Source organism: Castanea sativa, chromosome 10 (assembly GCF_040712315.1).
Source record: "Castanea sativa cultivar Marrone di Chiusa Pesio chromosome 10, ASM4071231v1".
Classification (NCBI taxonomy): Eukaryota; Viridiplantae; Streptophyta; class Magnoliopsida; order Fagales; family Fagaceae; genus Castanea; species Castanea sativa.
In genome coordinates this window covers 32,527,951-32,600,039 of record NC_134022.1, presented here as the reverse complement: position 1 = coordinate 32,600,039, position 72,089 = coordinate 32,527,951, and the positions used below count along the sequence as shown (strand labels likewise).

General features: G+C 33.7%; 4 protein-coding genes across 11 annotated transcripts; 3 read left to right on the top strand and 1 right to left on the bottom strand.

Annotated features, from left to right (window-relative positions):
- The first annotated feature begins 31,330 nt into the window (after window positions 1–31,330).
- On the top strand, window positions 31,331–34,348 carry LOC142613289 (F-box/kelch-repeat protein At1g22040). The gene is made up of 2 exons (XM_075785576.1): window positions 31,331–31,510; window positions 32,607–34,348. Exon 2 carries the CDS (start codon window positions 32,695–32,697, stop codon window positions 34,114–34,116), a length of 1,422 nt encoding a protein of 473 aa, XP_075641691.1. The 5' UTR covers window positions 31,331–31,510; window positions 32,607–32,694; the 3' UTR covers window positions 34,117–34,348.
- Window positions 34,349–34,517: 169 nt separating this feature from the next.
- Window positions 34,518–38,826, top strand: LOC142613290 (uncharacterized). 4 transcript variants are annotated; one of them, XM_075785577.1, is made up of 4 exons: window positions 34,518–34,821; window positions 36,478–36,595; window positions 37,796–37,900; window positions 37,999–38,826. In XM_075785577.1, exons 1-4 carry the CDS (start codon window positions 34,756–34,758, stop codon window positions 38,019–38,021), a joined length of 312 nt encoding a protein of 103 aa, XP_075641692.1. In that variant the 5' UTR covers window positions 34,518–34,755; the 3' UTR covers window positions 38,022–38,826. The 4 variants fall into 4 exon arrangements, 1 of the variants encoding a protein (XP_075641692.1); XR_012840264.1 differs by lacking the exons at window positions 34,518–34,821; window positions 37,999–38,826 and adding exons at window positions 34,828–36,092; window positions 36,713–36,851 and having other exon boundaries at window positions 37,796–37,994; XR_012840265.1 differs by lacking the exons at window positions 34,518–34,821; window positions 37,999–38,826 and adding an exon at window positions 34,828–36,092 and having other exon boundaries at window positions 37,796–37,994.
- Window positions 38,827–40,519: 1,693 nt separating this feature from the next.
- On the top strand, window positions 40,520–43,791 carry LOC142611799 (membrane-anchored ubiquitin-fold protein 6). The gene is made up of 3 exons (XM_075783944.1): window positions 40,520–41,273; window positions 42,180–42,347; window positions 43,267–43,791. Exons 1-3 carry the CDS (start codon window positions 41,144–41,146, stop codon window positions 43,320–43,322), a joined length of 354 nt encoding a protein of 117 aa, XP_075640059.1. The 5' UTR covers window positions 40,520–41,143; the 3' UTR covers window positions 43,323–43,791.
- Window positions 43,792–46,130: 2,339 nt separating this feature from the next.
- LOC142612943 (uncharacterized) lies at window positions 46,131–67,139 on the bottom strand. Of its 5 annotated transcripts, XM_075785119.1 has the most exons (13): window positions 66,895–67,139; window positions 66,494–66,543; window positions 66,201–66,358; window positions 63,815–63,962; window positions 61,542–61,742; window positions 61,196–61,318; window positions 60,938–60,975; window positions 60,734–60,863; window positions 51,157–56,202; window positions 49,357–49,512; window positions 49,055–49,156; window positions 48,834–48,976; window positions 46,131–46,794 (listed from the first exon to the last, which is right to left on the bottom strand). In XM_075785119.1, the coding sequence occupies exons 4-13, from the start codon at window positions 63,890–63,892 to the stop codon at window positions 46,512–46,514; spliced, it is 6,300 nt and encodes a 2,099-aa protein (XP_075641234.1). In that variant the 5' UTR covers window positions 63,893–63,962; window positions 66,201–66,358; window positions 66,494–66,543; window positions 66,895–67,139; the 3' UTR covers window positions 46,131–46,511. The 5 variants fall into 5 exon arrangements, with proteins under 5 accessions (XP_075641234.1, XP_075641233.1, XP_075641232.1 ...); XM_075785118.1 differs by lacking the exon at window positions 66,494–66,543 and having other exon boundaries at window positions 66,895–67,022; XM_075785117.1 differs by lacking the exons at window positions 66,494–66,543; window positions 66,895–67,139 and having other exon boundaries at window positions 66,201–66,438.
- Window positions 67,140–72,089: the final 4,950 nt, after the last annotated feature.

Sequence of the window (72,089 nt, the reverse complement as noted above, 5' to 3'; positions counted from 1 at the left end):
AAATTTTGTAGTTTTCAAAATGACCCATTAATTAGATACAAATACACCTTGGAAGTTCTGATATCCTAGCGAATTTTTCCATTTTTGGTGGGGCTCAGAGGTGGAGGGGAGCATGTATATAGTGGACAAGAAAAAGCTTCAGTATCTGATCAGGAAGAGGAACGAGTAGTAGTACACTAGAACTACTGGATCAGATAGGACTTTGGAGTAAATCATTTCTAAGTTCGATCCGTCAAGCATTTACTAAGAGTTATGTGGCCACGCTACTCAAAAAATCCAGAGCATGTGGCACTGACAGAATCAGGTAGTGAAAGAGAGAACAATTTCCGAGGTACCTTACCCCTATTAGAATTTGCTCTTCCTTTCTTTGGAGATGTAATAAAAGTAATCAATAATCATCACCATGTTCATCATCATGAGGTACAGCTACCTCCCAATATATCAACTATTAATTGTCAGACCTCATCATTGGGCTGCCTAGCTAGCTAGCTCTCACTCAGAATTCTCATGCAATTATTTGAAAATATTCCACGTACCCAGAGAGTAAATTTATATAAATTTTTGACAGCCTGAGCTAACTGGTACGTCTACCAATGTTCACATCCAAACCCTTTGCTTGTCACTCTCATAGTCATTCTGGTGGTACAAGTTTCAACCACGGTCCCCGGAGGTTTTAGCCCCTATAGTTCAATACTTCAACTGCATGTTCATAAATCCCCATACCTTCTCACCTTATTAGAGTGTTAAAAATTAAGTCCTCCATTAGTATTTTGACTATTTTCTAGTATTTACTACTCAAAAAAACTTAATGAACAAGCTATTTATTAGTTATTTGGCACCATTGAGGCATTGATATTTGCTTTGAGTTCTTAATTTATCGCTTCTAGATCATCAGTGACCATAAAGGCGCAGATGGTTTGATGGTTCTAGAGTCTAGAATTGAAGTTCGATATTTGGAGTTTGGATCACAGCTAGCTTGCATTTTGTCTTTTGGTTCCTAGCTAGTTTGTTTGAACTGGCTTGTGAGGTTCTGTCTGCTTGTCAAGTCTGAGAGATTACAGCACGCAACCTTTTTGAAAAAAGGGAAATAGTAACGAAAGTCCTAAGGGCATTCATTAATAATCTATTTAAAGAAAGTTTTTAAGGAAAAATGAAATAAAGCAATTAATATTTTGACAATTTTTTTCATTTCCCATAAAAATAGTATTAAAACTTTTCTAAAATAGATTGTTAACCAATGCCTTAAAGGCATTCGTTAGCATAACTTTTGAACAAATTACTGTTAAATTGTTACGAGAAATTGTGCTTTTGTTCAGTGTTTGCCAAATAGTAAGTTTTATTCTGTCATGCATGGTAAATAAAGTACACCTTGAAAAGATTGTATCTACTTTACCCAAAACATCCATTTTTGTAGGGTACAAAGAGGTGGTTGATAAGTGGTGTTATCCCCAATTTACAAGAGTTGAATTTTAGATTTTTGAACCGGTGGGATGTTACATAGATAGAGAATTCTTATCCTTACGTCAAGGTTGATAGACCTCTTTTGAATCTCAAAATTTACCCATGTAACTTCACGATAACACATATTTAAGTACTACAATAAATAAATATATATATATATATATATGTTGGATATATTTTAACAATTTACTTTTGTGATATAACAATATGAATAATACATAGATCTAAGAATAAACAATAACACAAATAGATGTGATAGACAAAAGTAATAAACAAATACTGAATATATATATAAAGAGAAATCTGAAAATAATTAAAACTCACAGACTAAATACGTGAAGGATGAACAATTCAGATCAAGTATTGTGTTTGACACAATTTCTTTAAAGCAAATTTCGTCTCTAACACAATTACTGTGGTGCTTTGAGACTCACGGACGTCTGTCTCCCAAGATAAAATGATCTACAACACGAAAACCAAACACACAAGGTCGTGCTCTGCGAACTACTCAATGTCTCTTTCTCTCTCTTTGACACAAAATGAAATGCACAAAATATTCTCACTTAGAGATTTTTCTGGAAAAATTATTTTTTATGAATGAGGGACGATGAAAAATTATACATTACTGAACAAGCACTATGTTTCAGTAATAACTGTTGTGCACAGACTAACTGACTCAAAAATTAAAATTATAAAATATTATTACTTGGACAAGTAGGCTTAGTCCACATATGTCAAAAGCTCAACCCAATGTCCAACTCATGAGCATATAAACTCATATATTATCTTTTTCCTTTCCTATGTGGGACTCAGTATTTTTATCACTTTTAATAACATCTTCAAGTGAACATAGAAAACATCAATATTGATAGATATTATGCAAATGATGATGCAAATACAGAGAGAGTGGAAGAAAAGTTACTGTATCGGGAGAAGTAGCTTGTGGCTTTGAACTTTCCTTTGTGAAAGACTATCGGATATACTAGCTAACCAGTGAACATGATGGTTTGAACTGTTCAGTTATTTGTGTATACCAAGACAATAGAATTCACACAGCTCCTTTTCGGACATATTTTATTCTTATAGTTGTGTTCATTTCGGCCCTGAACATATCTTGGTAAATTCATAAAGTGCTTTAGAGAATTCAGCCTTAAAGCTCTCATGAAAGCGGTCCACTTCACACTCATATAAGTGACTCTTATTAAGAGTATCCTGTTATACCCTACTTGATTTTCCAAAATATAAGAATCATTAAAAGCAAAGCTTACCCTGAACATCACTTGCAGATATTACTATTTCATCATAGGAATGGGAGGGAGATGTTATCTCCATAGTGATAAAACTAATCTCCACGATTCAGTTGTCTCTTTGAACCTAGATCTTGGGATATCCAGTCAGCTAGGTTGGGTTGCCATCCCGGAAACTTTTATGTCATAGGCTTTAACCCCATTCCCCTTGATGAGAAGTTTACTTGCTTGCTACTTAAACCTTTGGTTAACGAATCCGCTATATTTTCTTTTGACTTTATGAAGTTAATGGAAATAATTCCATTAGAGAGCAACTGCCTTACGGTATTATGTCTTTGACGTATATGTTGAGATTTACCGTTGTACATATGACTATGTGCCTTACCAATAACTGATTTGCTATCACAATGTATACAAATAGAGGGGCATAGGTTTCGTTCACATTGGCATATCTTCTAGGAAATGACGAAGCCACTCTGTTTCTTCTCATACTTTGTCCAATGCGATAAATTCTGATTCCATTGTGGATCTAGCAATGCCTGTTGTTTAGAAGACTTCCAAGATACCGCTGCACCACCAAGTGTAAAGACATATCCACTCGTGGATTTGGTGTCTTTTGTGTCGGATATCCAATTAGCATCACTATACCCTTCTAGTACAGCTGGGTACCAAGTGTAGTGCAACTCATAGTTTAGGGTGTATTTCAAATACCTCAAAACCCTAATTAATGTCTTCCAGTGGTCTTCCCCTGAATTACTAGTGTATCTACTCAACTTGCTAACAGAATACGCTATGTTCGGTCTAGTGCTGTTCATTATATACATAAGACTGCCTGTTATTCTCGAATACTCCAATTGAGATATGCCTTGACCTTTATTCTTAGTTAGATGTAAATTTACATCTACAAGTGTTCTCACTGGACTGTCATCATATTTCTTGAATTTCTTAAGAACTTTTTAATATAATGTGATTGAGATAAGACAAGTACATCAGATTTTCTAAAAATTTTCATTCCTAGTATCACATCTGCAACACCTAAATCTTTCATGTCGAACTCACTAATCAACATTCTCTTGGTAGCTTTAATGATATCATTATTACTACCTATAATGAGCATATCATCAGCATAGAGACACACAATGACATAGCCATTTGCAATATCTTTAATTTACACACATTTGTCACACTCATTGATTCTAAGCCCATTTGACATCATTGCATTGTCAAATCTCTCATGGAATTGCTTTGGAGCTTGCTTTAATCCATAAAGATTTAACAAGCCTACACACTTTCTTTTCTCAACTAGGAACAATGAACCCCTCTGGTTGTTCCATATAAATCTCCTCATTTAATTCACCATTCAAGATTGTTGTTTTTACATCCATTTGATGTATCTCTAGGTTATGCAATGCTGCAATAGCTATCAATATCCGAATGGATGTTATTTTTGTAACAAGTGAATATGTGTCAAAATAATCCACACCTTTCTTTTGTTTGTAACCCTTTACAACAAGTCTTGCCTTATACTTGTCAATAGATCCATTAGCCTTTAATTTCCTCTTGAATATCCATTTATATCCTAGAGGTTTACAATCTGGTGGAAGATCTACTAGTTCCCATGTATGATTTTGAAGGATGGATTCAATCTCACTATTGACAGTTTCTTTCCAGAAAGGCGCCTTAAGTATAGAGATAGTTTCCTTGAAGCTTTGAGGTTCATCTTATAACATATAAGTTAGAAAATCCGGGCCAAATGATTTTGACGTTTTAGCCCTCTTACTACATCTAGGCTTAACCACATTCCTCTCTTCCATCAACTCTTGATCATGCATGAGACGTACTAGACGTAGACTCAAAGTTTCTTTTAAGAGAACTTGATACTTGTGTGGATTTGTAAGGAAATATTTCTTCAAAAGATATTGCATTCCTTGATTCAATAATGGTATTCACATTCATGCCAGGAATGTCAGATTTATGAATTAGAAACCGATATGCATTGCTATTATGAGCATAATCAATGAAAACACAATCCACTAATATTGATCCTATCTTTATCCTTTTAGGAATAGGGACAATCACCTTTGCCAAACACCCCCACACCTTTAAAAATTGATAGGATGGCTTTTTACCTTTCCAAAACTCATATGGCGTCTTTTTGGTTTTCTTTCTAGGCAATTTATTAAGAATATAATTGGCAGAAAGAATAACTTCCCCCTACAAGTTCTGTGGTAAACTGGAACTTATCAACATTGCATTCATCATTTCTTTTAAGGTTCAATTTTTCCTTTTAGTAACTCCATTTTGCTGAGGTGAATAAGGTGCAGTGGTTTGATGAACAATACCATGCTGGAAACAAAACTCACCAAAAGGTGATTCATATTCTCCACCTCTATCACTCCTTAGAACCTTAATCTTTTTGTTAAGTTGATTCTCAACCTCATTCTTATATTGCATGAATGCCTCAATTGCCTCATCCTTGCTCCTTAGTAAGTACACATAATAATATCTAGTGCAATCATCTATGAAAGTGATGAAATATTTCTTAGCACCTCTAGTTTGTACAGATTTCATGTCACATACATCACTATATATTAAATCTAGAGGTTCAGTACTTCTTTCAACTGATTTAAAAGATGCTCTAGCCATCTTAGCTTCCACACAAGTTTTACATTTATGATCAAAATCAATTTCAAATTTAGGCAATAAATTTAAATTGATTAATCTATGTAAAGTATGATAATTAACATGACCCAATCTACCATGTCATACATTAGATGACTCAAGCATGTAAATAGAAGATGCACCCTTATTATTATTAATAGCAGTCATTACATTTATCTTAAACAAACCATTGCTCAAATATCATTTGCCCATATACATTCCACTCTTAAAGAGTGAAAATTTATCAGACTCAAAAACCAACTTAAAACCATTTTTGCACAACAATGAGCCAGATACAAGGTTCTTTTGCTCGTAATCATTTTGAGCAGAACCTTTCCAACTCCTTCAATCTTAGAGATTGAGGAATTTCCCATGAAAAATTTTCATCCATTACCCACAGGATTATATGTAGAAAATATTTTCTTTTTTAAACATACATGGTGAGTAGCCCTAGTGTCCACCCACCATTCCTTGGTATTTCCTCCTACCAAATTCACTTCAGAAATCACAGCAGAAAGGTTCATGTTGGTTTGAGCCACAATTGGATTCACAATGATTTTGTTTGACATCTATGTTCAACAAATTTCAAACAAATTGTATCCTCAAAACCAGCCAAATTTAAGAAATAAATATAAATTTTTATGTTCAAACGTTACTGTGTAAAATAGAAAGTAAAGCTAACTGCAAAACTGAGTAGACACAATTCGTACTGTGATTGAAAAAATGAAACCTGTGAGGGTCCGTTTTTTGACAAACTGTCCGGACCCAAAATTGAAGAAAGGACCCCGGGCCTTGCAGTTACTATGTTAAGAAAATTGGGTTTGGTTCACCGCAACTAAAAGGGTTGTTTTCGAATCAAGTGGTGTACAGAGCGGGGATCCTACAATACATATATACTAACTAACATGGTTGTACACACACACACACACACACACACACATATTGAACAACAAACAAAACAGTAAAGGAACAATTCTTAGAGAAGAAACGTAGAAAATTAAGAATCCTTAAATCAATGAGGAATATATCATTGCCTTTGTTTGAGGAATTACAAAACGCTCACTAAGACATGTTACAAGGTCCAAATGAACTAAAAAATTACAGACTTAGATGACCCTCTCAGCCTCCAAGACTTGCAAAGTTTGATCCCCTATGGATCCGAGTATGTTCTATAGTGGCTGCCCTGGCACACCGGGCAATATTTCTTCCCTCCTCCCTACTTTCTTTGAATGTTGTTCGCGTAAAATAATCTGCAAGCGCACAGAATCGTAACAAGTAGTAAAGTGTTTTTAGAAAACGAATGTCGAACCCACAGGGATTAATTATGATATTGAATACCGAAATTCATTAAATTAATTACTATTTGGAAAATCGAAAATAAATGGAACGTTCTACTATCTGAGTTAAATTAAACTATTTAATAAAAATAAATCTACGAATAAAAGATTAACAAAATGCAAAAATCTAAAGGTGTAAAAATATGATAAGAATGGATCTAGAGCGGTTGATTTCACCTAACAAATCCCACACAATTTATTCTTCTTAATTATTAAATTCTAATAATCTCCTATTGATGATTAAAAATTCCTTAAGTATTCAATATCTTCTCTCGAATAATATCAAAAATATATTCAACTAACAATTCCATATCTCTATGTGAATTTAATTAATTAGAGACTCATTACGTACTTTGAATTTTCTGAAAAATCATACTAATCGTGATAAAGCATCTCTACTTTCGCTCAACTAATAATGTTTAATTCTAGAACTAAAATAAAAAATCACCTCTCGGTCTCATTGTAATTCAATTGATCAAACAATAATTCGTAAAAAAAATTAGTAAGCATTAAGAATAAGGATTAAACACTCAATCATAGAAATATTAAAAATAAAATAACTCAGAATATAAATTGTGTGTTCATTGCTAGACTACATCAACGCTCTAGAAAATAAATTTAGTTCATAATAAAATTGAAAAGAAAACAAATAAAACTTACGTCTTTCATCTGAATTGTTTGACCAACATGAAGCTCTCGTCTTTATCCTCAGATCCTCCTCTTCATAATAACTCCCAAAACAAGTTCTTCTATGCGGCGCCCCTTTTTCCTCTCAGCTTTTTTTTCTTTTTTCCCTAAAGAGCCTTTAAATAGGTCAAGGAATCCTATTCCCGTTTAAAGAAAATCTCAGATTTTTAGGCTTCACTTAACCGGCGATTTTGGCCTATTTAATGTCAGAATTTGGACTTTTGGTAAACTATAAAGTTGTAGCCCTTTAAGTTAAATTTCCAGCCCAACTTGAATCATCTCGATTGGATATCTGAGCCGAACGTTATGCCAAAAATACTACTGACGTGCAGGCTGGAATCCTAATCCGAATTGGACTTAGATTTGGTGCAAATTTCCTTTGATTCCTTGCTTCACTTGAACTTGAATTTAATTGGGTTGGTCTTCTCTTAAATTCATGCCTGGCTGGATGAAAGTTGGCTTGATTCAATTGGCTTAGCCCCACTTTGCATGTAAAGCTCTTGTTACTTACAACACAAAGATATTATATAATCAGTAACAAAATAACATAAAAGAAAGACTAAATATGTAGATATGTGAGTACTTTATTGTATATATTTCATGCACATCAAATGTTTTGACAAAATTTTCTCAATGATTCTACTCTAATCCACTGTTGCTGAATAATGCATTTCACTATTGCTGCTTCCTCTTTTTATAGCATCACCTTAGGGCTCCGGGGTACCACTGGTTCTCTCTCTTTGCTCTCTAGGGCAACAGAGCCGGTAGCGTGCCAACAATTTTGGTGGCTGACCCATTCCTTGTTTCTCGTAGTTCTCTTCTTTTGGTGTCTTTTCTCCAAAAGCCCCTTGCTGACCTTCCATTCTAAGGTGTCTTCATGGGAGCTGACCTTCAATTTCTCTTCCTCCAAGGCTTCTCTATCTTTCTTTTTCCAGACTTAGCTTTTTGGCCGCCCCTCCTTTTTGTCATTTTTTCCCAGTGAACCGAATCCTTCCCTGCCAAGTAGACGGTTTTCCCAACTACTTCCCCTTATGATTCTTCTTTCTGGGTTTCCCGAGGTACCAGCCTTTTGCACATGAGTTGTTACTCTCCAAGCCCTCTGGTTCTGCACTGCATCAATGAGTGCTTGAGAAGGACATATATGTCCTTCATTTCTTGTGCCTTTTGGTTCCCCTTTTGAGCTGTCTCAATCCCTCTTTGGCTATGCTGCACATCCTAGGAATCCTTGGCCCTTGGCAGTCTCTAGGATCCCGATCCAGTTCTTTCTACTGGACTCTCTTTGGTCCTATGATTCTTGGCAGGCTGGACCATTTTCTTTCTTCCCTTTATTTCATGGATTATAAAACCTGCCCCTTCATGGATCTTGGGCCTCAGATCTATTGGGCCTACCATCCTTTTCTTTTGTGAGCACAATCCATTTTTTTTAATTTTACTTTCCATGGGTTGGCCCAAGGTGCTATTTCTTTGGGCCTTGTGTCATGATTTTTTAGACCTCAACAAAACCAAACCCCAGCCAAGCAAATAAGACAAAAAGGCTAAATATCATATAATATATTATAAGCCAACTATATTTCAAAACCAAACAATACATACACAATACGCACAAACTAGCAAATATATAGACCAAAGCCAATCAAACAAAGATTTAAATAAGACAAAAAAGCCCTAATAAAATAATATAATAAGGAAGAAGAAAAGATCAACTAACAATAATGTATAAAACAATCTCAGTCAAGCACGTGAACCGATGCTATCAAAAGAACAAAGTTCACGATAAACACAAACGCAGTTTTCTAAGTTTTGCGCAGAGAATATATTGTTACCGATTTAGTGTTTTACAACAAACATAAAATTCCTTTTACCGTAAATCACAAAAATAAACTAAAATATATAAAAATCTGCTTTAAGATTGTTGGATATATTTCAACAATCTAAGAATAAGTAATAACACAAATAAATGTGATAGGCAAAAGTAATAAATAAATACTAAATATATATATATAAAGAGAAATCTGCAAATAATAAAAACTCACAAACCAAATGTGTGAAGGATGAACAATTCAAATCAAGTCTTGTGTTTGACACGATCTCCTTAAAGCAAATTTCTCCCCTCACACAATCACTGTGGTGCTTTGAGACTCATGGATGTCTGCCTCCTAGGATAAAATGATCTACAACACGAAAACGAAGTATAGAAGGTCATGCTCTATGAACTACTCGATGTCTCTTTCTCTCTCTTTGACACAAAATGAAATGCACAAAATATTCTCATTTAGAGAGTTTTATGAAAAAATTATTTTTTATGAATGAGGGACAATAAAAAATTATACATTACTGAACAAGCACTTTGTTTCAGTAATAACTGTTGTGCACAGCCTAACTGATTCAAAAATTAAAATAATAAAATATTATTATTTGAACAAGTAGGCCCAGTCCACTTATGCCAAAAGCTCAACCTAATGTCCAACTCATGAGCATATAAACTCATGTATTATCTCTTTCATTTTCTATGTGGGACTCAAAATTTTTATCACTTTTAATAACATCCTTAAGTGAACATAGAAAACATCAATTTCTTATTCACTCCATGCTATTTTTCTAACAATCCGCCACATGAATAGAAATTGATAAACACAGTGCAAATGATGATGCAGACATAGAGAGAGTAGAAGAAAAGTTACCGTATCGGGAGAAGTAGCTTGTGGCTTTGAACTTTCCTTTGTGAAAGACTATCGGATATAGTAGCTTGTTCTTTGACGATGAACCACTCTGGTACAACAAGCTAAAGTGACCTCTATGCTTCGTCCCTGGTTCGCGTTTGTGTGTGTGTCTATATATATATATATATATATATATATATATTATATAGTAGTTAAATTTGTGTTATAATGAATTTTCCATGATAAATTTTGAGATTCAAAAGAGGTCTACCAACCTTGACATAATTTGAACCGGTGGGATGTTATATAAATAGAGAATTCTTACCATTACATCAAGTTTTATATTAATATAATTTATTTAGGAAATATACATGGTTAATATTAATACAATTAATAATATCGACATATTACTTTAATAAATTCATAAACATATAGTTATTTCAATTAATTAAACATGCAATTAAATTTATTTATTTAATTATTTATGATAGCATGTGTCACTAATTTTTTTTATTTGTCTTTTATTGTTTTTGCTTCAATTGTTGCCAAAGTAACATGAAAAGAAATGTCATATTTCAAATTAATTTATTTTATTTTGATAATGCGTATTCCTATATAAATTTTATAAAAATAACAATAAAAAAATATTGTATATATATAGTTAGTGCACCATTTATAAATAATTATGACATAAAGAAGCATTTACCTCATTAATACATGAAAATTGATTAATACATTAAGATAAAAGAAAGTTTTGATTTTTTTTTTTTTTTTTGAGGGGGAAAGTTTTGATTTAAAGAAGGTGGAAAGCTAAATGAAAAAATTATCATTCATTCTCAAAGGAATGGATACATCACTTTGGTGGTTGTTGCTAATCTCAGATTCTCATTGCAAAAATTTAGTACTTCTATCTATAGTACTTCTAATACCTTCTTGTTGAAAGAAGAAAGAAACGTTTCTATAACCCCTATACTGCCCAAAAAAGAAAGTAAGAAAAAGAAATCAACACCCAGCATATCGAAATTCCATATAAGATCAATTTATAAGTAATATTCATCCTGATCTAATCACAAATAACAACTTTAATACATGAGGAGGAAACACCATCTCCATTAGTTGCAGCAATCAATTCTACCATACACGCCATTAATGATAATCCAAATCCAAATCTATCTACTTTTTTTTTGAAAGAGTTCTAACTTACGGTGTCTGCTCTTAATGATAGCTTTTTATTATCCGACCAAGACACTAATCGATTTTTTGTGTAAGCGAAAATTGAAATCCAGATCTCTTATTCAATCATCAGAGACTTTTCCAGTTGAGTTAATTAGAACTCACTCCAAATCTATCTACTTATAACATTAAATCAATGAAAATACTTTAAATCTCCATTATACTATTTAATTCAACCTTGAATATTTCAAAGTCTTGGAGAAGACATATATACAGCCATTAAGCTTAGCAAGTACTACAATCGTGTTATAAACTATAGACTTGATTGGCTAAGGCCTAAGACAACTTGGAATTAATTGGTTGGTGTATATATGCTCCTAAATTTGATAACGCATGATCACGACAAATTTAATTTTGCAGTATTTAAGTCTTATACCTTCACGATAGCAACAAATTTGAAATTAAATATTTTTCCTGTGTAGCCTTTTCTGTATTCAAACAATAAAAAAATGTTTCGAATATTTGGATTTAACGAGAGTACGAGGTATGCCATTTTTAAATGTCTAGATCAAAAAACAAAAGTATGAATTTGTCACGACTCACCGACTAGGGAAAAATTAATAATTTAATAGTACTATTTATAAATTTGTCGCAACTCGAAAAATTACTAGTGCTAAAAAGGGGATGTTTGGGTCCAATGTTTCCAATGCACTAAACCCAGTCAAATGATAATACGTGTTCAAAAATAAACACATGTCACAATCCCAACAGATTCAGTATCGCTAGACACTAAACCTAATCCGGACCTGTGCTAATATTAGAGAGGTTTAATTATTCATTTGAGAGGAAAATAGTTAACAAATTTAATCATTTGGATGTCAAAAAATTAGCTCAATTGTTGACACATTTTAACCTTATCCAACATTTATTTCAATAATAAGGACAGTCATTTTTAAGGAACATTATATGTGATATAATTAATATATATATATATATATATATATATATATATATATATATATATATATATATATATATATATCTATTATGCCATTTTTGCGATTCACCATATAATGAGTTCAGTTTAGGCCCAATGTGACACATTTTTTTCCTTTTTCTGTTGAAAGGAATGTGGAGAATCAATACTTGTGAGTTATAGTGACACGATATAGGATTGTAAACGAAATTTTCTTCCACTATTTCATTTGATCGACATGTTGATCTGCATTCAAAGTTCAAACTGTTGGGGATTTTTGTACTATCAATCCTAATTCCTAAACAGGCAATTAAAAATTATCCAATATCCTCTCAATATTAATGCAAGTTATATATCAAAAAAATTAATTTTATGGATTAGAGGGTTGACCAGTGACCACAAATTGAAACCGACCAATATATTTTGGCCTTTAAATGTTCATAAATAGATTTACATGTAAGTTACCAGCCGCAAGTAAGTGAAGAATACAACTGTACATTTGTAAAAAGTCAAAATTCTTCCTAGCAAAATTACCTTTCATTTACTTTGGTAGCTAAAAAATTGGTAAGACATGTTATATTTTTGGAAATTGATTTTTTGAGAAACTAAAAGGTAATTTTGATAGGAAGAATTTTGACTTTTTACAAATGTACAGCTGTGCTCTTCAATTACTTGCGGCGGGTAACTTACATGTAAATCTTTTTATTTTTTTTTTAGAAAAACATGTAAATCTATTTATAAACATTTAAAGGCCAAAACATATGGGCAGGTTTAAATATATGGTCATTGGTCAACCCTCTAATCCATAAAATTAAATTTTCGATATATCACTTGCATTAATATTTAGAGGATATTGGATAATTTTCAATTGCCTGTTTTTTTTTTTAAGAAAGATTTAGAGGGGCAACTTCGTTCAATTGATTAAAAATAAATTTCACAAAATATTTTACAATTTTTAATGTGATAAGTTATGAATGGTAGATAACAAACTAATATCAATGATAAACTCAAATGAGAATTAACCCAATTATTGTAAATTTTTTTTTTTTTTGAATATTACAAGTATATGCGTAGCAATTCTTGTGGAACAAGAATTGCAGTGAGCGATCATTACATAGAGTACTTATTATTATTATTATTATTATCAGTATATATTAAGAAAATTCAGAAAGTTAGTTATTGCTTTTTTTTAATCAAAAATACCCCTAAATTAATTAACCAACAATTTAAAAATTGGGTTAAAATAGTAAATTGGCAAAAGAAAGTTAGTTATTGCTTTTTTTATTGTCAAAAATACCCCTACCTAAAACTTAAAAATGTGGTTAAAATAGTAAATTGACAAAAATAATAAATTTCTACATCTATGTTGAAATGCTTTCTTGCTTCTAATGAACTCCTATCTTTACGTTAATTTAAATTCCTACATCTACTCACTAACTCTCTACAAAATAGGATCAATCTTTTGTTAGTTTTAAAATTCCTCCAATCTACAAAACACACCCCATGTATTCATCACACCCTTAGATTTTTATTTTTATTTTTATGATTGGAAAAAGTAAAAATTCCAAATTATTAATCTTTACTCAAAAAATAAAAGAGCCTTCACGCCCGTGCTCAGAGGCCAGTTATTATTAGAGAAATGATATGTCCACAACATTTTTACAACAAATCTTAAGTGGCAGGTTGTTACTGGTTGTTATTGTTGGGGCAAAAAAGTAATCTTAGTGTTAAGTTTAAATTTGAACCAATAATAACTAACCACCTATGATTTGTTGTAAAAATGTTGTGGACGTAGCACCTCTCTTATTATTATTATTATTATTATTATTTTAAGAGTTGACATATTTAAACTCTAAGAAGTGTCAACCAATTGAGTTATACCTTACCAAACTCTTGGCAAAGTATTTTATTCATTCATGGTGTAATGACTATAACATCCACAGTGAAATATAATTAGTAACATAATTATATATCTAAATATATAGGGAGAAAAAAGAATCACACTTACCATAAACAAAAATAAAGTAATTTTAATGATACAAAAATTGTCACAATGTTTTTACAATTGTTAATTTGGCAAGTTGTGTTTGGACTTTGGAGTAAGTCACTTACACATGAATTCATATTTAATATCATTTTTATTAACACCAATGATAAAATACCATCTCATCTCGGTAGTTTCAAAAAATTTTGTATTTTTGAAGTATTGAAAGAATTGGGATGGAATACAGGGGGAAGGTAATACGTGTCCCACAAAAATTTCAGTGAAGAAAACAAGCAACAGACTTGGCACTGAACATGGATGCCAGAGCTACGGAACCAAACAAATTCAGTTTGGTAGATTGTTTCATTGAGTGATCCACTGCACACCTACTCTGGATTTATTAAAGGTTCTATAATCCATTAATCACACAGTGACAGACAATTGGGTTTAGCTGTTAGTTTACAAAACAATAGCTTCTGGTTGCAAGAATTAAGAGCAAGGTTGTTCACATTAGAACCAAGTTCCCACATATATACGAATATACGTTTCTCATAACAAGTTAAATGACCTTCATAGCCTCGAGAAATGTTTGGTGGCCTAAGTTCCTTAAGGGCAAATAAGATAAGGCATCCCAGTTATAATGCCAAACGTTTCTTTTATGATAATATATATATATATATATATATATATGGGACAGGTTACCTAGTTTGAGACAATTGCTGAGGGGTGAAACTTTGAGTGGAGTTGAGAAGCGTTTTGAGTTTCTTTTTCCAGAGGGAGAGAATGATATAATAATGGGCTGCCATAGAGTAAGATGTTTATCTTCTTTAGCTCTAGATCTCTATGTATATTGCCAATGTCATTAGGCATTTGATCTCAATTTTCAGGTCACAGTCTCCATATATATTTCTTGTTTCTGAGTTATGGTTTTAGCCTGTTTCTCGATGGTTTTTTTTTCCTTGCTTGTTTTTTACCCCTTCTATAAAATTATCAGTATATGTTACGATATTTGAGAGAAAATGGTGCAAGAATGACATTTGAAAGGGTCATTTTTGAGGGGTTAATTCTCAAACCAAAAGCAAGAACTCTCAATGTTGTTCTCTATTACTCTTCTTCTCAACGTTACATGTGCTTTCTAACTTTTGATCCCACCATCTCCTTCATATATTTCTCCAAAGTTCGTCACTTTTTAAACTTATTTTGACGAAATCAATACTGTCTGTAACTGATCGATCATGGTCTAGCAAAAGATTCAACTTTGCAATAATTCAATGACCATGTATGCCTGTTGTTCCCTCATGATTACCACCTTTTTTAGTAGTTTTTAGCGAGATCTTCCGGTTTAAAGATATAAACATATATGAATACACAAGTTTAATTTCATCCTCCAATTGCTGTATACATATATGGTAAACTTGTACCATGATAAGGAATCTTCATCATTGCTCAATTATGTATACGAATATAGGTGATCATCTTTCTTATTTGTTTTCTTGACAACATTTTTTTTTCTCATTCATACTTGATTACTATTTATTATCTAACGGCTCAATTTTGGTAGCTATCGTGGCAGTTTGTTCTGTTTACAGAAAAATCAGTCAGTTACAAGAGCAGTGCTAGCTAGCTGAATACAAACAAAATTTTGTGTTAAGAAATACACTACGATCGAAACCACGTGCAGTCCACTGTGAACCAACCTCACACATTTCAGACGTTTAAATCTTGTCTTTTTCCAAATCACTAAAACTGAATCCCCAAAACCTTCCAAACTTCATCTTATAATTATGTTATTATATTAGTCAGACGATCCAACAATAATAGTAATTCTTCAATACAGCGTCCAATTTTCTTATTAAGCCTAATTGTAATCTAATTAATCTATTTCTTCTTTATCTTGCAGCTTGATTGTTACCAGTTTGGTAGGTGAATTTCTCTGAGCCAAAACTATTCCAAAGATTTACCCAACAGTCTCTTTTACTCTCATAACAAAAACAAATAGCTAGGTTTCAAGGTCCATATGCAAAGCATGGATTTCTTTGGCGAAAGCTTATTGTGTAAGGCTAAATCCATAGTTTCATCCCTTAGTGAAGTTATGCTATGGGTATCAAAGCTACCTTCTTCAACAAAAACCCCAAAAGAATTTTCAAGCCATCATGATCAATATCTCCAACTGGGTCTCAAAACCCTAGTTTACCCACAAGCAATGAGCCTTCAAAGTCCAGGTCATTTTGCTAACATTGTTCATTCCAAAACAACACCAGCAATATCACCCTCTTCTTCATCAATGTTGCTTAGTCCTTCGACTAGTTCTTCGTCCGGGTCTTCCATAATGGACGATTTGATTGGTACCGAGAGTGGAGTAGTTTACTTGAGCGCTAGTGAATATGACATAAAAGTATTGGAGGAACATGAGCCTTACAATAGTGAACATGTTAATAAGCTGAATCATCGTTGTGCAATGACTAAGAATTTCCCACCTCCGGTACCTCCATTGCCTTGGGTTTTTACTAGACACTACACTGATGGAAAGCTAATCCTTGAAGCTGAGAGAGTGAAGCATTATGAGTACTTTGAAGCACACAGGGAAAATGGTCGGCTTGTCTTAAACCTTGTTCAGCTTGACGATAACAGTAATTACGAAGAAAACGAGGGGCTAGAACTAGAAGATCTCCATTTTGTTGAAGATCAAGAAGTGGTTGAAAATATAGAAGAAGATGGTGGAGATCATAAAGTGAATGATAACTTAGAAGAGGATTTTGCGACTTTATTAGCTTCTTCCATGCCTGGAAACTGCCTCACGTTTGGGTTGGTTTTGAACAATTCAAGCTCATATTGCAATGCCAATAAGCATGAACACGTTCACGCATGCTTAGCCCACCCAGCTGGTTCAGCTCCTCTTTGTCCAGTGACTACTGTGGTGTAAGCTTTGAGGGCTTATCAATTGTAGGGCAAGACCTCCGGTCAGTGCTCCAGTCCATCGAATTAAATATGTGACATATTTGTGTCACGTCGAGTACTCTCAGCAATTGTAATTACCTAGTTAATGTTTCGCCTAATGCGCATGTTCATTTAATAAAAAATATATATATATCTATTTATGACTCATAGGTAATACTCATTGTGTTCTAACATTTTTTAAACTAATTTTGATTATATTACATGTTGTAAAAAAATGTAAATTATTAAAATTAATATAATTAAAAATATGATAAAGAATTATCATTAGAATGGACGCCATAAATTAAAACTCTCTAAAAAAAATAGGATATTATTTCTTAAGTTTGTTGACAAATATTTAATTATTTCCACTGATGCACACTTTTTTTAGAGTATTAATTGCGTATATTCTTAAACATTTTTTTTTCTTCTACTTTTGGTTTTATCTTCTTTTCATTGTTGCCAAAATAACTAAACTTGAGCAACAAAACATTATCCTAATCAATTGTTTACCATATTTTTTTTAAAATAATTAAAAAATTTATTTTACATAAATAATCATTACTCCATGCCAAAAATAAAAGATTCCACACAAGTTCCCATTTTGCGACGTGGTGGCAAGACTAATAAAGGGATTGGCTCTGAGTGTAGATAGGGTTAAATCCACAACAAATCAAATCATGGGTTCTCATCCCCAACGTTGGGAGAGACAAGTGAGTCGGTTGGTTGAAATACAATTATGCTAGGTGGACTAAAGTAAAGTGGGAGGTGGCATCGTCTAACGTATGATAGGAGTGTTGGAAAATTTGGTTTTGTATCTCATACAAAACACACAGCGGAAGTAACAAATATGGATCTATTTTATTCATGATTGACAACATGCACTATGTAAATTTTAGAATTTAAGAACAAGATAGCGTACCTTGGTGTGGTGAAATTCAAAACAGAAGATTAAAAGTACTTGAGAACACTTTTAATCTTCACTCCAATTCCACTTTACGCTCAAGAAGTGTGGTCTCTCAATCAGTTTCTAAGAGAGAATTATCGAGTGGTTTCACTCACACACACACACACACACCATTTCACAATGATGTCTCTCTTTCTATTATAAAAAATTATGTATATTTCTCCCTTTATAACTAACTGATTATCTAATTGGGCTGGCCTATTGGGCCTTTCCAATTGGCCTTTAGTGTGTGGCTTGAAGTGGGACAAAAAAGGACCAATAAGACATTAGCTCTAATGGGCCTTGGACTTTTCTATCAACTCTTGACAAATTCAAAGTTACCATTAATTATATTTAATACCACTATATAAATATAATTGCACTCTAAGCCTTATTAATAAATTATATCCCAAGATTTTATTATACATACAACCCCTTCATAAAATATTCGTAGTATACAAAGTCATGAATATAGACTGTCACTTTGAAAATTACTACATCTTAATCCTTGAGTACCCAGTTTAATCCTTTAAGTTATTCATCATATATATATGAAATCCAATTTTATAAATATATACTTTAGTATCTCTTTACTAAAGTGGTTAGGCCTAACACTCTAAATAACCAAACCTATTAAACTTATCTCAAGTGAATATTTTATATCTTCATTAAGAGATTATGAATTCCATCTTGAAAATATATGTTCTATCAACACTAAATGTGGTTGCCCAACATACTGAGGTTTTGATCGTGACTTTAGATCTCAATCCTGATATATCAAAGTAACCTACAAGTCCATTATTCTCTCAGGATTAAGAGTTTATGCAAATAAAAGTTGTGAGATTTATTATTCATTTAACAATCATTAGGAGAATAATAAATCTTACGGCGGTCCAGTTCAATATGTCTTCACTCTTAAAACATATCAACATATCAACATATCAACTAGAAGTCTCCAATTCCATGATCAAGATAAATCATCTTAATTGATATGTTATAGTCTTCGCAGATGAAATCTCCAATTTCATCACTGACTATGAACTATAATTCTGAGTTTACAAAAAACTTGTGATTTATATCTTCTGTTACTTTTCACATAAATCATATACTATGCATCTCATAGACTATATGATAATGTCCAAATATTCATGTTACCATTATTTTAGATAAAAATAAAACAACTTTATCAATTATAACATTAAGTTATACATAATGTCATACATAGCATCATACAATAGGATTTAAGGGTACGCATCCTAACAATCTCTCACTTGCCCTAAAGACTATTGTGCACTAATCTAACTCTCATTCCCTCCAAATGTGACTCAAAAGTCTTTTATGGCAAGGTTTTGGTAAAGGGATTCACTAGATTACTTGCACTATCAATCTTTGCTACTACTACATCTCCTCGAGCAACAATATCTCGAATAATGTGGTACTTTCTCTCAATGTGCTTTCTTTTCTTATGATTTCTCAGATCTTTGGATTGTGCAACCACTTCACTATTGTCGCAAAACAATGTGATAGAAACTTGCTCTATTCTCACAACACCAAGACCAGAAAGGAATTTCTTGAGCCAAATAGCTTCCTTTGCTGCCTCACAAGCAGCAACATATTTAGTTTACATGGTGGAGTCCACAATATAAGATTTCTTAATACTCCTCTAACTTATGGCTCCACCTCCCAAGGTGAACACACAACCTAAAGTGGACTTTCTGAAATCAAGATCTGATTGAAAATCTGAATCTGTATAACCAATAGAAATCAAATCGTCACTATGGTAAACACGCATATAATCTCTCGTTCTCTGTAGATACTTGAGAATATGCTTTACAGCTTGCCAATGTTTAAGTCTTGGATTTGATTGATATTGGCTGACGATGCTAACTAAATAACAGATATCTGGTCTAGTACATAGCATGACATACATGAGACTTCCCACTGCAGAAGCATAAGGAACTTTTCTCATTATATTTTCTTCGTCAAGAATCTTAGACCTTTGTTCATCAGACCAAGGAACTCTATGTCTAAAAGGAAGTAATCCTTTCTTGGAGTTTTGCATGCTAAACCGTTCTAGAACCTTATTTATATACCTAGTTTGTGATAAACCTAACATCTTATATTTGCGATCTCGCCAAAACTTGATCCATAGAATAAAGTTAGCTTTACCCAAGTCCTTCATTTCAAATTAGTTTGACAACCAAACTTTTACCGATCACATTACCCCTACATCATTTCCAATGAGTAGAATATCATCAACATAAAACACTAGAAACATTACTATTTTGTCTTGATGTCTTTTGTACACACATGGTTCATCAAAATTTTATTTAAAACCAAATGATTTGATTGCTTGATCAAATCTGATGTTCCATGATCTAGATGCTTGCTTAAGTCTAAAAATGGACCTTTTCAACTTGCATACCATATGCTCTTGGTTCTTTTCTATGAAACCATCCGGTTGCATCATATAGATTTCTTCTTCAAGATTGCCATTAAGAAATGCAGTCTTGACATCTATTTTCCAAATCTCATAATCATAATGAGCAGTAATGGATAAGAGAATTCTGATGGATTTAAGCATGGCTACTGGCGAAAAAGTTTCATAATAGTCGATACCTTCTTTTTGTGTATACCATATCGCCACTAGTCATGTTTTAAAAGTTTCAACATTTCCATCTATCCCTCTCTTCCTCTTGTAAACTCATTTGCAACCAACAGGTTTAATGTCGTTAGGCGCCTTTACAAGATCCCATACTTAATTGGATTACATAGAATCCAATTCAGATTTCATAGCTTGGACTCAATGATGTGCATCTATATCATTCATTACCTCTTCATAAGTGTAGGAATCTGATTCATCCTTTTCAGGGATAGCTTCATAAGTTTCTCCCAAACCTATAAATCTTATAGGAGGCCGAACAATTCTCTCACTACGACGAGGCACCTGTGTACTAGTCATCTCATGAGTAATGTCTTGTGGTGTATCCAATACAGATTTCATAGCTTGGACTCAATGATGTGCATCTATATCATTCATTGCATCTTCATAAGTGTAGGAATCTGATTCATCCTCTTCAGGGATAGCTTCATAAGTTTCTCCCAAACTTATAAATCTTATAGGAGGCCGAACAATTCTCTCACTATGACGAGACACCTGTGAACTAGTCATCTCATGAGTAATGTCTTGTGGTGTATCCAATATTGCCAATACAACTTTACTTCTAGGATTAAAATTATTCACATAATCATCTTCCAAAAATTTGGCATGGGTGCTAACAAACACTTTATTATCCTTATGATTATAAAATAAATAACTTCGGTTTCCTTTGAATACCCTAAAAACATGCATACTTCTGTTTTAGTTTTCAACTTATCAGACTTCCCTTTCAACATATGTGCTGGACATCCCCAAATGTGGAGATATGTCATACTAGGCTTGCGCCCACTCCACAATTCTTTAGGTGTGTTGGGAACAGATTTTGATGGAACTAAATTCAAAATATATATATAGAAATTTTTAGTACATATCCCCAAAAGGAAATTGGTAAAGTTGAATAACTCATCATGGATCTAACCATTTCCAAAAGAGTCCTATTCCTTCTTTCCGCTACACCATTTTGTTGGGGAGTTCCAGGTGCAGTCAATTGGGAGACAAACACATTTTGAATTAGGTAATCCTTGAAATCCCCAAGAAGGTATTCACCACCTCGATCAGATCGAATGGTCTTTATGCGTTTACCCAATTGATTTTCAACTTCAGCCCTAAACTCTTTGAACTTTTCAAAGGTTTCGGACTTCCATCTCATTAGGTACACATAACCATATCTTGAGTAATCATTCGTAAAAGTGATGAAATACTCATAACCTCCTTTTGCTTGGGTTGACATAGGACCACATACATCTGTATGAACTAATTCAAGCAACTCTTGGGCTCTTCTACATTTTGCATTAAAAGGTAATTTGGTCATTTTACCTTCCAAACAAGATTCGCAAACTAGAAATCTATCAAAGTCCATGGGCTATAAAAGTCCATCTTTGATTAGTCTTTGAATCTTATTTGAATTACTATGACCCAAACGCAACTGCCATAAATATGCATCACTAGTAGAATGAAATTTTCTTTTTAATAATTTTACATGAGAGCTACTATCTAATTTAAAATTGTATAATTCATGCTTGTCAGGAGTTAAAATATAAAGACCATCCACAATATTGCCAGAATGGATAAACATTTTATCCTTCTTTATTACAACATTGTTTTTTATGATAACACAATATCCATGTTTACCTAAGTAAGTTGCAGAAATTAAATTCCTATGAACATTAGGTACATACAAACAGTCTTCCAATATTAAAACTCTAGACTCAAAGCATAAATTAAACACTCCAACAACTACAATCGAAATCTTGCTCCCATCAGCCAAAATAAGAAATAGTTCTCCCTCATTCAAATTTTTGGTCTCTAGGAACCTCTGCAAAGAATTGCAAATATGATTAGTACAACCTGAATTCACACACCAGGAATCCGTGGGATTTTGTACCAAACATATTTCAAGAAGAAATGAACTTTTCATACCCTTATTCTTGACAGCCTTGAATATTGGACAATTCCTCTTCTAATGTCCTTTCTCACCACAATGGAAATACTTTCCTTTGGTTTTCTTTCCTTTGTTAGCAACTCCTAAGACAATTTGTTTACCATCTTGCTTAGTGAAGTCCTTCTTCTTCTTCTTCATCTTCTTCTTCTTCTTCTTCTTCTTACCTTTGCCTTTCGACTTAGATTGAGAAGTAGAAGTTTCACCAACATTGGCTTCAACACTAGAAGTACCAAGGATGCCTTCTGCCGCTACCAACTTATTTATTAATTTAGATAATGAATAAATCTTTTTATTCATATTATAATTAAGTCTGAATTCCTTGAATGATTCCAGTAGTGACTAGAGTATCATATCTACTTGGAATTCTTCATCAATATCGGCACCTAAAACTTCCAATGTATTCAAATTAGAGATCATCCTAAAACAATGCTCCTTTACTGAAGTACCTTCAGCCATTTTGGTATTATAAATTTGCCTCATAGTTTTCTGCCCTGCAAAACAACCTTGCTCACCAAACATCTCATTTAGACTTAGCATTATGTTCGAAGCTAGTTTTACATCCTGCATTTGATACTGTAGAACATTTGAAATAAATGATAGGATATAGCACTTAGCCATCTCATTAGATTTCTACCAACAATTATATCGCTGTTTTTCCTCAAAAGGAGCATCTAATGAAGGAAAGCTAGGACATGGTTGAGTAAGCACATATTTGTGCTCTTTAGCCATAAGAACAATGTCCAAATTTCTCTTCCAGCTAATATAGTTGGATCCAATCAGTTTGTTTTGATTAAGAATAGCAACAAATGGGCTAAATGATGCCATGATTTAAATCTGAAAATAATAAACATAAATATAATAAATAGACTAGACATTATCAATTTAGCATATAAGCATATAATATGGAACCTTAATAAAACCATAAAATAATATATGCAACGACAACCCAATCCATGTCTATAATTCCTTGGTGGCAAGTTTATTATAAACACATTAATTGGTTGAGAACTATTCTCATTATCAGTGCTATCATGATAACTTTTATAAAACATTAATAATATGCCGTATTACATTTAGCCTCTAAGTAATAATGACATAGCTTCTTTGGGGAGTTAACATTACACTTAGTCTAGTGTACACCATTATCTAGAATCATGTGCAGCCACATTTCTTCTTCCTTATAATGTTTGAACTTATAGTACCATGGAACAAAACACCCTCATTTGGGATCGCGAGGTATATACCCCAAGACAAGGTGTTTGTCCATACTACTTTAAACGGGTAAGTTCAATCTTGTAGTACTATGAAGTAAACACCCTCCTTTAGGATCGTGAGACATATACGCCAAGAAGAGGTGTTTACCCACACTATTATGAACCGATAATGAAGGCCGTGAAATCCAACTCTTGTATCTCTCTCCCACTAAATGTTTTAAATTAAAGGTTTTTAAAATCAAGAATCATAATGACGCTAGAAACCTTGTAAACATAATCCTAATCTCATTAGGAATAAATTTCATAAAATGAATACTATAATCCTAGCGTTAATATATATATATATATATATATTATCCAAGGCAAGCAACAATATGATGAATCCTTCATAAAAAATTTGCATATAAACCCATGTATATTTATATATATAATATACGGATTGGATAAATCCATATATATATATATATACATATGATGAATACTTCATATTTATATATATATATATATATATATATATATATATATATATATATATACATATATATATATACACACACACATATATATATATATACATATATAATATAAACTCATATATATATCAAATAATATACGGATTCAATGTAAATTGTACATAAAGCATTCAATACATGCAAGGCACATATTACATGCTTATAATAATCAAACCATGCAAGCCTTATATATATTTATATTCAAGCGGTGCATTAACATCCAAGCCATGCAATGAAGGATCCAAGTGGTGCAATGAATTGATACATGCAAATGATAGTTATTTGAATAACTATATCCAAAACATAAACTTCAAGATGGTTTGGATATATCGGTCAGAGCATTAGAATAACTACCCTTCATTTCAATAACTACCATTGACAATAACTACTTCACGCACATGATGGTTATTACAATTAGATTCATATAACCATATCCAGGAAATTAATAAGACACGACACCAATACTTGAAACAACGTTGAACATCATCATGCAAATGAATTCAATGCTCACATGAATTCACATATATTTTAATAAACAATATTAATGAAACAACGTTGAACATCAAGAAACCGTTTCTCTTTTATTCTAAAATCCAATCACATGTTATACAATCATGATATGAAAACCTGACTCTAATACCAATTGTTGGAAAATTTGGTTTTGTATCTCATACAAAACACACAGTGGAAGCAACAAACATGGATCTATTTCATTCATGATTGACAACATGCACTATATAAATTTCAGAATTTAAGAACAAGATAACGTACCTTGGTGTAGTGAAATTCAAAACAAAAGATTAGAAGTACTTGGAAACACTTTTAATCTTCACTTCAATTCCACTTTACGCCCAAGAAGTGTAGTCTCTCAATCAGTTTCCAATGGAGAATTATCGAGTGGCTTCACTCACACACATACACACCATTTTACAATGATGTCTCTCTTTCTATTATAAAAAATTATGTATGTTTCTCCCTTTATAACTAACTGATTATCTTATTGGGCCTTTCCAATTGGGCTAGCCTATTGGGCCTTTCCAATTGGGTTTTTGTGTGTGGCTTGGAGTGAGACCAAAAGGGACCAATAAGACACTAGCTCTAATGGGCCTTGGGCTTTTTTGTCAACTCTTGATAAGTTCAAAGTTACCATTAATTATATTTAATACCACTATATAAATATAATTGCACTCTAGGCCTTACTAATAAATTATATTCCAAGACTTTATTATACATGCAACCCCTTCATAAAATATTCGTAGTAATACAAAGTCATGAATATAGACTGCCACTTTAAAAATTGCTACATCTTAATCATTGAGTACCCGGTTTAATCCTTTAAGTTATTCATCATATATTTATGAAATCCAATTTCATAAATATATACTTTAGTATCTCCTTACTAAAGTGGTTAGGCCTAATACTCTGAATAACTAAACCCATTAAACTTATCTCAAGGAAATATTTTATATCTTCGTTAAAAGATTATGAATTCCATTTTAAGGATATATGTTCCATCAACACTAAATGTGGTTGCCCAACATACTGAGGTTTTGATCGTGACTTTAGATCTCACTCCTAATATATCAAAGTAACCTATACCTCATGATTAAGTCCATTATTCTCTTAGGATTAAGAGTTCATGCAAATAAAAGTCGTGAGATTTATTATTCATTTGACAGTCATTAGGAGAATAATAAATCTCACAGCGGTCCAGTTCAATATATGTCTTAACTCTTAAAACATATCAGCATATCAACTAGAAGTCTCCACTTCCATGATCAAGATAAATCATCTTAATTGATATGTTATAGTTTTCGCAGATGAAATGCCCAATTTCATCACCGACTACGAACTATAATTCTGAATTTACAAAGAACTTGTGATTTATATCTTTTGTGACTTTTCACATAAATCACATACTATGCATCTCATGGACTATATGATAATGTCCAAATATTCATGTTACCATTATTTTAGATAAAAATAAAACAACTTTATTAATCATAACATTAAATCATACATAATGTTATACATAGCATCATATAATAGGATTTAAGGGCATACGCCCTACCAAGGAGCACAATCGCTTTTATTGTTTCACTCTACTTATAAGTTGAGACACTGTTGCGTTTGCATGTTCTCATCTAAGACTTATACATAATTAATAAGCAGAAATAAGGTGGAACACAAAAAGTAGGACAGAGAATTTGTATTTCAAATTATACATAGTGTAACTTTTAGCAATGTTATATCCTATAATAATTTTTTATTGTATGTTTACCAATTATTTAATATTTTTACATAAATGCTAAAATTTGATAAGATGGAAGTGGAAGGCTAACGCTCTGTTTGTTTCAATGATGATATTTTTTTAGAAAATGAGTCATTTTTTAAGAAATATTTTCTATAAAATTATCTCATTTTCTAATGTTTGGTAGTAACTTTAAATGAGTTGAAAAACAATTTCTTAAGATAGAGTTATTTTCCAACAAAATTTAGTAGAAAACAATATTTAAAAATAAGTCATACTTTTTATGCTGACCAAAAATAGTTTTCCTTTTGACTTTTTTTTTATGCTACTAAATATTAAAAAACACGAAAAACTATCTTTACACAAAATTTTCCATTAAAATATAACTAAGCATAAATAAAAAGAATGTTACAATGGAGGATGATTTACTTATGACTTTTTTGTTCTTGATAATTCAATAATAGCAAGGGATATGAGATTTGAATCTGGACAAAGATATTAATTGAGCCAGAAAAGATATTAATTGAGTCAGAAGACTTTTGACATGTATCTACAAGGAAGGGTGCAGCTTGTGTCCAGTGGAAGTTTCCATTGGACATGTGGATTGCGGACACGTGTCCACTCTTAAACACGTGTCCGAATCCTGACGTGTCCAATGAAAACTTCTACTAGACGCAAGCCCTTCCTGCAAGGAAAGCACATCTTTGGAGTACTATTGGTTATTTTCCTTTGTATTATTATATGATTTTACTTTCAGTACTTAAAAATGGCGAGATCTGGCCTTATAAAATGGTTGATTACTTCTGGATCCACACCTATCTTTTCCATATGGGCAACGGCACATTAGGCTAGAATAGTGTGGGCCCAATTAGCCTTGTGGTTTTCAAACATTCATTATTCATGTAGAGTAGACTACTTTCTCAACAAAAAAAAAAAAAATATATATATATATATATATATATATATATATATATATATAAGGCTAGTCTAGACACATGTTCAAATTCTGACATGTTCAGTGGAAACTTTTATCGAACACAAGCCCTTCCCTACAAGGAGAGCACATCTTTGGAGTACTATTGGTTATTTTCCTTTGTATTATTATATGATTTTATTTTCAATACTTAAAAGTGGCGAGATCTGGCCTTATAAATTGGTTGCTTACTTTTGGATCCATACCTGTCTTTTCCATCTGGGCAACGGCACATTGGGCTAGAATAGTGTGGGCCGAATTAGCCTTCTGGTTTTCAAACATTCATTATATTGTAGACTACTTTCTCAAAAAAAAAAAAAAATGTATAGTAGACTAGTCCACAGCTACTTTAATTAAAACTGAACACTTCCGTTACAAAGAAAGTATAATCATTCTTTGCTACTATGCCAAGAGGGTGAAATAATTTTAAAATAATTACTAAAACTTTGATTGTCATTTTATCAAAAATATATTCATCTTCTTCTCTTAATTACGTAATTAAAAATAATAATACTAAAATTTTGAGTCTTATGAGTTTAATCCCACATTACCAAGTAAAACAAAAAAGAAAAAAGAATTGACTTACAAATGTTAAAATTGTCCTGATTTGGTTTTTGGTTCAAGTAATCTTAGTCTTCCCGAGAGGATTTTTTGAGTATTCTCATTTTTAGTTGCACTAAATCATGTGTAGATAAACTTGATCTAAGTTCCATTCATCTCATTCTCTTCATTATTTAATATAAAAAAAAAAATTGTTATTTATGCTTTCCAAACTCCAAAATAAGACTTTTACCGTGTATAAGGTGAATTTCGTTGGAGAAATTTTCAGGGAATGCTCTGCTGTTGGTCTTGGCGCTGTTATAAGAGTTCTGATTCAGAAGGAAATGTAATTTAATTGTAATCGATGCTCTCTCCCAGTGTGTTCCTTTGCCCAACACAATTGAGGAAGTTGAAGTGTTAGTGAGTCAGAGAGCTTATCCTATTTGCAACAGAAGTCGGAATTCATGAAGTGGTTTTTGAAGGGAATGCACAAACCATTACCAGTCAATTGCAGAATTCAGATTCGTGAATGGCTCTATTCGGCAACATAATAGAAGAATGCAAAGTTCTTTTGGGAAGTCTTAGAAAGTCCTCTGTTAGTCATGTTACCATGTTAGGCGAACTGGAAATACTCTTGCTCATGCATGGTTACCAAACAGAAAAATGAAAAATCATCAATGTCTAAAACTTTTTTAGCTAACAAATGTGCACAACAATTGCCCTGTCTTTAAACATAAGAGATTTTTACCTAACAAAAGTCGTACATAGAGAACATCATTCCATAAACAATTGGGGCAATTGAAGAAGGAGAGGGAGAATGTTCATTGTGAGGTTTTACTTTTTATAATTCGGCATATTTCTTACTTTGGGAAATTGTCTCAAATTCCAAATGTGACTTGGAAAGTCAATTAGGTTTCCTAACTGAAGAAGGAAAAATTAATTTGGGTTTTCTTTGTGTGGAAGGAAGGACTATTCTTTGGTGTAGAAGGAAAGTCTATTTCTTTGTGTGAAAGAAATGTCTATTCCTTATTAAAGAAGTAATGTATTTCTAGTTCAAGAAAGAATAAGAAATCAGTCTTATAAATAAAAAATTCTACAAAGAATTTAAGGGTTTTGGCCCAAGGGACCTCCCTATGGGAAGAAGGAAAATAGAGCATGAAACCAAGAGAGAAAAAAGAGATTTTCACTTGGGAGGTAATGCAAGGAAAAGAGAACAAAGTGTTGCCGCTTTAGAGAAGATAATCAAGGAAGAGAGAGCAATGTATTATCGCCTTCAAGAAGACACAAAGAAAGTGTGTGTGAGTAAAGAAAAATAAGAAAGATTTTTCTTTAGCCGTGAGACATACACAAGAAATATTGTAATTGATTTGATAATAGTGAAATTGATTTAGAGTTTGTCCCATGGTTTTTTTTTCCTTCAAGGAGAAAAGGTTTTTCACATAAATATTTGTGTTTTTGTATGTTATTGTTATTGTTATTTTGGATTGCTAATATTGTTAATAATATTATTTGGAACCCAACAATGGTATCAAAGCTTGGTTGATGTGGATGACTCTTTGTGTGAATTAAGATTGAAGAGAAGGGATTGCTTTGATTAAGGTATAGTTATTCCAAGAGGAAAAGAAGACTACTTGATTAAGGTGAAGCTATACATCCCGAAAGGAAATAAAACAATTGATGAAATTTGAGTCATAGTGGAGATTATTGGGAAATTGCCTCAAATTCCATTTATGACTTGGAAAGTCAATTAGGTTCTTAATGGAAAAAGAAAAAAATTAACTTGGGTTTTCTTGTGTGGAAGGAAGGACTATTCCTTGGTGTTGAAGGAAAAACTATTCCTTTGTGTGAAAGGAAAGTTTATTCCTAGTTAAAGAAATAATGTATTCTTAGTTCAAGAGAATAAAAAAAGAGTCTTATAAATAGACTACTACAAAAAATTTGAGAGTTTTGAACCTAGGGTCTTCCCTATGAGAAAAATGAAAATAAAGAGTGAAACCAAGAGAGAAAAAAGAGATTTTCATTTGAGAGGTAACGCAATGAGAAAAGAGCAAAGTGTTGTTGCCTTCGAGAAGATTATCAAGAAAGAGAGAGTAAGGTATTGTCGCTTTCGAGAAGACACAAAGAAAGCATGTGTGTGAATAAAGAAAAATAAAAGAGATTTCTCTTTAGCCGTGAGACGTATATAAGAAATATTGTAATTAATTTGATAATAGTGAAATTTATTCAGAGTTTGTCTCGTGGTTTTTTTTTTTCCTTCAAAAATAAAAATTTTTCTACGTAAATATTGTAAATATTTTTGTTTTTATGCGTAATTGTTATTTTGACTTGCTAATATTATTAATAATATTATTTAGGACCTAACATCTTAGTTTTATTTTAATTAATATAGAGATAAAAACAAATGTCCATGTGCCACACGTAACCACAGACATTGGGCCCAAAGTAGGAAAAAAAAAAAATCAAAGGCAGCAGCACAGCAAGTCACGACCGTCAATGTTGACTCAGGCCATTGCCAATTTGCAAATGCCATCCATACTGCTTACCTCAATAGCCAATCGCATTCCAAATTGCACGTCTATATTATAATATTTTCCGCCCCACAAAAAACATTCCAATTATTATTATTTTTTAATTTTAACAAAATACTATATTATTTATAAATAAATAAAAATAATATATTTTTTAAAGAGTTTAAATTTATGGTCCTCTCTTAATAATAACATTTTTTTATCAATTTAAAACGCCAATTAATTTTTTTATATAGGTGAGAATTGAACTTCAAATCTCTTATTTAACGATAAAATTTTTTATTAATTGAATTAATTGGAATTCACAGTTAAAAATAAGAGTCATACTAATGAATACTTTTAGGGTATTACTTAACAAAAGCTTTTATGAGAAAAAAAAATTGTTAATATTTTAACAATATTTTTTATTTTTTATAAAAATAATATAAAATTTTTTCAGAATGAATGGTTAATTAATCCCCGAGTCACTGATTAGCATTTTCATAAAATATAATATCTATCCATGCATGAAGTGATATATGATCTAAAAACAAAAAGTGGACATAGATCAGCGGTACACGCGTCACAAAGCAATGGCAGTACTCGCTAGTGTAATTTTCAGACACAAAATATAGAAAAACATGGGAGCATTAATAAAAATAAAATTCTCTTAAACTAGATTAGGACTGGTACCTGTACGAGAACTAGGTAGCTCTTATTTTTATTTTTATTTCTATTTTTCGACCAAACAAACAAAGCATTAAAGCATGAACATGCCCTTTTTATTTTCCAATTTCGTTGCTCAATTGGGTCTATTGCATTTTTGCTTCATCTTTCCCTCTGGTAATGTTTCATACCCCCTGAATTTTTGTTTGTGTTTAACATAGTACTGATAAAGATCCATGTAAATCTTCTTTTGCGTGAATTACGAATTCTATGTTCGAATATTGTTGGTCGGTGAATTTAATTGTCGTATAGTTTTCATCATTATTGTTTTTGGGATCGGTTATGTAATGGGTCTTTGTGATTTTTGAATTCCTAGTGTTTTGAATTTTTAGGGGGCTTTTTTTTTAATTTTTTTTATTAAATGATAATTTAACTCTGTGTGTTCTGGTATTTGTTAGAGTTTAGATTGATTGTGTTTGTGGAAATTTTCAGTTTTTTAATTTGTTAAAGTGAATCTGAGAAGGTCAAATAATGTTTGGCTGTTATGTGGGTTTGTTGTGTAATTTAGGGAAAACGAGGGTGTGATTACTGTTGAGTGGTTATAATTTTGAGATGTGTTTTTGTATACTGAAATGTGGATGAGGCACTGGCAGTATGGCTTAATTCTGGTTCATAACTAAGTGAATACAATGGCTAAGAGCCGTGTAGCTCAACGGGCACCTCCTGGTGTTTGTAACGGAGACAACTATGGTTTGAATCCCCCCCCCCCCCTCCCATTGTAATTATTGAATTATAAGAAATATAAATAAATAATTGATGGAAGTCAGATTAGTTCAATTTGGAGGAGTATAAAAAGTAGCATTTTTATAATATTATTAGTCTTCTTGTTCTCTTGACAGTCTACTCTGTAGTGGTGTGTATTTTTGTGAGGTTATATTAGGGTGTTTAATCTTGTGTAAATACCATTTGGAGCCAAATTGTGCCAGGTTTGGTTTTTGGAAATGCTTGTGTTTATTTAAGTTTCTTTAAAGATTGAAAAAAAAAATATGTGTTTTCTTCTTTTGTATTTGATAAAATTTGAAAAGTGCCTTTAGAGATCTCTCGTTATATTTGTTTTCTGCCTTTAGAGATCTCGTTATATTGTGTAAGAGTCATGAAAATGTCATAAATTTCATCTCATAGCTGTCTCTATGGGCCGGATTCTTTCATGATATTGATGTTGTCCCTCTCTGTCATTCCTTTTTTGCCTGTTAAACTTTTGCATTCATGACAGGGAAGTAGAGTAGCTTTAGCTGGCAGCATTTGGACTAATTTCAAAGTAGGAGGTTTTTCAAGCATTGAGTGATTTTTCACATTTCTAAATGGGTTCATTTTTGAGTTTGGCTGTTCCAAAGATTAGGACGAGGGACTACAATGAGATATGTCAGAATGAGAACTGCAAGAGGCAAAGAATGTCATCAAGCTTTGATGAGGATAGCACAAGGCTGATTCCGAGTCTTCCTGATGAGTTATCAATCCAGATTATTGCTAGACTTCCTAGAATTTCCTACTTTGATGTGCGGTTGGTGTCGCGGAAGTGGATGGCAACTGTTATGAGTCCTGAACTATTTAAATTAAGAAAGGAGCTTGGAACAACAGAAGAGTGGCTATATTTATTGACTAAGGTTGAAGAAGATAAACTTCTGTGGCATGCTTTGGACCCTTTGTCAAGAAAATGGCAGAGGTTGCCTATGATGCCCAATGTTGTTTATGAAGATGAATCTAGGAAGGGTTCCTCTGGGCTTTGGATGTGGAACATGGTTGGTCCAAGCATAAAAATTGCTGAAGTTATTAGAGGCTGGCTTGGGTGGAAGGATTCATGGGATCAAATGCCATATTGTGGTTGTGCTATTGGAGCTGTTGATGGATGCCTTTATGTGCTTGGTGGATTCTCCAGAGCTTTGACCATGAAATGTGTTTGGAGATTTGATCCAATTCAAAATGCTTGGACTGAAGTGACTTCGATGTCTACAGGTAGAGCGTATTGTAAGACAAGCATTTTAAATAACAAGCTATATGTGGTTGGAGGTGTTAGTCGGGGCCGAGGTGGTTTGACTCCTCTTCAGTCTGCTGAAGTTTTTGACCCCTCAATGGGGACATGGTCCCAAGTTCCAAGCATGCCATTCTCAAAAGCACAAGTGTTACCTACTGCCTTTTTGGCTGACATGCTAAAGCCTATTGCCACCGGGTTGACTTCATACATGGGAAGGTTATGCGTCCCTCAAAGTTTGTATTCATGGCCCTTTTTTGTTGATGTTGGGGGAGAAATTTATGACCCTGAAACAAATTCATGGGTTGAAATGCCAAATGGCATGGGAGAGGGATGGCCTGCACGGCAGGCAGGTACAAAACTGAGTGTTGTAGTAGATGGTGAATTATATGCATTTGAGCCTTCTAGTTCCCTAGATAGCGGTAAAATCAAAGTATATGATCAAAGAGAAGATGCTTGGAAAGTTGTTATTGGAAAAGTCCCTATTTATGATTTTGCAGATTCAGAATCTCCGTATTTACTTGCTGGTTTTCATGGAAAGCTTCATGTCATTACAAAAGATGCCAGGCATCACATTGCAGTTCTCCAGGCTGATCTGTGTTCTTCACCATCAAGCTCCACTTCTCTCTTTGCTACCTCCTTAAATGAGCATTCTGACACAGTGGCAGAATCTGATGCTGTGGTTTGGAAGGTCATTGCTTCTAGAGATTTTGGGTCTGCTGAGCTGGTCAGTTGTCAAGTACTTGAAATTTAGCATCATATTATGCTTATAGGCTAACAAACCCCTTAAGATATTGGTTTCTTGGCTATATGGTGATCTGGATGGTGAATTGCAGTTGGGTGCCACAATATTGATAAGTTTCTTATAATATGTTTTCATTCGTATATAAAGAAACATTATATGATTTGTATGAACTGTCTGACGAGGCAGCTACTTCACGTTTGCAAATCAAATTATAATAGCCAGAAGATCATTGGCAAGTTTTTTACTTTTCTTGGCAGATATCATGCCCTCCTTATATTTTAAGATGTTGCATCCTTTGAATTCAATGGTACATCTGTAACTTTTGAAATCTGGTTAGTTACTAAATAAACAATTTTATTATGCATAATGGTGCCATATGATTGTTTTGATTAAGACATAAGTATTTGATTTTCATGAGGGGACTCATTACTTGATTCTGTATTGTTTGTTGAATGTAATTGTGCAATATAAATAAATTATGCAGCATGCCTTCACTTGCTTGGTTGCAACAACTTTTGAACATCATCGAATCTTCTGTGGCTGCTGCTTCTCTGCTAGAACTTGGGTTGCATCTCTTATATTATATATCCCACGTGTGTGTGACTCAAAATTGAGTTTCTTCCACTTAAAAAAAATTAAGTAATCAAGATGAAAAAATTGATGAGCTTTAATTCAAGTGGCGCCACTTTCCCCTATAAGGAGGGGGTGCAGGAGGTGAGATTGTGGATTTAACACCTGCTGGTTGTGACTTATCATTTTATTTCTTGTAACTTATGAAACTCGCATCTAATACATGTGTAAACCATTTTAAGTGATTGAATTTATAGCTCTTTTGATTTATTCTTTTTAAAGCTATTCTGTTATTGATATAATGGGTGTTTGTCAAACCTTGAACTGAGCCAGCCATGAATAGTTTAATACATTTAAAATTTTAGAATAAGGTATTGGTTTTCAGTCAGATCTGTTTTTAATGGCTGGTTCTAAAGTTTTACTATAAAAACCTTGAGCGAAATGGCAAATGGAATCTAGAAAAAGCTTTATTATAAACCCCAACTAGTTCAAAAGTTGACTTGGATTCTTTCAGGATTGATTTAGAGTTAAAATGAACAAAATCCTTTGCAATAAATTTTGAAAGAAAAAATCCTTGCCTTGTCAGTTGTCTATATTTTTTTCCCCTGTAGATTTGGTCACTTTGTCACTTATAAGTGCAGATGTCCTTGCTTATTCAATATGGAATCATTTTATGGCACACATTTTCACTCTGAGTTGATTTAATTTGTGGATTCATGTGGAAGCTCAAAACCATGGATAATAAATAGACTTGAAATTGAATTGACCTTTGAAAGTATTGGTGCTATTATATTTCAATATCTGCAATTTCCACTTCACATTGCACTTTTTATTATAGAAATGAGTGATCATTATTAACGCTCCAGCGATATGTGGAATAGAATAGCTGTGGATTATAATTATGTTTCGTTATGCATAAATAAGATACTATTAGACTGTTTAAGCAAATCATTAAATGTAAGCAGATCTTTTCATGCAAAAGTCATCCTCCCAAAAAGCCACAAGGAATTTCCTGTCATCTGTACCAGAGAGCGTGTAACCATTGTTTAGTTGAGATTGCATTTTTGAGAGTGACTTCTGCAAAACCTAAAATATCAAGTTTTTTCTCTGAATAAAATATGTAAGAATGGGAGATTATATTGATTGCCGACCTTTAGCTTTTCTTAATCTTTTGTCTTGTTTGATGTGTTTGATACCCTTGGTGGTGTAAGAATTTGTGTATATGGCCTTTAAATATTATAGCCTTTGATTTTTATGGTGCTCATGCTGTCAAATCAATTGGAAGTGAGCCCTGTCCTGCTAACAGATTGTTCTGTCATCTGTGACTAGAGAGCTTGTAATGTTGGTTAGTTGAAATTGCATTTTTGAGAGTGACTTCTGCCGAACCTAAATACTGAGTTGTTGCTCTGAATCAGGTATGTAAGATTGGGAGATTGATAGTGATTGCTGACCTGTAGCTTTTTTTAATCTTTTGTATCTTGTTTGATGTCTTTGATACCCTTGGTGGTGTAAGACTCCTTGTATATGGCCTCTAAATATTATAGCCGTTGATTTTATGGTGCTCATGCTTTTAAGTTTCTTGGAAGTGAGCCCTTTCCTGCTAATAGATTGTCAGGTTAGATTGTTGGGTTGAGAAGCATCTCCACTTACCACAAAATTTGAAATTTCTAATCAGTTGAAATTATAATGACAAGATTTGACTCTGTCAAATTCCTTTGACTTTTGCTGATTAGAGTTGTTCGGTCTGAAATCCCTTCAACTGTGTGTCTTAAATATATTCTAAAATTATTTGTGGTGAAGATGATGGAGCACAATGTATCAACACGGTATTTGATTTGGTGGCATCATAATGATCAGAAGTTGACTAAAGAAACATGGTGCTGCAACATATGTCTCCTGCATTTCAAGTTGTTTGGCGGTAATCTCTTATCCTCTAATTAGTTTAGCTATTTATGGAAATTATTTTGTGTTGGAGGCAAGGCACTATGTGTTGAGACTGTTCGTAGGCATTGTGAATGATTTTGAATGTTGACAGGAGTAACTATCGGATAACCATGAGCATAATTGTGAACTGATGAGATCTCATACACGCACTTGCATGCCTAAGGGTTTGTTTGGAATGGACCTTCACCTCTACTCTCCTCTCCCTCCATCTCCTGCCATCAAAATACAGAGTAAGGGAGGGTTGTGGAGCTGTTTTTTTTTCATTCCAGTTCTCTTCATTCTTTCTTTTTGGCTTACATGATGGATTATATATTTTTGGATGATATTTTCCGTCTCGGTTCCTCATTACACTACTAGACACCTGGAAATTTCTTTTTTTCCTCTCCAAAATTCTGCATTACTCTTAAGTCCAGATCACATTCTTTCATTTCGGTCAAGGATTTATCATTATTATAAATACAATTATTCTTATTCTCTCTATTCCACTTAATTTTCCCTTTTATCAGTGGTGGTGGGCCATTTTGATTTGATGCTAACAATATAAAGATATGCCTGATGTTATCTAGCATCTCTTGTAATTTCACCAATATAGATTAGAATTATGTATGAAATAGTTTTGTCAATCTCACATCTCTTACAAATTTTGAGATAATTTTAAGCCTTGAGGATTATTCTTCAAATGGTTTTATATGGTTTAAAATTATATGGCCGGTCAGTAACCACTGGATCCACACAAGGTTATCTTAGCCAATTCTTAACAGGAGGGGTTATTGCTTTGCATTCTACATGCTTGGTTTCTACTAGTTAAACTTGCTAGGTTTTCTGAGGATGGAATATGTTGGTGCTTGATTGACAGGTGGGTCATTCTAAAAAGTGAAATGAGGGGGGAAAAAAGAAGGAAAAAACAAATGATGGTGGTAAGGAGTGGTGATGAGGGGAATTGATGTTGAAAGCTACCATTTCTGATTCCTTGTCAAATTGATACAACTTTTTCAACAATTATAAGGATGTGATATAGGCAACCTCAAGGAGTGAGTGACACTATATTTCACTAGGAAAAGTGGGTTAAGAAATGAATATCAATATTAAATATAGGATTTGAAATGTAACTTATATCAAGAGCTTGCTTTCTCCAATGTTCATGCTTCATATTATATTTATCTTTTTTCTGCAGTTGGGGGTCCTTTTCTAGTAATGGAATTTTCAACCTCTCTTGCAAGAAGGGATCCAATTATTTTAAAGATAAATCTTAGGCAGTGTTCCTCCAAAAATATGATAGGTTTGTGATCACCAAGATGCCCCCTTGTAGCATTTTCCATTCATTCCGAAAACATGAATTTGCTGATCCAGTTACAGCAATTTTTCACAAATTTTCAGAATCACAAAGATGCCTTGGATAAGACTCCTGGTTTATTAAGATGGGGTCCTCACTGTTGAATCTTTGAAGTTTAAAGTGTACGGAATTTTTTACCTCTCTAGCAGAATCGGTACAAATATTAGTTTGTCTGATCTGGTCTTTTTTAGTAGTTGATGTGCTTTATTGTTTGTTTTCCCCAAATTAATGAGTTGGCTTTCCATGACTTTGATCCATAGTATGATGCAAACCATGCAACTACTATGAAGATTGTGTCAACCAAGCATTAGGCTAAACCATACATAATAGAACATCAAATCATATTGGTGGTTCCATTGTCAAAATCTTATCTTGAAGATTATTCTCTCCCCCACACATCCCCACCCCTAAGAAATTTTTTTTTCTTTTTTTAAAGGGGGAGTTTGCATCTAATTCTCATGGAAGAACCATATTATATGTGTTGATTTTTCTCAATAAAGAAACCGTTTCAGAATCCATCCACCTCAAATGAAAAAGAAGTGTGCTTTTCTTTTCTTTTCCTAGGTGAAGTGAGAGCTCTTTCTAGCATAAAGGGGAAACAAGTTTCTACTTTCAACATGGAGAACCAATTTCTTCATACTTCAGTTCTGCTTGGCCTATAAACTATATAACGAACCTTTAAGCATACAGAATCAATTCAAAATCCCTCCATCAACCTTTTTTTAATCGTGTGATTCGTCTTGCGGTCTTATCTCATAAGCAACGTAGACAAAAGTTTGGTCAGTGATATGTTCTGATGTCACTATCAAACAGCTAATTGCTCCTTTTCCGAGATGGTCTGATTTTTATAACCATGTATAAAAAATTGTACATAACAGGCAAGTTTTTGTGGAGTACAAAAATTCTATAGAAGCTTCTTGTTATTATACAAACTCTGTCCTTTTTCCTAGTCATCTTGATTAGGTATTTTCTCTATATAAAAAAAATTAAAAAAAAATCTTGATCAGGTAAATTTAAGAATTTACTTATCAATCTTTTTTTTTTCTTTTTCTTTTTTTTGTTTGTTAAGTCTAACACAATATTTCTCACAATTATTAATATGGCTTATTAAGATTAATATGTAATAAAAACAAAGTCAATAAAGAATACAAGTACATGTAATGTAGAATATAAGTCAGTAGTTGTAAAAAATATGAAAAATATTGTGTCCCAGTATTTTTTTCTTTTTCTTTTTATGTAAAAAAAGTAAGGCTCATATGAGTCTAGTGTCCTTCCCCAATAGTCTTGTAATTACTCATGGAAAAGGATTAGTCACATATGTGCTATACTATGATATACCCCCCAAAATACTAGTTTAGCACAATTGAGTTTCTTTATAGTTGTTAATAAAACCTAGATCGGCCTAGTACATGCCCAATGTGAAACTCATTATACACCCACACAACATACTTAATTAATATCCAATCAAATCCGGGACATTATAATCTTCCCATTTAAATCTCTGACGTTCTTGTTAGGACTCATTTTGTGAGGTAGTGACCTAATTAAAAATAAATTTATTTGAATGTGCCTTTCATTTTTGACTAACTATTAGGTCCCGCTATTTTAAGTTGCGAATTGAGACTAGTCAAGTTAAAAGAAGTGTGATTTTCAGATTAATAAATATAATAATTTACAACTTCAGACCCAATTGTTGAATTTTTCTAAAATACTTAATTCTAGTTTGAGCCCTTCAAAGTTTGTACCATTTCTAAGATAACCATTTCTAGATTTTATGGTATGGGATTTAAGATTCACCTAATCCAGTTATCACTTGAGTAAAAGTTCAAAGGCGTCAGATAATCTGTTTCTTTCCCTCGCAGCATGTTGGACTCAACATCAACGTGACTTAAGGAAAAGGGCATTGTTAACAGGACTCATCATATGACAAATTCATTTTGAGTGCACCCCAAGGATAAGAAAGAAATAAAATAAAGGTTAAACATAAATGATGAAGTCTGGATCATAACATCATTGAAAACAGGACCAATTCTCTATCTCCAAATTCATTGTTTATATGTTTGTGTCAGCTATAAATAATATGCTACAAAATGGGTACACATCAAAATTATTACCAATTTAAAGTCAAAAGATCTGATTTGTTTTCTAAGTTCCAGATTATGTTGTCACTTTAGAGGAAAGTTAAATCTCCCCTCCATTAACTACAGAGACTCCCATTGGAGTAGTTTTTTTACATAGCAATTTGACAGTTGAATTGTCATATAAATTTTGATATAACTTTAGTTTTGTTTTCTAGTGGGGATCATTTGAAAATTGATACTTGATACTACCAGATGTTTCACACTAATCCCATATTGTGAAAAAGAAAGAAAAAAATTTTTTTAACAAGTTACCATCCTTAACCCGCATTTGATGGATTCTTGTATATGTACTGTGTATGTAATTGTTCTGAAAAAATGAGTAACATGACACCATCATATATTCAATCACATCAAAGTACTAAAAAATATATATATAACAAAGACTTTTATTTTCTCTTTAACGTGTGGGAATCGCCAGATAGCAGTGGGCCAATTTTCAGAAATTCAAATCATGGTATAATTATAATTAATAGTGTCCATGGAGATTAGTGGTTATTCTATTAATAAAAATAAAATAAAATAATATGGGCAAGCAATCATGTAAAAAAATAAAATAGTCACTTTCTAGTTTCTATACCATTAGAATTTTCAGTTAGATTCAGGTAAAAGGATCTCTCATTGAAACGTTCCTATTTAGGTGGTTCCTTGCTTTGTCTTCTCTCCACATCAAACAACTAGAGGAAGTTATCTTTAGTATTTCATAGACTTCTGTTCAGTTACTGCTCTGTGGTTGACATTTTAAGGTATTGGATCTGGATTTCCAATATTATCAGTTGGCAAACACTGTTCTTAATTGGTTCTTCAATGTTTTTGCTGAAGATTTTAGTCATCTTTTGTGGCAAATTGTATGAGAATTGATTTGGGTTCTCAATATTTTTTCTTCTTTACTGTTACAAGGAGTTTCCTAGTTGGCTAGTTCTCAGCTCAAAAATCTGTCTGTAAGGATAGAGAAGGCTTTGTGTCAAAAGAATTCTTGAATCATTGTGGGAATTGAATCTGATTTCTGGTTATGAGAATTTGAGGTGGGTTTTTGGTGGGGGCTTCATCAATGGCTAGTGAAGATTTGATTGAGCTCAAATTCAGGCTTGCTGATGGCACCGACATAGGGCCAACCAAGTATGGTCCAGCTACCACAGTGGCGTCTCTCAAAGAAAAAATACTTGCACAATGGCCCGAAGGTTTATAAATCTTTTCTCACCCCATATGATATGACTTCTATCTACGCATCATTAATTTCTGTATCCGGGTTGTTCCAAGTTACTGCTTTTTTTTACTTGTCAACAACTGTGAACTGTGTATTTTTTGTCTATTGTTTTAGAAACTTACATGTGTTATTAGAAACCTTTCATTCTTATATGTGATTTTATATTCATGGGGTTGTTTGTGAGTCTTTTATATTTAAGTTTACCATTCTGCCTTGAAGAGAACTATATGTTTTTTTCTTTTTGACATTACTCCATTCTAATTAGTTGGTATGTTTTAGTTGATTTTCTCTGCAAATTATGTCACTAGCAGTAGGTAGTATCTTTCCCCTGTGATTTCTTTACATCTTAGTACTGCAGCTGATTGTGAAACTGGCACCTGAAGAATTGGAAACAGCATAGATTAGGGGGACAGGCTGTAAACCTGAATTATTGAAAAAGGATCTTATTGTTATTACTTGTTAGTCTTAAAAATTAATGTGCTTCAATTATTGAAAATGATGTTTAGAAATAATGTTGCTATTACCATTATTCATAGTGGAATCCTAGCAAATGTTAGCTGGAAACACTATCCCACTTTCAAGCCAGTATATATGAGATCAATTAAAGATAAGAAATGATGCTTGCAAGTTAATATGATTCTATTATTCTAATGTGTTAGTGCCCTTTTTGGCTCACCTCACCATGTAGCCCCAAACTTCATTTTATTGGTGTTCCACAATATCTTGCTTTCCATCCAAAAACTAAAATAATTAGATATAGGAAAAAATGTATCTTGACTAAAATATTGACTTCTAGTGTAATTCAATGATCACAATACTGTGTTTTGTTGTTAGTTTGATTTATATTTTTCTCATGAATATGATGATCTCTCTTTGGTAGAAAAAGAAAATGGTCCAAAAACAATAAACGATGTGAAGCTTATCAATGCTGGAAAGATACTGGAAAATAATAGAACACTAGCAGAGTCCAGGCTCCCAGTTGGTCTCCCAGGTGGTGTAATCACTATGCATGTTGTTGTGAGGGCTCCTCTTCCTGACAAAAACAGGGGTAATTCATTTAATCATATGGCACTCAACTTTCACTAGACACTTTCTTATCTATTTGCGTGTGTATGTTAAAAGTCTCCATGATGTTATTACATTAATTAATATGTAGATGAGTCAAGCTTGACTTAGCTGCAGAATATGGTGGAAGTTTTATGGATCATGACTAGGATATTTGAAGGTCTTAATAACAATGATAGTGGGTACACCATAATGGAAAAAAAGTACCTTTTCTTACCCATTTGTTTTCTGTGCATATGATGCATCTCTATTCGTTAAAATGCCAGTTTTTGATAAAGCATGTAGTAATTTACTCTCTTTTTTTTCTTTTTTCTTTTTTTATTGGTGTAGGTTGGGTTGGGTAGGAATTGGTCATTTTCGTTAAGTTTACTTCGTTTAAGAGGAATACAAGTTTCTAGGTGAATTCATTTCTTAAGATGTGGTCCATCTCCATAAACCATCACATATTCTATTGTTGTCTTCAATAGAAAATTACTATTCGATACTCTCAAAACACAATAGAATGATACTCCATACCAATTAAAACAAGCCATTGTCATTATATTACTACATAATATTATTAACATAGAAAATACCTAAGGTTTTAGTATTACCAATTTTATTTGATTTAAAAAAATGTGTATATATATATATATATATATATATATATATCTCTCTTTTGGGGAGCACATTTTTGCCACATTTAGTATTTACCATACTTGTGAACAAACAACACAGCATACTACTTATTTGCATCTGACTATATGCTTAAATAAGGTCGTAGTTAGTGCATAAAACTTCTGTTTTTGTTGGAGTTTGGGAGAAGCATTTATTTTCAACTAGTCCTTCATAACCAAATCATCACATTCATGAATTCGTGGATAAGCATATATAACAAGAAATGGTTGTTGCATTCTATACAGACAAAGTGCACAAGGATTCTCCATCGAAGATGTGCTGTTCATGTTCCATCTTGTAGCTCCCAAGTAACAGCATCAACACAGAGCTTATTATTTCAATTAATGTTAGTGTCTCCATGTGCTTCTATTAGATACTTGCCGAGATTCAGTTTAGATACTCGGTCCCGGGTTTTAATCAGATGCAGAAACAAGAAGCTTGGAGGTTCTTTCCCAGACAAACTTTTACTTTGATGTTGTGGTTTTCTTCAGTAACAAACACCACCTTGTGGTTCCTTCATTGCTTGTGGAAGAGGAATTGAGCCAATTGCTGGATTTGAAGCTTCATTTATTAAGAGAGTTTTCTTTGCATAATGATGAAAGGAGAAAAAAGAATTGAAAAGAAAAGAAAAGTTAAAGAAGAAAAAATTATTGGTTTGAGTTGGGGTCCATTATTAAACTGCTTAGAAGAATAAAATTTCACATGACGTGTAAACATTAAGATGACCACTACTATGTTCAGCTTTTATCAACTTCGTAATTTTAGGCTGACTTGTCTGATCCTCCATAAAATATGATAAATTCAATAAGCATATATACATAATGAAGCCTATGAAACTGATACATAATACCAATGGCATTTTACCAAACAAAAAAATACTATTGAAATGGATGTCATAGGTTGAAACTCTCTTTTAAAACAAAACAAAAAAGCTTTTTACCAAAAAATGAAAATACTAACAGCCAAAAATTTTAATATTTTGTTATCCAAAGAAAGGTGAGAATGGTGCTGTTAGAGGACTGGGAAATACCATAATTGGCATTCCCACGTGGCAGGAATGAAAAATATAGAACTTCCAGACCAGAATGCCCATGTTTGCATACACTAATTAATGTTAGGCCAAGTGGAGTAATTATTGGTTATTCTGGAATTACATATATGTGACATGGTTATCCAAGTTATAAAAGCATACTACCTAATACACAAGTTAATTTTCACCTGGCTTTAAGCGCAGTGTGAGATAATGTAATATAATTATTGTATAGGATTATAATGTAAAATTTGTAAGTTAAATAGTGCATGTGTTATTCAAAAGTAATTTATATTTTTATTAGTTTTATAGTTTTTAATTTTTAATTTTTAAATTTTAAATTTTTGGATAAGTTTATTTTGAAGACATGGATTAGTAGGAGAGTATTCTATTTTGTAGGCATTTTAAGTGGAATTTGAGACATTTTTTTACCGGGTTGTTCCCAACTTTTGTCCTTGTTAAATGTAGGGCCTAAAGGTATTTCTGAACCACATAAAAGTCCAGTCTAAAGAGAGAAATTCTCTTATAGATATAGATAGTATAGATGAAAAACATAATTTAATAAAAAGACTTTTTATTACATAATTACAATATTGTTTATATAAATGGAGAAAGTTCAAATGATTTTTTTTATAAAAAAAAAAATACCATAATAAGTTGACTAATTTGAACATATTTAAGAGTATTAAAAAAAATGTACACTCTCATTCCATTGAACACATGTAATATGTTACATTAAGTTTAAATTATTATATAAGATTAGAATTGTAACCTTTTTTTTTTCTTTCTAAATATAAGTATAATGCCTATATTATTGAAACTTGAATTTTAAGATAATCTTTTGAATATTTATCATTTTTATTACTTTTTTAGATTCTATATCTCTAACTTCTAATGTCTATTTTGTTTTTGTCTTTTAGTCAAAAACTAAAGAGTTTGGCCAAAATAAAATAAAATATCATACTTTTAACCCAAAAATTAAGAAAGAAAATGGATTCTTAAGCCCAAAACTAAAAAGGCAACCTACAAAAAAAATCAATTTAAGGTCCAATTAGTCCAAAATGGACTAAAATTGGCCAAATGGATCGCAGTGGACCAACATAGACCAAATTGGACCAAATTGACTGAATAGCTACACTGTCCTGGCCCAACTAGATCATAGTAACAATAAATGTTATACTTAAGCTTTTAGATATTATATAGATATAGATGTCTTTTTTCTTTTTCTTTCTATTTTTTAAAATTTTTTAATTTATATATATATATATATATATATATATATATATATATATATATATATATATATATATATATATATATATATATATATCAAATGGCTTAAAGCACCTAATAATTTTCCAAATCTCTGTACACTCACACCCCTTCCCATGATTGCAACTATTGATAAATGGAATTTCAAATTTGTACTACTATTAACCAAATCAATTTGGTTGGAGTTTCTTGATGTAAGGGGAGAGGGATCCTGTTCAAACTCTTCAAACCAAGTTTGGTCAATTGGGTCAGTTTTGATACAAACAAGTAACAACGATTACAATTGTCTTTTGGGCCACTCACGATAGGGCTTGTGCGACCCAATTTTTAGAAGTTGGTTCGGTTTCCCCACTTCTTTTAGATCAAACAACAGAGTCAATGAACTCTAGCACAAATAACATCTCTCCCTATTAGTACCGGGTGGAATATGAGGTCATGGGTTCAAGACCCTTAAGAGTGCATGTGTAACATATCCCACAAAAAGAAAATGAAGCAAAGGAGTACTTGGTTGTTTTACCACTTTTCATCTTAGGTGGAGTTCATTAAAATTGGCAACATACTCTGCAAAATAAGCATCCTACCCTCATCACTACCAATATAGGGTACAAGTTGTGTAACGTAATTCTGAATGCAATGTCCAACATCCAGCAAAAATCAAAATTCAAAACCAGAGGATGTTCTCATTAGCCGAAAATAGAAAAATAACGTCATCTGAATGCAATAATGCATCTCCAGCAACAAGAAAAGGAAAGGTGGAAAGAAATAAGAAGAAAAAGAAGGGGGGGGGGGGGGGAGTGGACAAATATATTCCTTGTAATTCTTCAGAATATTTAAATAGAATTATTTTGAGTCAAAAACTTTTTGATTTACTATACAGCAGAATAAATTGCACCAGCTAGGCAAGGCCAAAATTAAAACAAAGCCAAGATGTTACAGGGATCTATATTCTTTTATACTAGTAAGTAACCTATGAAATGGCTGGAAACACAGTATTATTTACACAAAGTACCTGCTACTTAGCTTTTGACATCCTATACCAAGCTCGTAAATGGTTGACCATTGCAGTAGCCCCCGAGTTCATGAATGTTGACTGTCTATCTATGCATGGGGGCAATAACTTCTTGGCTCGATACGGGTTGGTTTCTGGGACCATGCAAACAAGGAAAACATCAATAGTCACTTGTGTTGCTATGAGGGATCGTCACCAAGGGAGGCAGATGATGAGCGATTGAAGACTAAGGCCTTCTTGGATGCCCTAACACTTTTAAGAGTCATCATGAGTTTCTGTCTCTCTCCTTCAACCTCGGCAAATTGAAGGCTTAATTGAGAGTAACGGTCATGCATCTCTTTTAGCTCAGTCTCTACACCTGTGTACCTTTCCTTAAGCTCCAACATGTCTTTTATTAGCTCATTGATAGCTCTAAAGCTATGGAATATTGCTTCCTCGTCGCTGTGTTGTCTCAAGAAAGAGCTGGATCACAGGAGGAGAATATCATGTTAAGTAATTAGATGAATCTTTTGATGCAGCCAAAAAAAAAAAAAAAAGATGAATCCTTTGTCAGGCTAGCTATAACAACATTGTATTCTGAAATTTCTTAGTTGTGTTATTTTGGTTGTTTTAGGCAGTATTGCAGGCTGAAGAAACATCAAAGCAGTAAGCATTCAGAGATTGCTGAAAATGACTTCAAGGTGGGCTGCAAAGTGCAGTGTATCTGCAGAAAGAACTCAGCAGAAATGGAGGGTGGCGAATGTAGATCCATCAATTTGGAAGAATTAATCCCAGGCTACTGGAGTAAACAGTACATGCAGGACTAGTAGTTGTAGACCAAACTAACCCAGTATCCTAAGTAATAGATCTATGACTAACTACACCATCACAAAGTATTCTAGGCAAGGATCCCAATAGAATACCAGATTGATTGCTACACCAGATCTAAGGATCACCTGGCTGTCTGGCCGGCTGGCAACTTGTTTGACCCAAAAGAGAATGTACACTGGGTGGATCCAGCAGCAAATACTCATATCTGCCATGTACCAGAATGCCACCATATATCACCAAGTAGTGATATATCCTTTAAGATTTACTTGTCCTTGGCCTGATCACAGGAGGCCTTAAAGCCAGCAAGCATGAATGAGATACCCTCCAGGTTTTGAAGGGGCCCAATTCAAGAGAACATGATACCAATCAAAGAAAGAATGAAAAATCTAGAAAGTCATGCTACTATGCAAGCAAAAAAAAAAAAAAAAAAGGCATAACATGGCAAAGTTGGATATCATGGGAAAGTGATCAAGACAACCCAAAATTTAAGAGATTAGGTGGAGAGTCCAAACTCCAAACTAGTACATAAACTTATCAAGTCCCAAACCTAACTAATGTGGGATTCCTTTACACCCAACCTCACATCCACACCCAACAGTAACCAAAACTGAGACAAACACACCTGATGGCCCAACTGAAACTGAAACAAGACAAACAAACTGGAACCATATTAGAACATCCAAACCAAAAGCTTACGCTAGTGGGTAGAGAGGGCCGACAAGTACATAAACCCATATCAAGTCCCAAACTCAACCCATATAGGATTTTTCAGACTAATGACTAAATGATTAAATTTACCATTTCTTAGCAACTTAATCTTTTGGGATCAAGTGGTAGTTAATCACAGTATCAAAATCAAAGTAGGTAGTTATGGGCTCAAATCCTGTCTCCATTCTACCTCCAATTTAAAATTTTAAAAATCCATGTGTTGAGCCCCACTTACTAAAGGGGAATCTGGGCCATACATGAAGAGAAACGTTAGAATAATTAAATTATTAAAATTGTCCTTTCTAAACAACTTCAACTTTGGGGATCATGCAGTAGATTTACCCTTTCTTAATAGCATAAGTTTTTGGAATCAAGTGGTAATTTATCAGGATTCCTTTAAATTATGAATTGGTATAATTTTGCACACAAGAAACAATAACAGGACCATTAATGGCAACTAGCAATAACACTGGGCAGAAAAGAAAAATGAAAGAGGCAGTGCCAAAACACCACCAGATCCGGGAAATACATTATTCCATATAATGGATGTAGAGTAAACATTATTATTCCTTTAGTTGGAAGGACTATATGTATGAATAAGTAGCATATAATGATTGAATCATCATATCTCTAGACCAGTAGGGAAAATAAAATGAATATCAAGAACAAATTTCGTTAGAATAGAATGACACAAGTACACACACATCTCTAGCATGAATTATGAACCTAATAGTTTGTGGCATAGGCATAGGCATTTTAAGTTGAGGTGGCACATCAAACTTTTTGAAGTGATAAGCCTCCTACTATACTGGTTTTGAGCACTTGTTAGTACTTAAGATTTAGAGTGTGGCAAGGCAAGATTAAAGACCTCAATAAGAGAAAGAAAAGCAAAAAAGAATATAAATTTTGAGAGCTCCAAACATTGTGCGCTCCCGACATGCAAACAGGTAGTCAGTTAGCCAGGTATGTAAGGGATAATGTACCTCTGAAAATGGATGCTTGATTTCTTCTTTTCCTGTAGTGCTTCAGCAAGCTCAATTTCTAATGCAAGCACTCTTTCCAATGCATTACCACTAGATGAAAATTCATTGTACAATGGGTATATGCTTCCCAACTCTTCATTTGCCTGGGGAAAAGTAGAAATAAGTGTCTAGAACAGAGTGCTAGCATGTTGTAAGATGGTAAAGGCTGCAAATTCATTTACCTTACGTAATTGCATTAGTTCTCTTTGTAAACCTGGAAATTTTGAGAAAAAATCATTATCATCTTGGGGAAGAATTGTATTCTCATGTTTCATTCTTTCCAACTGCAAGCAGAAAACTACAATTAGAAAGACTGTATCGGACAATATCCTTAGCAGAAAACTACAGTTAGCAAATTTAATGTCTGGACCTAGCAGCTATAAAGGACGAAATAAATGTTATATATGTTTCACCATGCCATCCAAGAACATGCGAACAGTGATATAGAGGCATTATTTTCCTTCACATTACACAAAATGTATACCTCCTTATTCAAGTGGTCCATGCTATTCTTCAGATTCTGAGCTTTAAAGTGATCATTGGTAAGAGCCAAATGATTTGTGTCAGGATGCAGCAAGTCTTCTTGATTTACAAGTGCATGACTTTGAATACAATTTCCACCCCCAGATAGAAGAATATCCTGATAAATGATTATTCATGTAACTTGTTAGAGAGCAAGTTTTCAACGTGTCATATGAAAGAATACACACAATGGATGAACAATAAAAGTAAACAATCTTTTCTTCACACATACATGCACATCTAATTTGAAGCTAACGAACATAATTTTTTAAGTACTGCACAAAACTACTACCTAATTCATGAAAAGCAAGTCTTAATACACATCACAGAGAAACTGAAGATTTTAAGCAACAGGAGAGAAATAAAATGCCAACCATTGAAGATGGAAAAATCATATCAACTTACAGTCATCTTCCTCAGAAAAGTAATTTACATGCTGATTTAGAACATGAACTTTCCAAGCTGCTGAGTTTCATTTCTGTTAGAAATATGTGGTTAAATGATTAAATTTACCACATCCCAATAGCTTAAGCTTTTGGGACAATCAGTAACTTAACATGGTATCAGAGCATAAGATCCTAAGTTCGATCATTGTCTCCTCCACTCTACCTCCTATTTAAATTCTCACGTGTTAGGTCTCACCTATTAAAAGGTAGTTTCAGCCCACACGTGAGGGGGACTATTAGAAATATGTGGGTAAATAATTAAATTTACTATATCCCAATAGCTTAAGCTTTTGAGACAATCGGTAATTTAACAATTTCATCAAATCCCTAGAGCTAAGAAGGCATTTAGTGACACATTTTTTTCCAAAACACTCACATGTTTATGCAAAGATGTCTCTAGAGTTGCCTAATCTATGGATAGCAGGACATGAGACTTTATGAGGAAAAATCGCTTATTATATAAGGAATTATTTTTGCCCAATTGCCGTTGACTACTAAGTTCAACAAATCCACTCCTTTAGGAACATATAAAGCACAAGCAACTAAAAATCCTTTCATGGTCTCTAGAGATAATAACCAAATCTTTGTCTGACCTCATTAACCAAAACAGCAAAAATTATTGTTCAACTTTGATTGCCCTTCGGCAAAAGCAACCCAAGCATGAACTCCAACCAAATAGGAGGAAAGCCGAGCATAAATTTGCTCATTTTTTCTTCTTTTTATTTTTAACTGTGATTAAATCTGCATGTCCACTACATGATGCTTATACCAGTATAAAAGACCTGACAAGTTGCCTATGAGCTCTAACTCAATTGGCACCTCTTTCCCTTTTAAAAGCAAGATGGAGGGTAAGGTTGTTGGTTCAAGACCCACCAGGTGCAAATGTAACTTGCCAATAAAAATAAATAAATAAATAACCTGACAAGTTACAAGATTCCATTATGCTCTAAAAACAGTCTCTGCTGAAGGCCAAAAGGTAGGAGCATTAAATATCAGGATGATGTATGCCATATATATTGGTTTAGCTTCTTTTTTTTTTTTTTGGGGGGTGGGGGGGGGGGGGGAGGAACTTAAAGTGCTCATTTTCTTATGTACAATTTTTTAAAGCCTTGCCTTTTTTAGGTACAATTGTACTTTTTACCCAACTTATTTTTTAAACAAAACAATCCAATGAAAATAAGCTATATAAACCAACACCTAATCTATAATATCTATTTGATTATACAGATAACAATGAAGTATAATAATTAATCCAGAAAGGGTGATTCCAACACACACACACACAAAAAACAGAAGAAGAAGAAAGAAAGAAATACCTGCATGGGGTGCACATTCATGAGGTCAGTTTCATCAGCTGGAATTGTACGTGCATATTCTGCATCCTCACACTTCATTGAATTATCTCTGTCTGAGAGCTTACAAAACGGTTCCTCAGTTGGACTATTCCTGGAAGCCACATCTATACCTATTCTTCCATTGTTTGGAATGCCCAAAATCGGATTTTTCTGGTGAAGCTTTCCAATTGGCTCATCAGGCGTGCAATCCACATTGAGTAATCCACCAGAGCCTTCCTTCTGAACATTAATATGGGATGCAGAACATTCTAGTAAATCTTTCATCAAGGTAAGCTCTTCTGCAATTTTAGATTTTTCATCATTGCATTTTTGCAAAAACGCTTCAAGCTCTTGCTTTTCTTCCTTACAGCATTCAAGGCTTATAAATGAGCACTCCTTTTCAGCCTTCATCAGGTCACAGGCGTTCATTAGTTCACGCTTTTCAGAAAGTGCAGACTGCAACTCAGCTTCCAATTCCAAGATCCTTAATCCCAGCTCTTCATTTCTTTTTAAGTGAGAAGCCTCAGATTTCTTCTTATTCTCAACTTCATTGATTGCGTCTTGTAATTTCCACAGCATTTCATCACAATGTTTTTTGGAGAGGGAAAGGTGGTGTTTCAATTCTTGTAGCTTGGTCTCATACTGTTCTTTGATAAATGCAATTCTCAATGACTCTTGCATGCCAACTGGTGGTCCTTCAGGTTCTCTTTTCTCACGAACCTGGAGACACTCAGCATCAGCCTTGTCTTTAAGCTCTTTCAAATGGATGGACAAGTTCTTAAACTCTTCTGTCTTCAAAACCTGTTCAGCAAGCCTCTGGCTAAGCTCGCTACATTTCTTCCGCAGCATTATCAGTTCATCATTATATCCTTCCAGCAAGGTTATATGAGCATGCTGTTCATCCACCTTGGCCTTAAGTAAAATAGATTTGACTTCTAGTTCCTCCTTAGAGAACATCAGGTTATCAACCTTTTCTTCAGAATCCACTAACTTGTGCTCCAGCCTTTCAACCTCAAGAGCATGCCAACCTTTCTCCCCTTTCAAAGTGGCCTCCACATTTTCAGCCCTATTCTTGTATTCCTCAAGCTCATAAGTTATAACACTGATTTTATCAAGAAGTACCCTGTTCTCAGCAGTAGAGGCTTCTAGCTCAGATTTTAAGGAGTCAAGGCTTGTCAACAATCTAGCATTCTCTTCTTTGTATTTGACTTCTAGTTCCTCCATGGCAAACATCAGGTTATCGACCTTTTCTTCAGAATTCACTAACTTCTGCTCCAGACTTTCAACCTCAAGAGCATGCCAACCTTTCTCCCCTTTCAAAGTGGCCTCCACATTTTCAGCCCTATTCTTGTATTCCTCAAGCTCATAAGTTATGGCGCTGATTTTATCAAGTAGTACCCTGTTCTCAACAATAGAGGCTTCTAGCTCAGACTTTAAGGAGTCAAGGCTCATCAACAATCTAGCATTCTCTTCTTTGTATTTGACTTCTAGTTCCTCCTTGGTGAACATCAGGTTATCAACCTTTTCTTCAGAACTCGCTAACTTCTGCTCCAGACTTTCAACCTCAAGAGCATGCCGACCTTTCTCCCCTTTCAAAGTGGCCTCCACATTTTCAGCCCTATTCTTGTATTTCTCAAGCTCATAGGTTATGAAGCTGATTTTATCAAGTAGTACCCTGTTCTCAGCAATAGAGGCTTCTAGCTCAGACTTTAAGGAGTCAAGGCTCGTCAACAATCTAGCATTCTCTTCATTGTAATGGGCTTCACTTGCAAGACAACGATCCTGTACTGTCCCATCATTAAGATGCTTCTTGTGAAGCTCAGTGAGTTGCTGAACTAGATCTTCTATCCAGGCTTCGTACTGAGTTTTTGTGAAAATGTCTCTAACAGCTACATCTATCGAAAATTCATGCATTTCAGACAGCTGACTTTCCAGAGAAGAGCATTCTTCCCGAACGTTTTTACGGCATTCCTCTGTTTTCAACAAAAGATGGCCTACTCTTGTTTTTTCTAATTCTAGATCTGACACCATTTGCTTGAGATGAACCAGCTCAGCATTCTGCTGATCAAAATGTATCAATTGGCATTGCTTGTCATCTAATTGGGAATTAAGTTCAAAGACTGTACTCTCTAATTTATCTCTGGAACTTCTCTCAATATGCAACTCATCATGCAGAGATTGCCAACTTCCTTTCAAATTACTAAGCTCTAATGCAAGCTTGGCAGATTCCTCATTTTTATCCTGTAAAGAGACTATCAAAGTATCTTTTTCTTCCTGCAATGCTGCTATGCTCAACTTACACCTTCCAAGGTCGTCAGTTACAGTCTCTAAAGCCAAAATTTCTTGAGCAAGATCCTTGTTTTTAGAAGTAAGTTTCTGCAGCTCTGCTTCCATATGATCTAGATCAGATAAAAGTTCTCTGTGCTGCTGTGCATATCTTTCATCAGCTTCAGAGCTAACCTTGAGTCTGTTTGCAGTAGCCTCAATTTCTAATTGAAACTTTTGCAGGAGGGAGTTAGATACATCTAATTTATCCATTGCAGCCCATATATCATGTTCAAACTTCTGTTTCATGATCAAATTATCAGATTCTGCTGTTCTTAAGGACACTTGTACCAAATCTCTTTCATTCAGTAGACCTTTATTCTCTTCCATGAGTTGGAGAATCCTTTTGAGTGCATTATGGTGAAACTCTTCTAATTGCAGCACAACACCTGTTAAGTCCTTTGACTCCAAATCCTGACAGAAAGATTCACTCCAGAAAGACATTCCACCAAACTTTTTGTCATAGGATGCCAACAGATTCCACAACTTCTCTTGCAGAAAGTTGATAGTATTCTGTTGATTCTCCTTCTCAGCCGTCAGCTCGTTAAATTCAATTCTGACTTCTTTCAACTCTTCCTGAAAAACAGAAATGTCATTTTGGAGATTGCCATTTTCTTGGGTTTTTTTGTTTAACAAATTTTCCAACACCAATTTTTCTGCAGTGCAGGCCTCGTACTTTTTCTCATAACTTCTGTATTCTGTCATCAAGGCTTCCCATTCAGTAATCTTCTGATTGAGAAGATGATTTTCATGGGTAACATTTTGTAAAGTTGATTCTAAAATTTGGTTGTGCAGTGCCAAATCATTGCATTTCGCAATGCAAGTGACCTTGTAATCATTAAGGGAATGAACATCATCCATAGCAGCCTGCAGCCTAAGCATCAATAACTCCTTGGACTCAGTTGAAAGCTCCAGCTGCTGGGTAAGTTCTTCCATTTTCTCTTTCATGAGTCTAAATTCAGAACTTACCTCAACCAAACTCTCCTGTAACGATTTTGAAAAAACATCCAAGTAGACATTCACCAAATGCATTTCACAGACTTCTTCTTCAACCTTTTGATAAAGCCCTTCCTGCAAGCAAAGTGATCTTTTCAAGTCCTCTAAAAGAGCATCTCCACCCACGTTATGTTTATTTACCACTGTATGGTTATGCTGACAACGCAAGAGTTTGGCAGAAACAAACTCTGAGCCCAATTTCTGGTTCTGCACCATCTCTGGGCTCCCTTGAAAGATTGGTTCCGGAGAATCTGCAAAAGCTTGCCTGACAAGGTTCTCATTAGTCTCAAACATAGACAGAACCTGGAAAGAAAGTAGTTCAAGGTCCTTCTGTAACTGGTTCACAGCAATGGAATAATTCAAGCGTGCCCTCTTGAGTGCTGCTTCTGCAGTAATAGCTCTTCTTTCAAGCTCCTTGTAGTGAGATTCCAAATCATGCTTGTCTTCTGCAAGTCTTATTAGCTTCTCATTCATGTCATGGTGCATCGTGTCCATCTCCACCTTAGTGGATGAAATTGTGTAAATGCAAGTAGAATGCTCATTTCTAAGACTTTGCAACTCTCCCATCATCTGCCTTTGAGTTTCCTCAAGTTCCTGAACGAGAGCTTCATAGTAACACTCCATCTGGTCCATTTTCCTGGCAAGGCTTTCCCGTTCAGCTTTTGACTCATTTAACTCCCTTAGAACTTCAAACAATTTTCCCTTCAATACATTCATAGTATCAACAGAATCAGATTCATGAGACACCAGGCTAGGAATTTTAAGACAATGAAGCAAGCCTTCTGGTTCATACAAATCTGCATCAAACCCAGTTCTTGGTACAACTAGCTCACTTCTATGTAAATTCATTTCTTTGATCTCCTTTACACTTGTCAAATTAAGCCCTGAAATTGTCTGTACATTTCCTTGTTTTAGATCCCGCAGTATACCAAGCAATGCCTCTAAGTCTGAATGCAGGAATCTTAAGTCTTCTTCCTGGAATCCAAAGCACGCCTTGGTTTGAAGCTCTGTTATCTTATCCTCCACCAATAAAACCCCCTTTAACCATCTGAGCTGTATCTCTTGAATTAAGTGCCCCTGGTCTGTCTCAATAGATTCTCTGCTGGTATATGGAGGGTTCAATTTGGAATTTTTTAGCTTTTCAAGATCACCTTTGAACTTTGAACACTCTGATGTTAGTAAAGAAACTTCCTTTGCCAGTTCTTCTCCTGAAGCAATCTCAGCAGCAAGTTGCTGGGAAAAGTTTTGCGCTTCAACACCTATTTCATCAGCATGACTTTGTAAAGAGCTTACCTCCAGCTTAAGCTCAAGAATAGAAGACTCAGCTGCTTCCAAGCTCGCTCTCAGTCTACTATTCTCTTCGTAAGCAATTGCCAAGTCATTATCTGCAGAATAGTCAGAACTCCAGCCATGAACCCAGTCACTAGTCCCTTGAGCCAAAAACCTATTATCAGAAGGATCCCCTTTCCCTGGCTGAAGACTTTGACTTAAGGAGAGTCCACCTAGATCACCTGAAATTGTACTCTTAAGGCTGTCAATCTCGTGTGTGCTGGACACCTCATGCTTCTCGGCATATAAACTTTCTGAAGTATTGGATGAGCCATCAAACCCAACAGCTGAGTCCGCGTACTCTTCATTCAGCCCCACCTCTTCTTCAAGCGAAGGGAGATCTTTAGGTTCTTTTTTAAATCTAACTCTTGCATTAATCTATGAAAAATCAAAGAAGAGAACACACTTGTCAATCATTAAGAAATTACAGCACACTCTTAATTTTGTCAGTAACTTGTCTAATCTTCTAGTTGGTGCCTTCAAAAACAAAAAGAGACATGCGATTATGATATACCATTATGAAATCCCTACCCATACTTAGGAGCTTGTGTAGAGGGAGAAATATGTTCAATTACGCGTTCATCAATCTTTTTTTTTTTTTTTGATAAGTAAGAAGAAAGTATTATTAAAAAAGAAGGAATAGCAAGAAAATACAAGGAGTTCATGGTAGTGAACAAAAAAACACAAGCAGCCACAAACAGCCACTAAGCTATTCTAATAGACGAAAGGAAATCCATAAAGGTAAAACAATCCGAGAGACCCCAACACCGAGACTAATCAAAGAGGGTCCGTTGGCATAAGTCTAATAACTGAACCACAGTTTTCCCCTTATCCTCAAAAGAACACCGATTCCTTTCAGTCCAAATAGTCCACATTAAACAACCGGGGACCAAATTCCAAATATCGGAACTATGCTTCCCAAACCAATGATACCAACAAAATAATAAGTCCCCTACTGAACCTGGCATGACCCAATCGATCCCAAACAACCGAAGCATATACGTCCACAAAGAATGAGCTATCAGACAGAAAAGTAATAGATAATCCACAAATTCCGCATTACAACAGCACATACTACAACGATTCGCCAAAGGGCGACCACGAAGCATAAGGTTATCCAAAGTTAGAATCTGTCCATGAGCTGCTGTCCACATAAAAAAATGCCACCCTTTTAGGAACCTTGACTTTCCAAATGCCCTTCCAAGGGAAAGTGGAAGGAGCTATATTTCGAATCTTATGATAAAAAGACCGAATGTCAAACTTCCCACTTCCATTAAGACCCCAACAAAGCCTGTCACACCCTTCACCCCTAGGAATCCGGGTTTGGACGAAATGAAGAAGAGAGTATGAAGCCACTAACTCCCAATCATTAAATTCCCTATAAAATCTTAAACTCCCCACTCTGTCATTATCACCCACTAGAATGCTTAACACTTCAGAAATACAAGCTTCTTTATTGGCTGAACACAGAAATAGCTGAGGATGAAGAATTTTAAGAGGAACATCCCCAGTCCATTTATCATACCAAAAAAGAATACGAGAACCATCCCCCACCACAAAAGACAAGTGCTGAGCAAAATTTTCCCACTCTTCACTAATACTCCGCCATAAACCACAACCATAAGCCCTTCTGCAAACTCTTGTGCACCAGCCCCCTTTCCCCTCCCCATATTTTATGGCTATGACCCTCCGCCATAGATGAGTGATTTCATGGCCATACCTCCAAAGCCACTTCCCTAATAGGGCCTAATCAAAGGACACCAAGTTCTAAATTCCCAATTCACGTAGTAAACAAACCTTTTCCCAAGCCACCAATGGATATCTGAAACACTCAACTAAAGAACCCCACAAGAAATTCCTCTGAATACGTTCCAATCTAGTCGACATAGCTTTAGGGATAGTAAAAAGGGAAAGGTAATAAGTCAGAAGGCTTGAGAGGATCCTTTTCAACAAAGTGAGTCTATCACCCTTTGACAAGTAAAGCCGCTTCGAGCCTGAAAGCTTCTTTTCCATCCTCTCAAGAATCGGATTCCAAATCGAGGCTGTTTTAAACAAGGTTCCCAATGGCATACCCAAGTAAGTCATAGGCAAACTGCCCACCTTGCATTGAAGAATATTAGCCAAAGTCTGAATATTTGCTCACCTCCCCAATAGGGACAATTTCACTTTTCCCCACATTCACGTTCAAACCAGTAGAAGCTTGAAAACAAGTTAAAACTAACCTAATGGAAAGGATCTGCTCTCTAGAGGCTTCACAAAAAAGAATAGTATCATCAGCGAATAAAAGGTGAGAAATGTGAGTACCAGTCGAATGATTAGGACCCACATGAAAGCCCTGAATGAGGCCACCTTCCTCAGTTCTCTTTAGAATACGACTTAAAACCTCCATGATCTAAAGAAAGAGAAGGGGAGACAAAGGATCACATTGTCTTAGACCTCTAGAGCTACCAAAGAAGCCGGCAGGAGATCCATTAGCCAAAGCTGAGAAGCGAACAGTAGTGACAAAAGTCTTCAGCCATCTCCTCCATCTACCCCCAAAACCCATCCTCTCCAACAGATAAAACAAAGTGTCTCAATTCACATGACCATAAGCTTTCTCAATGTCTAACTTACACACCACCCCTGGAGCACGACACTTCAGTCTACTGTCTAAACATTCATTAGCAATAAGCACAGAGTCCAAAATTTGCCTGTAACCAACAAAAGAATTCTGCGACTCTGAAATGAGTTTATCTAGCATTATTTTGTTGGTTACAGGCAAATTTTGGACTCTGTGCTGATAGGCCAAAATCTTTGATATTCAATGCATTATTTTTCTTGGGAATCAAAGATAGGAAAGAAGCATTTAGAGACTGTTCAAACTCTGAGCTCCTATGGAAATGATTAAAAAATACCATAACATCTGTTTCCGCTACACTCCAGCATTTTTGAAAAAATGCCATAGTGAAACCGCCAGGACCTGGGGCTTTATCGCCCTCCATCTCTTGAAGCACTTTACCACTTCCTCCTTAGAAAAATCCCTCTCTAGAGCAAGCCACTCATCCTCCTCAATTCTAGCAAACTCTAAACCATCCATAGAAGGGTGCCAGGTATTTGACTCAGTGTACAAACTCTGATAAAACTGAACCACCTTAGACCGCACCTCTTCCTCATCCTCATAAAGAACACCATCCACCTCTATACCCCGGATATGGTTAGTTCTTCTATGGGAGTTTGCAACCCAATGAAAAAAGTGAGTATTATTGTCCCCCTCCTTCACAAATAATATCCGGGACTTTTGTCTCCAAGAGATCTCCTCCAAAGAGGCAAGATGTGCAATCTCACTTTTAATCTGAATTCGCCTAGTTTGATCCTCCTGAGAAAGACCTGACAAGTCCTCCCTAGCATCCAAACCCAACAATTCAGATAAAAGGCATTTCTTCCTAAAGGCCAGATCCCCAAAAACCTCCTTATTCCACTTTTTCAAGTCTTCTTTGAGAGCTTTTAATTTACGAGCCAAAATAAAGCTTGGAGACCCCGCAAAGCAATACCCATTCCACCAATGCCGAACCCTCTCTACAAAACCCTCTTCATGCAACCACATATTCTCAAGCTTAAAGGCTCTTCAACAGCCAAGACAACATAGGTGATGATCATTTCAACATTGCATTGCCTAATCACTTTAAGATAGCCTAATTTCACTAGGAGCAGTGACCTTGCCATTATGGGATTAGATTATTTCATATTTTCATTTTTATTTTATTTATTTTTAGCTCAGATAGGAATTAGATTTCATATCTTTTTTAGATGGGGATAAGTTTTTAGATTATCTTTAGTTGAGAGTTTTGTGGGACATGAACTCTTATTCTTGGAAGCTCTATAAAAAGGCTCCTGGTAGTGTTTTTTTAACTCGGACTATTATTAAATAAAAATTTCTTCTTGTGAGAAATTTATGCATCCACTTGGTGGTGATTCCAAGAACCCTCAGTGGTGAAGAATAGGGTTTTCAGGCTGCTTTAAGTGATGGTAGGAATAAACACTCTTTGGAATACTTCTATCTGCAATTCTGCATAATTGATTTCAATGCTCAACTTTCTCCAAGAACATCTTCTCATTTACTAAAGTCAACTGGGGGCATGACCTTGCAAGGATAAGTATCTGAGAAAAGTATTTTGGGGAGGTATAAACTTGTAAGTTCCAAAATTTACCTTTTATCTTGCCATTCACAAAGTTCCATCCCTGATTGCAAATCAGAAACTAGAGAGTGAGACTGAGAGTGGTTTCACAGATGAGTTTTCTATTGTCTAAAATTTAAAGGGATTTACTATCTGTCAGATTTCTGGACTCTTCTAGATCAAAACTTGACCATGCAAGCATCATTGCCTGGACAGGAGCACCCAGTTGAAAATTCTTTGGGGCTTCTTTTTTTGTTGATAGGTAAAATTCTTTGGGGGTTCTGGGTGTTGGTAGTTTTTTGCATCTCCTACTTCCTGCTTCTTCTTGTCGTTTATGCTTCTCTATTCTAGCAATATGGAGCCCCCACCCCCCTTCTTTGGTTTAAAAAGGCCTGTATCCTTCCTTCTTATATCTAGGAAAATTGTTTTCAGTAAATAATAAGCATATGAGACACTGGAACTAGCAGCAAATTGCAGGCCAAACAACTAGTGACCTTGTACAACCACATTACCTAAGAAGTTTGACGCTTTTTCTTCAAAATTTCGAAAAAAGTTTCAAAATTGATGGATACGGTTTAGGGGAAATGGATTTATTTTTCAAGTGATAAATGTGGAAAAAGCATTGATAATTTTAAAAAGAGTTTGATAATTATTGTTCTGGCTGCCAGCATAGCTCAGGCGAACATTGCACAAAGCAGTGGTTTTTGAATAGACTAAATGTGGAAAAATACAAAGCAACAAGAAAATGATCAAACCTTATCCATCTGATCATTGACAATCTCTGCAGAAGATGATACTTTTCTACCAGCAGATTCATAATGACTATTTTGGTCAGAAGTTGATTCCAGACCCCTCTCTCTCAGTTCCCTCTGTTGCTCAAACTCTCTGAGAGCAAGCACATAGAAATGAATGGATTGAAACTAACTAAAGCATTAATGATACATGTCTAATTGCAGTACCTGAAACCAGTTTTAGAAGTTAGCAGCTGTACAGTGACCTGCATTGAATAACAAAACCATTATAACATTATGAGGGAGAACACTACATCTCTAAGGGAAATACTGCAGCAATAAGCTAGAGTAAGACAATGTTATTAGAAGCTACATAGAAACATACTACTTGCCATTCTTGTATGACCTGGCGGGCAGAGAATCAATGAAATTCTTTGCCCAAGATAGCATTATGTAAGAGAAAACATAAAATTCAGCAATCCTCACATGTAAGGTAGCTCCAGAGTCACATCCATTAAGAGACAGTGCAACATCAGAAGGCTTTAAGGCATCAGCATAATCAGCAAGGTTGATGTCAGCCTCACCAAGGATGCTGGAACGTGAAGAACCCTGATGTCAATGAGATTTAGGCCAAATATAGTGTCAATCTGAGTTGCAACAAGACTATATGTACAGCCATCATAATTATCAAAAATTGAAAATTTTAAAAAATAGATAAGGAAGAAAAAGAGAAAGATAATAAATAGAAAAAATAAGGGTAACATATATAATTCAAACTTTGATTACATAACAGAAAATATCATTTAAGGTAAGAATATAGGAGGAATATTACCATTGCCACTACAAGTTTATAGAGTTTCTCATCATATTGTTTTGTTTTGATGTCTTGAAGAAGTCTGGTAGTTTCGTAAATAGGATCTGCCCATTTGCATGTCCCATTTCTCACATTTGATTTGGTTGTCTTTGCTGTGGCCTTTCCAGAATCAGCAGGTATGAAAGATATAAACAGCTTATCCCATCCAGTTTGTGGAATCTAGATCATTAAGAGGGAAATATAACAATTGGATGGATAATAAAAAAATTCACATAATCAGCATACATAGTAGAAGCACTGTAGCCCCACTATCACAACAAGATAAATATTAACATCTAAAAGAACTTTGTGCCAATCTTAAGTCACCAAAATATTCTCAACAACAATTTGAGCTTCATTCACAAATTATGATACTTCTTTCAATGCCCAAGACAGAATAAAAAGCAAGAACAGAAGCTTTAGGCCTTCCCACACCCATCAACCTAGTTCTTAGAAAGGGCACAACACAATGCCACCAAACATTGCATGGTGACATGTTTGATTCCTTTATATATTATTATTTCGGAGTAACAAATTTCAAAAAAAAAAAAAAATTGGAAAAAAAAAAAAAGATTACCCTGATTCCTTTATGTTGCATAATGATTTATTCAGTGTAATACCTTACTTTTATGAAATCTAATTTTTAGATGAGAGAAAAAGTTTTCACAACATACCTCAGTAATATGGAAGATACATGTGCACTCAACAAACAATTATATGCCAACTCAAGTTATGTAACTCAAATTATCTACTTGTCATTGATATATTTGGTTTTGTGCAGTACATAAAATGCCTGCTGATCATTGCATGGCTACGGTTTTCAGTAAACTTTGTCTTGCAACTGCATTCACATTTTTAATTTTTTAGGTTTTTAAATATTTAAGAAATTTACAGTGTTCTTCAGTACAGAATAGTCCTATGAGGAGACTGTTACAAAGCTAATGTGCCCAATATCACAACCAGGATGATGACACTTGTCTAATTTATGTCTGAAAGAGTTCTGACTTCCTAAAAGTCATGAAACCAAATACATGTGACAGATTTCAAGTGCAGGTATCTGCTCAAACATCGAATTTCTCACCCTTATGCAAAATCAATATGTCAAGTCGTTGACATACAGAAAATTCCTCAATTGTTGAAGACTGCCAGCCATTTTGCATTTGATTTTCCTTCCTTTTTTATTCTAATGTGGTTTGCTTCTTTGTTTATATAATATAAATATAAATATATACATACATACATATATATATATATATATCTTTGGAGGGAGAGGGGGAGGGGTGGTTGTAAGTGATGCAAGTCAAAACCAAAACTTGATACAACATGAAAATTAAAGAACATAAACAATAAAAATCACCAAGGATTCGGCACCTATGGGTTGCTTAGAGCTGGTACCAAGCAAGATAGAAAACCAAAGAGTGAGCACTTAGAGTTGGCTGCAGTCAACACCAGACCGGTGGAAAATCCCGAGTGAAATTTTATTAATCAATCAAACAGCTAACTTGTAAACTGTCTCCATAGGAGTACAAATTGTACAAAATTAGGTTTATGTAGGCTATGACTTGATCAAATTCTGGTTGACTTAGGAAGCCCTAATTCTAATTGATTTGAGATATTCCAATCATTGAATTACAAAAATAACCTAGACTCTAGGAAAATAATAAAATACTAATAACCTAACTAACTAATTATTTTTAAAATAAATATAGTATCTTTATTTCCAAAATTAAATAAAACTAAATTAGAAAGAAATTCTAGTCGCACATCCTCCATTTGTAAGTCCAGAAAATCTGAACTGCAAATCACTAGCCACAAACTCAATAAACAAATTATTGAACTTTCCTACATGCACTCTATAAACAGCCGTCAGCTGCAGAGAAAGAGTGAAAAGGAGGAAAACAACCTCTATTTTCTATGGAGTATGAGAACTATAAGCTAGATCAGCATCTTACAACAATTACATAATTTGTATCTGAGCTCATTTGCTCGATAAACTGCCTCAGGGTTTTCTGATTCACCTTATAACCTGAAACTTTCATCTCTTTGTTTGTCGGTGATTGTATGTGTCATTGTGCCTGTCTGTTAAAGTATTTAAATGATGAAATTCTAACGTATAACATTAACTCAACCAGAAGCATACAATACATCTCCAAGGATATCAAGAAGGGAATCAGGAAATAAATTGACAAAAGTCAGATTATGACAATGTCTTGCAGTTGCTCAAATTTCAACAACGTTAAGGAAAAACTTACATGTGTAGCGTGGAATTGTAGCCGGAAGACCACTTTTACTTTTGTCTTCTCAAGCTTCCACTTTGAAATCCTCGACATTACTGGAAAATTAATTGATCATCGGCTGCATAAATCTGAGTTCCTCTTAATTATACTCCTCCCATTTATTCTAAATCAACATGAAACAGTTGGATTATTTCTACAAATAAATGAAATGATGACAATAAATTAAAAGCAAAGAAGATCTGCAAAAGATGAAAATTCCTGTCTGCTGGATGACAAATGCAAATACTCTTGCAACAAATTTTTTGTTCTCATGTCAGCTTATGAATGTACTTTAATACATGCATAGAAAAGGAAGATTTTTCCATCGTGCAGGGAAACCACAACTTTTACAAGGGTACAAATGCCTCGAACTAGTTTAATGATCACTAAGATCTTCTTGAAAGACTAGAATCAGTAGCTGTATGTCAAAGAGCCTTCAATTTTCTGAAAATACTTTCTTTTTTTTTTTAGAAGCAAGCTTAACACCTTTTGAAGATAGGAAAGAAAGTGATAATCTCCAAAGCTTGACAAGAAGGAATATCATAAAATAAATTAATCTAACCAAAGAAATTATACAATGTATTTGCATTTTGAAAGCATATTAAGTTGATTAAGGATGTGTATGACAGAGCCGTAGCTAGTGTGAGAACAAGTTGAGGCATTACAAGCAAGTTTTCTATCATCATTGGTTTGTATCAAGGATCAGCATTAAGTCCATATATCTAGGCATTAGTGATGGATGAGCCTGAGGCCACTAAACTGATTCAAGAGGAAATCACTTGGTGCATTTTTTTGCAGATGAGATAGTTTTATTGAATGGAACTGGACATGGAGTTAATATCAAGTTAGTAATTTAGTACGACACTTTAAAATCTAAAGGCTTTTGGTCAAGTAGGACTAAAATAGAGTGCATAAAATAGGACAGAGTATATGAAATGTAACTTCAGTAAAAGTACAAACAAAGATGAAGGAATTGTAAGACTTGAAGCTCAAGAGATACCAAAGAGCGAGAATTGTCAATATCTTGGATCACTCATTCACAAAAATTAAGAGATTAAAGAGGATGCGAATCATAGGATAAGAACAATGTGGATGAAGTGGAGAAGCGAATCAAGAGTATTGTGTGATCATAGAATACCTATTAAGTTAAAGGGAAAGTTTTATAAGACTGTTATAGGACCAACTATGCTCCATGGTACATGATGTTGGGTTGTTGAGAAGCAACATATTCATAAAATGATTGTAACTAAAATAAAAATGTTAATATGGATAAGTGGAAATGTAAGGAAAGTCAAGATTTGAAATGAGGAAATTCACTTAAAAATAGGGGTGGCACCTATTGATGAAAATATGAGGGAGAGTCGCCTGAGATGGTTTGGACATGTTAGAGGAGAGCGATTAATGCACCAATGAGAAATTATCTAATTTCTTAAATCCTCAAGCTTTGTAAAATTAAATATTCAGTTGTCCTTGAGCAGTGGTTAAGCATACTAAAGGGTAGGTTCTACTAAGAATTTGAGACCCACAACAGAATTTTGATCAATTACACAGGAAAATCGATCATTCAGAACATAGCAGTGTCAAAACTAGTACAATCACATCTCAGAGAATAATTCAGAGGAATAGAAAATCATTTTCCAATATATACTGAATTCGGGGTTAATATTCTGATGTATCTAAACTAGAAATAATCTGATCTAAGTAGAAAGTCGAAATTCTATATGCCATGGAATTCTCCCTTCCAAAATTCAAATTAGAATAAAAAATTCATCAAATAGTTGTTTAGGCCACTTTCATTTAGAGACAATTAGTTAATCACACACTAATTAACCAGCTCTAATATGTATTGATTTATTCATGTTAATAATCAAGTTCAATTACAATTGTATAATGTACATGAAAAGTTACATTCAGATTGTAATTTTTTTTTTTTAATTAAGAAAAATGCTTTAGCATTGAGATCTTAAAACTCCATGGGCTAGACAGAGCTAGAAAATTATGAGGATTAGACTAGCATCAAAAACCACAAATAAAAAATCTGTTAAGAAACTTTGTCAATCCAAGGTTTACATCACTAATAGCACCGTATGGATGCTGAGAAATTGTATGTTGAAAGAATGAATTATAACTCTAAACCTTGAGAGTAATCCCTTAAAAATCACAAAATGTAGATTGTCCACTCAACTGGGCCTACTACCAACAAGTGGTCTAGCTGAGTTGACCTCACCATTTTGATTTTCTATCCCATCACTTTCCTCCATTTTCCCAGTAACCAAACAGAACCCAAGAACTAAATAACTGAACCCAAAAAAAAAAAAAAACCAATCTAGAAAAGGAAACAAAAGTTAATTTCAGCACTTACCTTGTTAGACCAGTGACAGAACTTTCCCAAAACGTCAAACCCAGATACAATCCCAAATGCCCACTTGAAAACAACAAAGATTCACGGATCCAAGTCGCTGTAAACACACAGTAAATTCAGGTTCTTCTTCTTCTTTTCTTTTTCTTTTTTTTTTTAACCTTGGGAGGGAAAAAAAAATGGGAAAGGAAAAAAATTTAGAAAGGTTGAAACAATGCCAAAAAGAGTGACAAAGTAGAAGGTAATCAAAACCAAGTGCTGAGCTAAATTTGGAAAAAGAAAGAGAGAAAATGTACCCTCAGAAAGTGTAATCTGAAAGCTAAAAAGCATATAGCCCCTATTTGTTCTTCAACAAGGCGTCAAGGAAAGATTTAAACCAGATTTGACACGTTCACACGTTAAAATTATAGAATGCAGAAAATGCCAAAACAATGCACAATAATATATTAAATAATTTTTTTTTAACTGTGTTTGTATTTTTGAGTTTGACAACCCAGAGCCTAGAGCTGTGAAATAATGAACAGTGAGAGAGAAAGAGAAAAGACCCCAATAAGTATCATTGAAATGTTGACATTTTTATAAATTTAAAAAAAAAAATCACCAAAATTTTCAAAAATGATAATGATGTTTATTTATTTATTATAGTGGGATTAAAAATGTAAAATAATGTGGTGTAGTGAGTGGTACTGTTAGGTACCTAGGTAGAGATCTGTAGGTGCTTAAGGTGGAAGAAACAGCAGGGAATCTTTTCAGAGAAGGTTCTGACTTCAGGAGACTCTCTCTCTCTCTCTCTCTGAGATTTTTGAGGCTGTGTTTGTGTTTTTGTTTTTGTGCGTGTGAGTTTGTGTGAGTTTGGTTTGGTTTTGTTTTTGTTGTCTTGTTGGGTATTCTTGGAAGAAAAAAAAAATGGAGAGAGAGAAGAGGGAGATGGCGTAAATAAGTGGTTAATAAAAGTGAGGAGTAAAGGGTAATCGCCATTAATAAGGTGAAGTGGAGCTTGGAGTTTAGCTGATATATCAACCTCATAAACCCGCCAAAGCCTCTGTTCATTGTTGTCTTTATTAATTAATACTGTCTTTTCTTTTAAATTTTTTTAATGAGTTTCTTATTATTGATTGTACGTAGCATTTATATTTGTGGTGATCAGGTGTACAGATGTGTGGGGTTCACTTTTTTTTTTTTTTTTTATTAAGGGTACTAGTACTGTGTTTGTGTTGAACTTTTTTTCTTTTTTTAACTGAGGGTTTTGATTTGAGTTTTTGACTCATTTTGGAAGACTGGTTGGTTTTCTTTTCTCTTTGACAATACACAAAAAGTGTGTGGGTTGGTTTTCCCTTGTTTTACGGACGGCTAATCACTGAACATGTTGGGACCAGTAGTTCAATTTTCAATTTTAGGCTTAATGGTAATTTACTATTGAGTTTTATTACCGTGTGTCCTTAGATTATATATTGGCAAACTATTTTTAAAAACTTTTTTAATGGACAAATAAAACAAGTGAATTACTGTTTTAACAGTTTTTTTAATTCTTCATAAAAACTATCCTAAAATAAATAGTTAATATATTGGTGAGCACATTCTCTTATTTTTCACATTAGTACTCTCTCATAGTTTTTTTTTTTTTTTTGAAAACATACTCTCTCATAGTTTAATTGGTGAGCACATTCTCTTATTTTTAACGAGACCATAGTTTAAAAACAAGAGCAATCCCAAATAATCGGAAAAATGTCCAGTTTTTTATTTTTACTCGTTGAACTTACGATTTTAAAACTATGACAAAGACATTCATATTCAAACTCTCCTCCTCTCATTATCTCTTATATATATAGTTAGGTTCAAATTACACCTAATATAACTCTAAGAAATATTACATCACACAATAACTTGTTGTAAAATTCATATTTTAAAAATCCCACCATTGAATTACATGTTTTATATGTTTTTAACATTCTTGCCAATTTTCATGTCAATTGGATGTTATTTACTATTCAATCCATAAACTCATATTTTATGCATTATTTTAAACTACAAAAATTTGAATTTAAACAATTAATTGATGACATATCTATTAATTTTTGATCAACATGAAAATTTGCAAGCATAGAGAATATACGAAGATAATGTAATCTAACGATAGATTTATCAAAATTCGTAGAGAGAGAGAGAGAGAGAGAGAGACAAATATAGAGAGAAAAATGGAGATAGAGATGGGTTCAAGTTACACCTGATGTTACGCATTTTTTAAGTCATAGATTTTCAAAAGATCTAATGGTCAAAAAGAAAACATCATCATTCTTTATATCATTAAATGCTTACCTAATTAATATTGTTCTTGTTATCTCTCTCTTTATTAAATCCTTTTTCTCTCTCTACTTTCTAATGCTTACCTAATTGATTTGCAACGTGATCGGTAGAGGCAACGTTTATCTTATAAAATTAAGTTCTTGACATATTCTTCTAAAAAAAATGTGCGTACTTTGTAACGGCCATCTTTTGTGCCTGCCCAAATCAGCTTATCATTAGGCTTCCTCCAACTCAAAGGGATTTGTTTAATAATCTCTGCTTCTTCAACCAAAAAAATTTCCTCAAATATTGCACTCTTCAATCATGCATAGTATTCTCATTTATCAATTCGTTAACCTTGGCATTCGGATTTATCATCACAGTAGGTGATTGAATTTTAAATCTTAATTGCCAAAAACGTTGTATTAATTGTGGTGATAAAAATAAAAAATTATGGTAGAAGTTGAGAACTTGACATAATCACATAATTTAATTTCAATGTTTGCCTCAAGTAATACATAATCACATAATTTTTGAAGGAGCGGGGGAAAGATGTATTGCTTTTTTACGTTTGCCCAATAGAAAATAAGCCCAAATTTGGTGGGTTCCCTTACTTCAAGAAGACCCAAAATTTGTGTGATAATAGAAACCCAACTCATTTAAAATCATAAATCGTTTAACAAAAATAAAATTACATGAGTGTATCAAATTATCATTAACCATTAATTTCCCATTACAACTGAAAATTTCAATTTTTCATACTTCTCCTTTCCACAAAATAGATTGTCAACAATAGTCATCAAACCTCTCGCATGACTACACACCAAATAATATCTCTCTCTCTCTCTCTCTCTCTCAGTCTCTCAGAAGACCTCCAAAATGTTGGCAATTGAGATTATTAGGTGATTATGTTGTTAAATGAAGTTTTAGTGCTTTGATAAAGTAGATTACGCTATTCACTTGAAAAATAATAATTTATTTTGTCATATTATCATTTATGTTGTAGACTTGTAGATCTGTTGCTTTTATTTTTTAATTAGAAATCTATACTAGAAATATCATATATATATATATATGTGTGTGCGCGCGCGCGCGCGAAACTCATAAAAAGTTCAATAAGAATTTGAAATTAGAATTTAATTTCTGCCATGTGTTTAAAGCTATGTGGGAACCACAATAATTATCCACTTAAGTTTATACCATGTGTCCACTTAAATTTTTTTAATATTTGTGCCAAGTGAATTAATAAGTGCAAAATACTAAGAATCTAATATTAATAAACTATATTAAAAAAAAAACCAATCACATATACTCAATAAAAATCATCACACGTTCTATTTTATTAAAAATTTAAAAAAATTATCATAAGTAGTACAGAGTATTAAACTTAAGTAAGAATTTTAATATGTGACTAATTACATTTCTTTTTTTATATAAATAATTTGATTAATTATTTATATTTTATGATTACAATTGTGTTTAATTTTAAATGCATCAATGCATTTGCATGAAATATATGCTAGTTATGAATAATATAAGTGTATGTGTGTAAATTTTTCTCATAGCGACATGAATCCCAACTCTTGCCCTCTCCCCATTCCATGCATCTCATCCCACAAAAACTTGTACTTGCAAAGTAACAATTACGTTAAGAGTGCACAATAATTAATAATTTTGCATATTTTGATAGGATGCATATTAAATAACAAAAAAAAAAAGAATTCTTTTAATATATATTAAATAAAAAAAGGTCCAACTTAAAATTGTTACTTGAGGTTTCAAACTATCTTGGGGCCACCTGTCTATGAACTATTAAATTATCTATAATAACAAAGCTCTCTGTCTCTATTTATTTTTTAATTCAGGTCACAATCTTAAATACTATGTAATAATGTTAGGGAAAGATGCTTGTATGTATTGTTCAATTTCCATATGGTCAAAAATCGTACAATTAAACAACTCAAGCATATTTCTCAACAAAAAAAAAAAAAAAAACAGTATATTCAATTCATATCATCGTGCAAATCTGATTAGCACTAAACACCAGAAGGGGAGGCTAATCTACAAGGTGAAGTATATAGTGTCTATCAAAAAAAAAAAAAAAAGTATATAGAGAGTGATAGCGAGAGCAGTGGACAAAAAGGTAGGTAGATATTATGGGATATTTAGTAATGCTGTTTTAATAACGTTATTTGTATTTTTTGAAAATATGTGAGTGTAAAACGGTGTGTGAAAATATGTGTAATGTTGTTCAAAAAATGAAAATTATTGTTCAAAATCACATACCAAATAACCCCTAATTTTTTCCTTATTTAACCTTTTTTTTTTTTTTTTACATCTTATTTAACAAGTTTTGAAATCAGTGATTTTTGTAATAAATTTGCAAGATTTATCTTCTATGGTTTAGAAATGACCACTCCTTATCATACAATTCGTACGTCACTATCATAGACATTCCAGAAAAAACTTCATAAATTTATGCAATGATATATTTTACACTCACACGACAGTCTCCTTAAATTCAGAGGAAAATTACATTACTTTTAGTCAACATTAACTGCATATAATTTAATGTCGGTCGGTTTGGGTAAGCCTGTTTAATTTTGAAGCCAGTTTATATACACTTTTTTTTTTTTTTTGAAATCTCACTTATTCTTATTATCCAATGTTCTTTAAGCAAAATAAACTAATAAAAATAAAAACAACTTGTGTCTATAGTTTTTTTAGTTTTTTTTGTTTGCACTAAACATGCTACCGTGTGGACATGTGTTCAAATTGTGTTGTGTCCACTGCAATACATAAAGGCTCTGAACACAAGCTTCACCTAATAAAAATAAGATGTTACAAACACACTTTTTTTTTTATTGGCACTAGGTGTCTTAATCCTGGGTGTGCATAGGCCCTTGGCAAGGAATTTCCCGCAAGTGCATTTCGGGTAATTCTAGAGACAGTTAAATTCCCCCAATCTGATGCCCTAAGAGAGTGAATGCACGTATGGCAACTTGAACCCAAAATGTTAGAGTTTTACTGCTTATTCCAGAGTTTGCTTGACCAATTCGCCACAACCCTTGAGGTTGTTACAAACACACTCATTAGGAAATAGAATATCAAATACATTTGGAATTCGGAATCATCATATTATCGTGTAATTTTAGCAATAAAAAAAAATAAAAAATAAAAACCTGAAGAAGGAATTGCCGTGGTCCTTACAGATAAACTTGCAGATACTTTAATAGAAAGAAACTAAAAAACATACATACAATACAAGCTCAACACAAAAGATGGTCCAGGGAGTAAGAACTAAGAAAAGACTAAAGAGTACAACCTATAGAATGGTCCAGGCTTGCTTTTTGGTCAGAGAGCTTATTAACACAAACAAGTTTAGGAGCAATAAGGCGACGCATGGGCTTGGTTAGATTTTGCCAGCCTCAGTATAAATCATTCTAAACAAAGGACACTGTAGCAAACAAATAGAGACAATTGGGTGCTGCCAAGGCCTCATTAATGGAGCTAGTCTTCGTTGCATTATATAACTAAAACTGGTCTGAATGAGAATGATAGAATGCCATGAATTTGGGCATGGAATTGGTATCGTGGGGTCACCTTCAA

Coding starts and splice junctions, on each gene's coding strand:
- LOC142613289 (XM_075785576.1), top strand. CDS start 32,695: ATGGGTTCATTTTTGAGTTTGGCTGTTCCAAAGATTAGGACGAGGGAC.
- LOC142611799 (XM_075783944.1), top strand. CDS start 41,144: ATGGCTAGTGAAGATTTGATTGAGCTCAAATTCAGGCTTGCTGATGGC. Junction 41,274..42,179: donor ACTTGCACAATGGCCCGAAG/GTTTATAAATCT, acceptor TCTCTTTGGTAG/AAAAAGAAAATGGTCCAAAA. Junction 42,348..43,266: donor TCTTCCTGACAAAAACAGGG/GTAATTCATTTA, acceptor CATTCTATACAG/ACAAAGTGCACAAGGATTCT.
- LOC142612943 (XM_075785119.1), bottom strand. CDS start 63,892: ATGTCGAGGATTTCAAAGTGGAAGCTTGAGAAGACAAAAGTAAAAGTG. Junction 61,743..63,814: donor TACAATTCCACGCTACACAT/GTAAGTTTTTCC, acceptor TTAATGATCTAG/ATTCCACAAACTGGATGGGA. Junction 46,795..48,833: donor TCAAGCATCCATTTTCAGAG/GTACATTATCCC, acceptor CCTGTGATCCAG/CTCTTTCTTGAGACAACACA.
- LOC142613290 (XM_075785577.1), top strand. CDS start 34,756: ATGAAAAAATTGATGAGCTTTAATTCAAGTGGCGCCACTTTCCCCTAT. Junction 34,822..36,477: donor ATAAGGAGGGGGTGCAGGAG/GTGAGATTGTGG, acceptor TTTGTGGTGAAG/ATGATGGAGCACAATGTATC. Junction 37,901..37,998: donor TTCCTCCAAAAATATGATAG/GTTTGTGATCAC, acceptor ACAAATTTTCAG/AATCACAAAGATGCCTTGGA.